Source organism: Miscanthus floridulus, chromosome 1 (genome assembly GCF_019320115.1).
Source record: "Miscanthus floridulus cultivar M001 chromosome 1, ASM1932011v1, whole genome shotgun sequence".
In the NCBI taxonomy this organism is placed as follows: domain Eukaryota; kingdom Viridiplantae; phylum Streptophyta; class Magnoliopsida; order Poales; family Poaceae; genus Miscanthus; species Miscanthus floridulus.
Genome location: NC_089580.1, coordinates 152,107,745 through 152,178,020, shown reverse-complemented (window position 1 = coordinate 152,178,020; position 70,276 = coordinate 152,107,745). Strand labels below are relative to the sequence as shown.

The 70,276-nt window shown below is 47.5% G+C and overlaps 5 protein-coding genes across 12 annotated transcripts in view; 4 read left to right on the top strand and 1 right to left on the bottom strand.

Moving 5' to 3' along the window:
* The window catches only part of LOC136498093 (uncharacterized), a 2,390-nt gene extending 426 nt beyond the window's left edge, over positions 1–1,964 (top strand). Inside the window, exons 3-5 of the mRNA XM_066494036.1 lie at positions 123–228; positions 1,032–1,295; positions 1,381–1,964. Coding sequence (XP_066350133.1) covers positions 123–228; positions 1,032–1,295; positions 1,381–1,656 — 646 coding nt within the window. The 3' untranslated portion in view covers positions 1,657–1,964. The remainder of the gene's footprint in view (positions 1–122; positions 229–1,031; positions 1,296–1,380) is intronic.
* Positions 1,965–4,267: 2,303 nt separating this feature from the next.
* On the top strand, positions 4,268–10,358 carry LOC136544253 (protein LNK1-like). 2 transcript variants are annotated; one of them, XM_066536486.1, is made up of 11 exons: positions 4,268–4,504; positions 4,888–4,917; positions 5,206–5,319; positions 6,489–6,958; positions 7,055–7,334; positions 7,428–7,499; positions 8,043–8,253; positions 8,371–8,639; positions 8,945–9,093; positions 9,639–9,774; positions 9,864–10,358. In XM_066536486.1, exons 3-11 carry the CDS (start codon positions 5,296–5,298, stop codon positions 9,975–9,977), a joined length of 1,725 nt encoding a protein of 574 aa, XP_066392583.1. In that variant the 5' UTR covers positions 4,268–4,504; positions 4,888–4,917; positions 5,206–5,295; the 3' UTR covers positions 9,978–10,358. The 2 variants fall into 2 exon arrangements, with proteins under 2 accessions (XP_066392583.1, XP_066392577.1); XM_066536480.1 differs by having other exon boundaries at positions 8,037–8,253.
* A 30,703-nt stretch (positions 10,359–41,061) lies between these two features.
* LOC136465550 (UDP-glycosyltransferase 73C4-like) lies at positions 41,062–41,831 on the top strand. The gene has a single exon (XM_066464237.1). It carries the CDS (start codon positions 41,067–41,069, stop codon positions 41,829–41,831), a length of 765 nt encoding a protein of 254 aa, XP_066320334.1. The 5' UTR covers positions 41,062–41,066.
* Positions 41,832–46,067: 4,236 nt separating this feature from the next.
* On the bottom strand, positions 46,068–70,055 carry LOC136544212 (serine/arginine-rich splicing factor SC35-like). 7 transcript variants are annotated; one of them, XM_066536452.1, is made up of 9 exons: positions 69,807–70,050; positions 69,597–69,675; positions 69,288–69,518; positions 56,722–56,793; positions 55,966–56,121; positions 54,740–55,872; positions 54,148–54,217; positions 53,298–53,494; positions 46,068–46,268 (listed from the first exon to the last, which is right to left on the bottom strand). In XM_066536452.1, exons 1-6 carry the CDS (start codon positions 69,871–69,873, stop codon positions 55,692–55,694), a joined length of 786 nt encoding a protein of 261 aa, XP_066392549.1. In that variant the 5' UTR covers positions 69,874–70,050; the 3' UTR covers positions 46,068–46,268; positions 53,298–53,494; positions 54,148–54,217; positions 54,740–55,691. The 7 variants fall into 7 exon arrangements, with proteins under 7 accessions (XP_066392549.1, XP_066392560.1, XP_066392545.1 ...); XM_066536448.1 differs by lacking the exon at positions 46,068–46,268 and adding an exon at positions 46,376–46,739; XM_066536469.1 differs by lacking the exon at positions 46,068–46,268 and having other exon boundaries at positions 52,913–53,494; positions 69,288–69,354; positions 69,439–69,518; positions 69,807–69,948.
* Positions 46,735–49,998, top strand: LOC136544202 (uncharacterized). Its single transcript, XM_066536441.1, has one exon. It carries the CDS (start codon positions 48,165–48,167, stop codon positions 49,974–49,976), a length of 1,812 nt encoding a protein of 603 aa, XP_066392538.1. The 5' UTR covers positions 46,735–48,164; the 3' UTR covers positions 49,977–49,998.
* Positions 70,056–70,276: the final 221 nt, after the last annotated feature.

The following is a 70,276-nucleotide window of genomic DNA, read 5'->3' as shown; positions in this document are numbered from 1 at the left end:
CTCCGCTCCTGTGATTCGGATCTCATGTCGTTCAATGCGATCGGTATCCGCATGCATGATCCCGACCCCATGTGTGGCTGCTTACTAATTTCGGCTGCTCCTTCCTGCTCTGATCATTTCAGGAGGACGACGGGCTCCGCGCCCAAGTCGAAGGAGATAACAGGGATCGGCATATTCAAGGCCGAGAGCGCCGCCGCCGCCGTCGCAACTGCCTCCCGTGATTGTCAGGTGCACAACTTTGGATCTGCATTCTATGTGGTGTGGGACATTGTTTGGCATTGATCTTCTGCACAGAGTACTCGTTGTGTATGCTGGGATAGTTCCTTTTGTGTCACGTGGCTTGTCGACAGGATCAATGAAGAATGCATATCAGATTTGTTGCATAAAGTGGGCGGGATAGATATCCGGTTTTGTCGATGTTGAATAATGCTATAGATCTTAGCCTCGGATTACTAGAAGTAGAGTTTTCAGTGTTCTCAAAGCCTTGTTAACATATTTTTATACAACAAATGCAAATCTGATCGATTAAACATGACCTATAGATTCTTCATTGTCACCACATGACTCATCTGATCGATTGGAGATTCAATTAACCTCTTATGCTGTTCTGTGTTGTTCTTAAATACTAGTAAAAAACGTAGTCTTGTGAACCAAAATTGGTGTAAAGCGGAAGTCTTATGTTATTCTTAATTCTTATAATAAATAAATAGTACAGTTCTATGTATCGTGATTGAGGGGGGAAATGTAGGTCTGATATTGTGATTGCAGTTCCAACCATCATATTCTCGTGATCAACTACGGTTATTGTTTTTCATGAAAGGATGATCAACTTTATAATTAGCCACTTCATGTAACAGACTACAAACTCTTTGTCAGCAGTTCACATCTGGATATCTTTTTGTTCCCTATGCCATAATTTGGTGGATCCATAGTTAATTATGCACTTCAAATTGTCTGCTGATGAGAGAACAGGAAATTGATCATACCATTCTGTGTGATATGGTGAGACAATCAGCTTTTATAATCTGTAGGCTAGCCAGATCACCTTTTCCCAGGACGGGACCATTCCTCCCAGGAAGCCAACTTCCGTTGCTGGGGTGGCGAGGCAGCGCAAGCTTAGCCATACCGTTGAGAGTGAGGGGGGCAGTAAGATGAAGCGGCAGGTGTCCACTGCGAAATCCAAGGAGCTCAGTGGTCACGACATCTTTGCTGATCATGAAGATCCCAAGCCCAACAGGTCAAGGAGATCAGACTATGGCAGCTCTGCCGCGCTGTCACCTGTGAAAAACACAAATGTACTGCCTGAGCCATTCTGGTAGCTTATTCACCTTGTGGTGGTTCCAAACTCTACTGAACAACTGTCGTTGTCTTTGTTAACAGGTGAGCTCCTTCTCATTTGGAGAGGCCGACACGGACAGCACAATGAAGACAGCAAAGAAGAAAGGGTCCAGCAACAAGTCTACTGATCTGAATGGCAAGGCCATCTCCGAGAGGGATTCAGCGCCTGCAGAGAAACAGCCTCTGAACCGCGCGAAGCCGAAAGGAATGAGTGGTGGCAGCATTTTTGCAGACGGGAAGGCCTCAACAACCGGACATCATGCAGGCTGTCGTACCCGGCAGTCTCCTGGCGGCGACAGCAGCATCTTGCTGGGCTAGCGTGCATATGGATCTTGTCCTATGCGGCCGCATGGGTGGTTGGTCCGTCAGTCTGCGGCCTTGTTTTCGTGATCAGGCGATGAGTCCCATCTCCAGTCCTTCAGATGATCTGGTTCACTTCTGGCTGGCGAGTGTATGTGTTTGGTCTGTGTTGGTTGTGACATGCCCGATGGAACAACCCTCTATCCCTATTCCCTATGGCGTTTGGTGCCGTTTTGTTGTGTACAATGGATGGCGTGTGGTGCCGTCTTGTTGTGTGTACAATGGATATGCGTTTGTTTGGTTAAATAAGGAATTGGTGTATGGTACCAGTAGTCCGATCGAGCTCACGTGCAAAGTGGGCGAAGTTGCAAACCCATTGCGCTGACCTCATCGAAGGTTGCATGATAGCACCACATAACCAATGGGTCTTTTCATTGTTTTTTTTATTTCTTGATTGACATAGAGCAATGGCCCTGTTCGTTTCGCTGAAAAAGCAAGCCAAAACACTGTTTTCGCTGATTTGTTGTAAGAAAAACACTGTTCCGGCTGAAAAAACAAACTGAAAAAGATAGATTATAAGAGAAACGAACAGGGCCAATATATCATCCAACAAGTGTCAGAAAATTATGAATATTAGTTCATTTACCATGATCTACTAAAAGTTTGAAACAAGATTCGGAAAATAAACTTTTTACCACTAAGAGTAATTCTATCAGAATCTAAATTCATTAACAAAGTGGCGGATTTAACTTTAGTATGCCCTCTCTTTTTCGCTTTGTAAGAAGTCAACAAATTTTCAATCTTACCAAATCTATTGAAAAACACTAACATTTATGATACCGAATAATGATCATTAGCTTAATCATGTACTATATTTTCATAGTGCATTTATTTAGACACATAAATGTTTTTTTATAAACTTAGTAAGGGTTTATATTGGTTGACTTTTTAGAAAATGACAAAATGCGCTCTTTTCGTGTTGGAGGTAGTATTTTGAGAAACAGGGACAAATTTGGTTTCTGAGTTCGTAGTGGACGTCTGGATGAGTAGAAAAAAAAAAACAAATCAAAATGTATACAGTACTTGTTTTCCCATCACAATGCAAACCTCAACATCTCTTGTATCAGCATTTATACAGGTTGGTTTATCCATATATATTAATGAAAATCGTTCTGTGACCGTAAGACTAGAAGTGTTTGGCACGGCTCCTCTTGAGTGGCACCTCCAGAGCAGTCAGAGCCGTTTTAGAGGAGCCTCAATTTATTTTTCCTTCAAAACAGCTCTGACTTCTCTGTTTTTTTAGGCTGTGTTTAGTTCGCGAATTTTAGGAATTTGGCTACTGTAGCACTTTCGTTTTTATTTAGCAATTATTGTTCAATCATGGACTAATTAGGTTCAAAACGTTCGTCTCGTAATTTCCAACAAACTGTGCAATTATTTTTTTTTCGTCTACATTTAATGCTCCATGCACGTATCACAAGATTCGATGTGACGGCTACTGTAGCACTTTTTGGGAAAGTCTAAACAAGCACTTAGGCCCCCTTTGGCAGGGCTCTTGCCGGCTCCGGCTCCTCCTCAAATTCACTGTAGCGACACTGTAACAGGAGCCGTTTCGAAAATCGAGACAAAAAAAAATAAACTGGAGAGAGCCAGAGCCGGTGAAGCCATGATTTCGAGCTTCTCCGACTCCGTGTTACAGTGTGCGCTACAGTGACCAGAGCCGGAGCCGGTAAGCTCCGCCAAAGAGGGCCTTACTAAGGGCATGTTTGGGACTGCTCCGCTCTACGTTTTTCAGCTCTGCTCCACGTTTTTTAGCCAAACGGTTTTCAGCTCCACGCACTCTGCTCCAGGAAAAAGGGTGGAGTTGTGAGAGCACCTAAAGAGGTACTCCACAAACTCCAGTTTTTTGTGGAGCTGCTCCACGATGGAGTTTGTGGAGCAGAGTTTGTGGAGCAGTCCCAAACACCCCCTAAGAAAACGGCTCCGGCTCCTTCCGAGAGACGTTTGGCAGAGCTCTTCCTAGCAGAGCAGCCGGTGAGGAGCCCTGAGCGTAAACGGAGCGGGAGCGGATATGCTCTGGGCTTCTGACCTTCCACGCGGCCTTTTGGCCCAAACAATAACAAACCAGGCCGGGCTGCCACTTGCCAGATACGACGGCGGGACCCAAACCGCGCGGCGCAGGTCCGGCCGTCCGGGAAACCCGCCCTGTTTGCACGGTTTTCCACGTCGGCCATCCGAATCCGAACCCAAAAGCCAAGCGGCGTCGCTGTTGCTTCGGCTGGGAGATGGGAATGGGAATGGGAATGGATGGGTACAAGCGGAGCACGGCAATCGGCAAGTCGGCAGACGGCAGACAACTTGCCCCGCGAGTCAGTCACGTGCCGGGCGCCACTTCCAGGCCTCCGGAGTCCAGAAGCCTCTGCCGCCCTCCCACTGGCCCGCGGGCCCCGCGGTTGCGGACGGGGCCAGCCAATGGGGCGCCGGCAACTGATCGGATCGCGCCGGCGCCTCGTGTCCACTACCTCCGCCCCGCCCCGGGGCCCACCACGCCCGCTCCCAGCCGCTAGTTATGCGCCAAAGCCAAACAATTTCTTTTCTTTTCTTTTCTTTTCTCCTCCTTCTCTGAAAAAAATATTCGCTGCTCAAGACGCCCGTCTCCTCTCATCGTCGTCTCTCTCTCATCCATCCTGTGCCAAAACAAAACGAAAAAAATACTCCTCCTCCTGCTGCTAGAGCGAGAAGAAGAAAAAAAAGAAAAGAAAAGAAAGGGGTAATCTCAGGAACCATCTAGAGACAGCGAGCGGCCCGTGGAGCGGAGCGAGCAAGCCTACTGCGCCGGCAGCGGCGTCCTCCCGAAGCAGAAGCGGTTAAGATCCATCCATCCATCCCGTTCTTGAGTTCTTCTCTCTCTCTTTCTTTGCTCGTTTCCTTGACGCGAATTCGGGCGTCGGCTTTGAGGTGGCCCCCGGTGCTGTTCTTGCGTCTTTTGTGTGGTCGGGCTGCGAGTTTTTGAGTTCCCCTCTGTTCTTGGGGAGGCGTTTTCTTTTTTTCCCCCTTTCTTTTCTGGTGATTGTTTCTGGTGGTTCTATGTTCGCTACCTTCTGTTTGATTGCTGTTTGGTGTCCTTGCGATGATTCTTCATTCTCTCTGTTTCTGAAAGGGGGGGAAATCATTTTTGGATCTTCGGTGAAGCTGCTTCTATTGTCTGCTGAATTTTTTCCTACTGGTGGATTTTCTTTGCTTCTGCAGGTTCTGATCCACAGCTCTCGATTCCGGAAGGTGAGAACATGTCCATTCGACTCCCCTCTTTCTTTGTTCTTTCTTGTATAATAGTTCTACTAGGCCCTTTTGGTGAGATGTATGCATCACTAGTTTTCCATGTTTTGTTGCACTGTTTGATCTGAACCCCAAGGTAGGCAGGCAGGCAACTGAACATGGCTGTAGCAGTTTTGTTTAGAATAATTACTGTTGTAGCGACCTGCCTTGGAATATGATTGTTTAGTTTAGTTTACAGTTTATTTCATTTCTCGAGTAATTCATCTCATTTTCTGTCCTTCTGGTTTGTAGGAGTTGGTCAAGAGCTGGGGATCCTGAGTTGAATATGATATCAAATCCGGTGGACTGGTATAGTTTCGGACCCGGATAGAATTTGCAGGGATGCCAGATTGGAGGGTGCGTGAGGTAATCTCAGTTTCATGAATTCCTCCTTTTTGCCGAAAAGTTTCATGAATTTCTTGATGGACAATTGGACATAGCTTCTCAAAACTTTTTTTAGCCACTGCATTTGATACACGAGATTCTTGATGGACCACTGGACATAGCAATCTCACTACTTTTTTTAGCCACTGCATTTGATACATGAGATTATAACCAATGATGTGGAATGTATTTGTTTGCAACTTAGGAAAAAAAGAAACAGTTTAGAAATACCAGTTGAAGGGCGGGCCTGGTGCAAGCGGTAGAGTCTTACCGCCTGTGACCGGAAGGTCCCGGGTTCAAGTCGCGGTCTCCTCGCATTGCACAGGCGAGGGTAAGGCTTGCCACTGACACCCTTCCCCAGACTCTGCACAGGGCAGGAGCTCTCTGCACTGGGTACGCCCTTTTTTAGAAATACCAGTGTCCTTAGATTTAGTGGATGATACGAAGTGGAAAGATTGGGAAGAACAATTGGTCAGTGTGTGTGAGGATAATTTTATTCAATTCCATATAATCTGCGTAAGTGTACAGGTTAATAAATTAGCCCGCCAGGATTTGGGACTGTATATTATGGTTCTTGGTACAATATGCTTGTTTATTCTCATTTCTATCAACTGAGTGTAAGAATGAGTAATATTTCTATATTCTAGCATTGAAGCTAATTGGGTTATGCTTCAAATTTGTTCTCTGCTTAGTTAGCTTGAATGGCTTAGTTTTATTTATTGGTACTCAGCATCAGTTAGGTAAGCAGGTTAAGCCTTGTGTTGCCTTATGGAAGTGTCGGTGTTTATTTCATTGATGAAGTGCACTTGCCACCCATAATGGATCCACAATTGTTTTGGCTCTGGATAGATGAGTGGGGGTTTAGTGGGCTAGCCCGTCATACGTGAAAGTGCCTAGTGTCTGCTTTGGTGAAGTAAGTTGACCAGTGATTAAAATTTCAATGTTTGATTGACACGCTACAACTGTAGCATTAAATAACTTGATGTTGAACTCTGTAATGGATCATACCCTGGTCACAATCATCTGTTGCGTTGGACCTTGTCCACTAACAGTGCTTTGTTATGTACTCTGGACCCTCGTTTATCTTCGCATTCCATTGGAGATTGCTAAATTTTTCTGCTCTAGGCCTATGACTAATAATGCTTTTACAGTTTGAAGGTAAATTCACTGATGAGTTTGCCCACAGTAATAGCAACGAACATGAAGGTGGAGTTGAGTCTCCTGGTGTCACTAGTAGTAAGAAGTTGAAGCATGCAGTTGCCAGTGAGAAAGTCCAAGGTCCCATCCCCAGAACAAATAGCTCAGATTCACAGAAATGTAATTCAGAGGACATCCAACGTGAGAACGGGATAGTATCCCAGAATATAAACAGTGCCGGTGACTGCATAGGAGACTGCAAAAATGGTTCCAATGCCTTTACTTCAAGAGAAGAAAATACAATCGCTGAAACCAGATGTCCAACAGATAACTGGAACTCCTGTCAGTTTGCACTGAGCAATGGTTCGTCCATTCTCAATAACCACAGTGCTCCGCAGGATAGCCTCACTTATGGTGATAATGATCTAAACTACATCGATTGGCCTGGCATTGATAATTTTGAGGATGTCGACACATTATTCAGGTATTCAGAACTTCTAGCTCTCGCTAAGATCTTAATTTGTATAAACAGGTGATAACTCTATTTCTTTTTTCCTTCTCTTTTTTTTTTAAAAAAAAGGTCGTCTGATTCCACATATGGTCAGCAGCAGCTGGAGACTGCAGATGGGTTATCTTGGATTCCTTCTTCAGATGCTGTTTACTCTTCTGATGTTGCTATGCAGCAAGGGTTTGACTCGTCTTATTCAGATTATGGTATTCTGGATGATCTCTCAACATTCCAATGTGCAGAAGATAAATCACTACCCTCAGTTGATCCTTCATCAGCTTTATGTGATAATCAATTCAATGATACCTACCTGTTCAGTGAGCAAAAGAATGTCAATGCATATGGCGAACAGGCAAGTCAACTGTTCCATTTTCCTTCTGTATTAGTTGACTCAGTTTTTATCTTCTACCTTCTTTAATTCTTGTATCTCTTTTGTCCACAATAGATATACCAAGAGGACGTGATGGAGTTGTTGCCCGCTGACCAGATATGCAGTGGACATGAAAACATTGATATGGTAATTTCCTAGGGCTATTTAATTATTGAAACAACACTGAATCATTGTATTTGATGCCTCGGGGGCTTTTTATTAGTTTGGGTTTAGTTTATGGCCTAGGCCCCTTGAATGGACATATAGTTGATTTAATGTTCTATCACAACTGACTGTGATTTGAAAACAGAAATGAAAAGGTAGTTAAGTACAATCATGCTACTTGTTTTGCTACCGCTGTTAATCCCTCGGTTCCAAGTTCTAAGTCATTTTAGCTTTTCTAGATGCAGCTAAGCACCTAGATATATGCCATGTCTAGATATATAGTAAAAACTATTATCTGGAAAATCTGAAACGACTTATATTTTGGAATGGAGTGAGTATATTTCTATATTTTTGTGCTCCAAGGCCTTGGTACAATTTTCTCATGCTTGTGCAGTTTTGTATTGGGTTTATCACTGGAATGTTTGTTTCTGAGGATGGTTAGTGCATAAGAGGTAGTGCCATAAGGATGATAGATCACTATGCAACATGTTCTTCATTGATTTAATGTCATGGTCTCAGTTGCAGGTTGGAAACCAGTATTCATCTGAAAATGCAATTCAAGGTATTGAAGACAAGAAATTCTCTATAGCGTCAACTTCTCAGCTGAGCTCCTCTCAGAATTTACTGAATCAAAGGCACCACTTAGATTCCAGTTCACCAAGCAACATTACTTCTGAGTCCTATCCAGAAAAGTTCGGCCAATCTAGCGGTTCTTTTGCACAAAGGAATTCAAAAGGTAATGTTACAAGCGAAACATCAGATGGGGTATTTTCTAGTTGTTCTGAACATGTTTGTTTATCTTGTACTCGTCTGGTGTGATTAGCTGATGTGACATTTAACTCTACAAATGCAGCGCAGAAGAAAACTGTGAACATGCAACCAAGACAGCCAACAAATGATAATGTCATGAACAGACATCCTCAAACATTGACAAGAAGAGTTGCTTATCCTTCTGAGAACTATGCAACTGAAAGAAGAGGATTAGGAAAAAGAACTCTGGGGGATCCTCAAGTTACAATGGGTACTTCAATGATAGTGGACGGCTCATTTGTATCATCTGTGTCCTCTGATAACTCAGTTGAAGAAAGCAGCTTTCGACAACTGCAGGATGCTGTTAGTCAGGTATCATGGGTTACTAGCTTCCTTTTCTTTTCTTTTAATGTCCCATGAATCAGAAACTCCAGCCTACAGCAGTACAGCCCCTTCATTTTGTTACCGCAAATTCATGCTGTGTTTGCAGTTTTTTTTTTCCTTTTTTCGGTCTTGCCTTTCTGATTTCTCTAAATGACCATAAATTTGATCAAAGGAGGGACCTTAGTTTTGGTAGAACCAAAGTTCCTGTTTCCATTCTTCCTCTTAGAGGAACTAAACTAGTTCTAATAAACTATGTACCACAGTATTAAAGTTACTTTGCGTGTCTGCTTCAGCTGGATGTGCAAACCAAATTGTGCATTAGAGATGGCTTATACCGATTGGCACGAAGTGCGCAACATAGGCAAGTTTTTCCAAATATGATGAACAGCAATGGAGATAGCCAGGATGTAAAGGATTTGCACAATGCAGAAACTTCGCGCAAGTATGTCGTTTCTAACAAAGATCTTATCTATACTTACACAAGCATGAATCAGTATCTATGGCTTTGAAAACTGTAATCATTGGCATTCTTGTTATTGTTTAATTAGAAACTTCACAGTGTTGTCTAAAGGCTCGTAATGCACCATCTTTCTTTTGAAACACCTAATGCAATGTCTTTCGCACAGCCTGTTATCACTAAAATATCATTTTGAGATGTCGAACCATGTACCAGAAGAACAATTCCTGACATCTTGGTCCCTAAGATGCTAGTTGATTGAGGTTTAAATATAGCTCTTAATTTGAGTGACGGATTAACCGGCTTGTTGACTGTTTACATGTGTTATTTGTGATGCTATAGTATCTAGTCTGTTATATATAGTTGCCTGCTTTAAAACAGCAAGAAATATAAGGAGGCAGTTCATTATTCTTCCATGGCATGGCACAATGTCTGAAGTTGATATTCGTTACAGTACTTACAATGCAAAGGAGGCGAGAAAATGGCTTTGCCTATGTGTAGCCTTCCTTTTTGATGTTTCTGTTTGGCAGGTTCGTCGATCCTCGGAGCATCGAGACGCAGACAAACCCGATCGATCGGTCTATAGCTCTGCTACTTTTCCACCAGTCATCGGACCATGCGGTTGTAGCTGTTGACGATGCCTCATCACTAAAATCCCCTGTTGGTGTACGATTTCCTCCCCTTCTGCATCGTACAAATCAATCTGCGGTTATAGCTCTTTGTGCAAGTATGACGAGGCTTCTTCCACCTTGCAGAACAAACAACACCAGGGCCCTGCTGCTAACCAAGGCCTGATGCCAGCTTCATCGGTGTATTCCCCAGGAGGTCAGGGGACCCCCAAGGATGTACAATCACTGGACAAGTACTGAATTTATGGCGCTAATCTCCATGACCTTGTTAAAGCGCCATGATGTGGAGCTTTTAACGTCCATGATTTTTCAACGCAATATTGTTACGCAGACGTATGGGGGGCTTGCGCATGATGTTTCTAGGCTTATATGTAAAAAAAAACAAGCATATTGTGTACCCAGTAGTCTGTAGTCGGTTCCAATCACATTGGTTTTGACATGCTTGTATCCTATTGTTAGACGGCCGCTGTGCTCCCTAGTGAGTGTTGACTCACATTTCTTGTGTAATCTTAAAAAAAATCTTTCGTTCCGTGCATCTCTAGCTGTACCTTTGAACTGATGCACAGGAGTGGATGGATTCGCCCACAAATCATTATGCAGTTATGCCATGTTGCTAAGAAATGATTGCATGAGCATGCTGACCCTCGTGTAGTGGTACCTTCCTTTTTTCCGTTGCTGCAAGGCTGTAATCCATCAGCGTGGGAGTTGGAGGGAGACAGGTGGCCTGAGCAAACCTTTGCTTTGCTTGATTAACATGAGCAAGCATACTGTGGGTCCAACAATGCATTAGCGGTTGACATTTGCTTGATTAGATGGTAGGCTGTGGGTCCAACAATGCATTATTAGCGGTTGACATTTGCTTGACGACCCGCACCATTAATCGCTGGCTTGCGTATTCAAAACGTAAATACATTGCTTATTCAAAAGGTAAATACAAAACGCTGCTTCCTTCCAAGTGAAACGAGTTGATTGTTTCTTTGATCATCAAATCAACTGGAAGCAAGCATAAACAGACAAGCGGGCTAGGTAGGTAACAACTTTATTAGACAACAACACACAACGGATTACAACAAAACAGGAAGTACTTATGCGAGCACGTGGGCAGTGGCGGACGCACTTGGAAATTTAATTTAGGAGGCTCGTCTTCGACCTTTAATAAAGAGGAACACCTCTAGTCCGTTCTTCCTCTCTTCATTTCTCAAAGTTTGATTTAGGCTCACGGGAACTTCAATGACTTGTGTCTTTTTTTACTTTTTACTTTTTTAATCAATATTTTACAAATAATCTACTTTGCTTATTTTAGATCTAATCTTTTTGGTTGCGCTAGTCCATGTGACGCAAAGAAAAAAATAAATAGTGTGATAAATCTGCCACGTTGGTGAATCATAGGGCCACGGCCACCTCTTCAAGTTACATTTTGTCTCCTCAAAAGGAAAGTAAATGGATTAAAATATCACAGAACTTGACATGTGCGCTACATATATTGTAAACATTCTCAAGATGAACATTTACATTATAAAGTAGAACAGTACTCTCCGGCATAAGATCCTCAAGACAAGCATAGGCAGAACTCCAAGGTAGACTCAGCATAAGAACCGAAACAGTACATCATAGTAGCCTATCCAGCATCATAGTAGAGCTAAACTAAGTCGAACACAGATATATCTCCCATAGTGTATTGGGTCATCTTACGAGACCGACCTCTCATCACTTTCTTTTCACTGTCAGGTCGCCTAGAGGAGCGGGGGGAGCAAGGGGATCGAGGGGGGGGGGGGGGGGGGGGGGGAGTCAGGGCGCCAGGGGGAGCCTGGGTGTGAGGGGAGCGGGGGAGTCGGGACGCTAGGGGAGCGGTGAAAGGTCCTAATGGCTAGAAGGAGGTGAATATCCTATTAAAAAATTCTACAACAACACTTAACAAACCGGTTAGGCAATTATGAGTCGAAGTGAGTGTTGCGCTAGCATACTAAAATAGCAAGCCACCTACCACAATTCTAATTTATATAGTTTCTATCCACACAAAAGCTATGACACTACACTAAGTTAATGTGCTCTCAAAGGCTAACTAAAGAGCCACACTAACTAAACTAACAAGCTCTCACAACTAGCTACACTAAAGAGCTTGGCAACTAGTTTACGGTACAGTAAAGAGAGTGAGCGATTTGTTTATACCGCCGTGTCGAGGAAGTAACCAATCAATCACAAGAATGAATATCAATGAAGACCAATCACCTCGGAATCAAATGATGAACACAATGATTTTTACCGAGGTTCACTTACTAGCCGGCAAGCTACTCCTCGTTATGGCGATTCACTCACATGAAGGTTCACGCGCTAATTGGCTTCACACGCCAAACCCTCAATAGGGTGCCGCACAACCAACACAAGATGAGGATCACACAAGCCACGAGCAATCCACTAGAGTATCTTTTGGCGCTCCACCGGGAAAAGGTCAAGAACCCCTCACAATCACTACGATTGGAGCTGGAGACAATCACCAACCTCCACTCGACGATCCTCGCTGCTCCAAGCCATCTAGGTGGCGGCAACCACCAAGAGTAACAAGCGAACCTCGCAGCGAAACACGAACACCAAGTGCCTCTAGATGCAAACACTCAAACAATGCACTTAGATTCTCTCCCAATCTCACAAAGATGATGAATTAATGATGGAGATGAGTGGGAGGGCTTTGGCTAAGCTCACAAGGTTGCTATGTCAATGCAAATGGCTAAGAGAGTGAGCTTGAGCAGGCCATGGGGCTTAAATAGAAGCTCCCACGAAATAGAGCCGTTGTACTCCTTCACTGGGCACAACATGGGGTGACCGGACGCTCTGGTCATATTGACCGGATGCTGGCCCTCAGTGTCTGGTCACGCGATGCGTGCCACGTGTCCCCTCTCTTCAAATGTTGATCGCCCAATCTCAACGGTCAAGTGACGACCGGACGCTGCAGCTCAAAGTGATCGAACGCTAAACCCCAGCGTCCGATCGTTTCCAGTAAGCATCCAGAGACAACTTTTCACGATCGGACACGTCCGGTCATGCTCGACTGGACTCACCCAGCGTCCGGTCACTTGGCGTTTCCCATGTGCATGACCATGTCAGTGTGACCGGACGTAACCAACCAGCGTCTGGTCGTTTCAGCGCCAGCGTCTGGTCAATGACCGATGCTGCGCTTCTTCTACTGCTACTGACCGGACGCGCCGGTCCTTCAGAGACTAGCGTCTGGTCACTTACAGTGACCACGTTCACCTGAGTTTAGGGCGCCAGCGGACACTCCGTCGGTGAAGTTTCTAACCCTTGCTCAAATGTGCCAACCACCAAGTGTATCACCTTGTGCATATGTGTTAGCATATTTTCACAAAATATTTTCAAGGATGTTAGCACTCCACTAGATCTTAAATGCATATGCAATGAGTTAGAGCATCTAGTGACGTTTTGATAACCGTATTTCGATATGAGTTTCACCCCTCTTAATAGTACGGCTATCGAACCTAAATGTGATCACACTCTCTAAGTGTCTTGATCACCAAAATAAAATAGCTCCTACCATTTATACCTTTGCTTTAAGCCTTTTGTTTTTCTCTTTCTTCTTTTCAAGTCCAAGCACTTGATCATCACCATGGCATCACCATCATCATGTCATGATCTTCATTTGCTTTATCACTTGGAATATGCTACCTATCTTATGATCACTTGATAAACTAGGTTAGCACTTAGGGTTTCATCAATTCACCAAAACCAAACTAGAGCTTTCAATCTCCCTTTTTGTAATTGATGACAACCCTTTCACAAAGATATGAATTGAAATTCAATTGAATCCATATTGCTTGCCCAAGCATATTTACCATGTGCAAAAGGATATGGACAAGTTTCATGAACCCCAAATGGTAGCAATTTCTCCCCCTACATATGTGCTAAGAGTTTAGATTGTAGCTTGCACATATGCTTAGATAGGAAATATAGGAGACAATATCTACCCAATGATGCTAAGGTATAAAAGATGGACCTTTGAAGCGTGATACCAATCGGAGTGCACCATTATACCATCCTTAGCACCATGATTAGCTCGATGCCACTTCGAAACACTAGGAAAAGAAATCACTAGATAACCTATGCATGCTAGATTTTCATTTCATCATTCAAACCTACAACTAGCATACACCACACAAGCATGAATATTGAAATTTAAAACTTGTGCCATGCAAGCAAACATATGAAATACACATTCAAATGCATCATACAAGTTCATGAGCTTGCCCCCCTACTTATGTGCTCAAAATTTTAATTGATCCCTTTCCTTTGTCATATCTCTTACCATATCTCTCCCCCTATGTCAAGTTCTCTCCCTATCACTTATATCTTTATTTCTTTTCCCCTTTGTTGTCTTTTCACCATCTTAGTACATTAATATCTTTGTTTTTCTCCCCATGTACTAATATCACTAATATCTTTATTTTTCTCCCCCTTTGTCATCAATAACCACAAAGGTTCAAAAAGTAGATAGATTGAGATTATCAATATCAATCAATGGAGTGAGGATCATTTTCTCAAATTTGGTTTAATCTAGAATACTTGCCAAAGACATTTAACTCGGTTTGATCTAAGGACAAGCTTCTTCACACCTCCAAATAAGGGTTATCTTGTACCATATTGAGTTAAACACTTATAGCTCATTTTCTAGACTAAACACTAGGTTTACAAGCCCATGAACATGTCATATACTACCACTAGATCAAAATAAGCATAGAAGCAATAGTGGTACCATATAATTATCAAATTCATTTGATTTTTATGAATGAGACTATTAAATGTGAAAGATGTCTAGATGCACTAAACATGTCCTTAGTAAGAATGTATGCCATGATAATCAACTTTTACCTTGGATTGCTCAAAGGAGAGACATGTCATATGAGTGGAGGGGTGCATCAACACATATTTAAGAAATTCAATATGTTCAACTCATTCCTTAGCTTCCAAAACCTTTTCTCATCCAATGGCTTGGCGAATATATTGGCAAGTTGATCTTCGGTGCCTACACTCTCAATGCAAATGTCCCCTTTTTGTTGGTGATCTCTTATGAAATGGTGGCGGACATCAATGTGCTTTGTTCTTGCATGTTGAACCGGATTATTTGTCAACTTGATTGCACTCGCATTGCCACATAGCAATGGTACTTTCTTGAACTTGATTCCAAAGTCACTCAAAGTGGTCTTCATTCAAAGTATTTGTGCACAACAACTACCGGAGGATATGTATTCGGCTTCAGCGGTTGATAATGCAACACTATTTTGCTTCTTTGATGACCATGAAACAAGTGATCTTCCCAATAATTGACATGTGCCTAAGGTGCTCTTCCTTTCAACCTTGCATCCCGCATAATCTGAGTCAGAGTAACCAACTAGCTCAAACTTTGCTCCTTTGGGATACCACAAACCAATATTTTGTGTATGCTTCAAGTACCTCAATATTCTCTTAGTAGCCTTGAAATGACTTTCTCTTGGTGAGGCTTGAAATCTTGCACACATGCATACACTAAACATGACATCCGGCCTTGATGTGGTCACATAGAGTAGGCTTCCAATCATAGACCGATACAATTTTTGATCCACCATATTTCCACTTGCATCACTATCCAAGTTGCCATTGGTGTGCTAATGGCTTTACTATCATTCATGTCAAACTTCTTGATCATGTCCTTGATATACTTGCCTTGACTCACAAATGTACCATTCTTCAATTGCTTAATTTGAAGACCAAGGAAGTAACTCAACTCTCCAATCATGGACATCTCAAACTCATTAGCCATCATCTTTCTAAACTCATCACAAAAGTCTTGATTTGTTGATCCAAATATGATGTCATCAACATAGATTTGCAACACAAATAAATCTTTTCTAATCTTCTTGATGAAAAGAGTGGTGTCAACCTTGCCCATCATGAACCCTTTAGAGAGTAGAAAGTCTCTCAATCTCTCATACCATGCTCTAGGTGCTTGCTTCAAGCCATACAATGCCTTCTTCAACTTGTACACATGGTTGGGCTTCTTGTCATCTTTAAAACCAGAAGGTTGCTCAACATATACTTCTTCATTGATGTAACCATTGAGAAATGCACTCTTAATATCCATTTGATAGAGTTTGATGTTGTGGGCACAAGCATAGGCTAGCAAAATTCTAATTGCTTCCAATCTAGCAACCAGGGCATATGTTTCTCCAAAGTCAAGACCTTTAACTTGTGTATAGCCTTGAGCTACCAATCTTGCTTTGTTCCTTACTACTATCCCATCTTGATCTTGCTTGTTTCTATATACCCATTTGGTTCCAATCACATTGTGTCCCTTTGGTCTCTCTACTAATTCTCATACTTAATTTCTTGTGAAGTTATTCAATTCTTCATACATAGTATTCACCCAATCAACATACTTCAATGCTTTATCTATCTTCTTTGGTTCAATGGATGACACAAATGAGAAATGCTCACAAAATGAAGCTAATCTTGATCTTGTTTGTACACCTCTAGAAATATCACCAATTATAGTGTCCAATGGATGATCCCTTGCAATATTGGTTGGTTGGAGGATTGGAACTTGATTGCTTATACTTACTTGATCATTAGGTTGAGATGATGTACTAGCCACTTAATCTTGTTCATTATCATGAGAGCCACTTGTACTAGCTTGATTTGTATCATCTTGCACATTTGAGTTAGAGAGCACTTGCACTTGATCATCTTCATCATCATTCACTTGCCTAGGCCTCAATTCACCAACATCCATATTCTTCATGGCATTTAAAAGTTGAATGCCTCTAACATATTCCAAGTTCTCATTCTCTACTTGTGAACCCTTGGTTTCATCAAATTCAACATCATGAACTTCCTCAAGAGTACCACTATCCAAATTCTAAACTCTATATGCTTTGCTTGTAGTGGAATAACCAAGTAGGAATCCTTCATCACATTTCTTGTCAAACTTGCCCAATCTAGTGCCTTTCTTCAAGATATAGCATTTGCAACCAAAGACCCGAAAATATGCAATGTTGGGCTTTCTACCATTCAAGAGCTCATATGGTGTCTTCTCTTTCAATGGGTGACAATAGAGGAGGTTGCTACAATAGCAAGCTGTGTTGATAGCTTCGGCCCAAAGAGATTGACTAACATTATACTCACTAAGCATAGACCTTGCCATATCAATGAGTGTTCTATTTTTCCTCTCAACAAGGCTATTTGATTGTGGAGTGTATTTGGCCAAGAATTGATGTCTAATTCTAAATTCATCACACAACTCATCAATTCTAGTGTTCTTGAACTCACTACCATTATCACTTCTAACTCTCTTGATGATTGTTTCAAACTCATTATGAATGCCCTTGACAAATGATTTGAATATTGCAAACACATCATTTTTGTCCACTAGAAAGAATACCCATGTGTATCTAGTATAATCATCCATTATCACAAAGCCATATTTGTTACCACCGATGCTAGTGTATTGTGTTGGCCCAAACAAATCCATGTGCAATAACTCAAATGCTTTACTAGTGCTCATCATGCTTTTCTTGAGATGGGTGTTTCCAACTTGTTTCCCGGCTTAACAAGAGCTACAAAGCTTATCCTTTTCAAAAACAACATCTTTCAAGCCTCTAACCAAGTCATGCTTAACCAATCTATTCAATTATTTCATTCCAACATGACCAAGCCTTCTATGCCATAACCACCCATGCTAGACTTAGTGAACAAGCATATAGATAATCTAGCTTCACTAGCATTGAAATCAACCAAGTATAGATTCTCATATCTAAAGCCTTTGAAGATCAAGTTAGAGTCATCTACACTTATGATCTCTACATCATCTACCCCAAATATGCATTTGAATCCAAGATCACATAATTGAGCCACGGATAGTAAATTGAAGTTCAAGCTCTCTACTAGCAACACATTGGATATGCTCATATTATTGGATATTGCAATCTTACCAAGCCCTTTGACCTTGCCTTTGCCATTATCACCAAATGTAATACTATCATAACCATCATTGCCATTGGTGTTGATTGAGTTGAACATTCTTGCATCACCGGTCCTATGTTGAGTGCACCCACTATCAAGAACCCAATGTCTTCCTCCGACTTTGTAATTGACCTACAAAAGAAGATCAATTCTTTTTAGGTACCCAAACTTGCTTGGGTCCTTGAAGGTTAGTCACTAAGCTCTTTGGTACCCAAATGGCTTTCTTCTTTGAGCCCATCCATGGTTTACCAATGAACTTAGCCTTCACACTATTTGTACCCTTAGTAAGCACATAGAAAGAATTAATATTAATTAAGGATACATTAGCATTTTTGCTCTTATTCTTGCACTCATGCTCCTTATGATCAACTTGCTTGCAACTAGTGTAAAACCGACCATTGTCCTTCACAAAACTAGTCTTGTGAGGAGCAAAGGTTGCCTTGCCTTTCTTGGGGATATAGCCCAATCCCTCTTTGTAGAGAGAAGCTCTTTGGCTACCCAAGCACATAAGCAAGCGGTCCTCACCACCATAGGCCTTAGCTAAGGTGTGAGTGAGCTTATTGACCTCCTTCTTGAGATTCTCATTCTCAACCATTAGTGAGGCATCACAAGTGAAACCATCACTACTAGATAAGGTGGAAGTAGAAGTACTACAAGAAGGGTTAGTGAGAGCAACAATGATAGGCATAGATAACGATTCATCAATTATATCACAAGTTAAGCCTACATTGCAAGTTTTAACATGCTTCTTTTTATTTTGCTCATTAAGCAAAGAGGAATGAGCTTTTTCAAGCTTCTTGTGAGCCTTGCCAAGCTTCTCATGGGCTTCCTCTAGCCTCTTATGAGTTGCTTTGAGCTCATCAAGGGCTTGCTTAAGGGCTTTTACCTCCTTATTCAAGCTCTTGCATTCCCTTCTCTTAATGTCAAAGTGTTCTTTAGCATCTTCTAGCATGTCAAATAATTCATCTTTAGTAGGTTTATCATCATCACTATCACTATCATTTTCATTTTCATTTTTGTTATCATGTTATTCATCACTTCCATCATCATAAATTTGTACCTTAGTGGCCTTAGCCATGAAGCATGATGGAGTGTCGAAGAGAGAAGGCTTCTCATTGATTACAATGCTTGCAAGTGCCTTCTTGGTGGTCTTGTCATCATCACTATCATCATCATCACTTGAGGAAGCATCACTATCCCAAGTGACCACATATGAACCACCCTTCTTCTTCTTGAAGGTCATCTTGTCCTTTTTCTCTTTCTTTTCCTTCTTGTCCTTCTTCTTATTCTTCTTGTTGTCATCATCATTGTCGCTATTGTATGGACATTGAGCAACAAGATGATCTTTGCTTCCACATTTGAAGCACCTTCTTGACTCTTCCTTGTTCTTGGATGAAGATTTCTTTCTTCTAGCACGGTACCCTTTCTTTATCATGAACTTGCCAAAATTTTTGACAAAGAGAGCCATCTTCTCATCATCATCATCATTATCCCATGAGCCATCATCTTCACTTGATGTTTCTTGCCTTGCCTTGCCCTTGGATGATGTGGCTTTGAATGCCACCATCTTCTTCTTCTCATCTTTCTTCTCATCTTTCTTCTCCTTCTTTTCTTCCTTCTCATCATCATCTCTATATGTATCATCGGTCATTATATCTCCCAACACTTGGTTTGTTGTCATGGTGTCCAAACCACTCCTTACTAGAATAGTGACCAATGTGCCAAATCTTAAAGGTAAGCATCTTAAGAACTTGTGGGAGAAGTCCTTGTCCTTCACCTCTTCTCCAAGTGCTTTGAGATCATTGACAAGCACTTGAAGCCTATGAAACATCTCCGGCACACTCTCATCCTCCTTCATCTTAAAGCTTGCAAACTTCTCTTTGAGAATGTATGCCTTTGCACCCTTCACGACTTGAGTGCCCTCAAATGATTCTTCCAACTTCTTCCAAGCCTCATGAGCCATCTCAATATTCTTGATTTGCTCAAATGTTCTCTCATCAATTGCATCATGAATGGCACTTAGAGCAATGTTATTGTTTTAGAGAAGCACTTCTTCGGCCATGGTGGGATTCTCCATATCACCAATCTCAATTTTGGTTTCTACCACCTTCTACACTTTTCTATTGATTGACTTGATGTGTGTGGTCATCTTTGCATCAAGTTACATTTTGTCTCCTCAAAAGGAAAGTAAATGGATTAAAATATCATAGAACTCGACATGTGCACTACATATATTGTAAACATTCTCAAGACGAACATTTACATTATAAAGTAGAACAGTACTCTCAGGCATAAGATCCTCAAGACAAGCATAGGCAGAACTCCAGCATAACGAGAACCAGACGGTAGACTCAGCATAAGAACTAAAATAGTACATCATAGTAGCCTCTCCAGCATCATAGTAGAGCTAAACTAAGTCGAACACAGATGTATCTCCCATAGTGTACTGGGTCATCTTACGAGACCTCTCTCTCATCGCTTTCTTTTCACTGTCAGGTCACCTAGAGGAGCGGGGGGAGCAAGGGGATCGAGGGGGGGGAGTCGGGACACCAAGGGGAGCCGGGGTGTGAGGGGAGTGGGGGAGTCCGGACGCTAGGGGAGCGGTGAAAGGTCCTAGTGGCTAGAGGGGGGTGAACAACCAATTAAAAAATTCTACAACAACACTTAACAAACCAGTTAGACAATTATGAGACGAAGTGAGTGTTGCGCTAGCCTACTAAAATAGCAAGCCACCTACCACAATTCTAGTTTATATAGTTTCTATCCACACAAAAGCTATGACACTACACTAAGTTAATGTGCTCTCAAAGGCTAACTAAAGAGCCACACTAACTAAACTAACAAGTTCTCACAATTAGCTACACTAAAGAGCTTGACAACTTGTTTGTGGTACAGTAAAGAGAGTGAGCGATTTGTTTATACCGCCATGTTGAGGAAGGAACCAATCAATCACAAGAATGAATACCAATGAAGACCAATCACTTCGGAATCAAATGATGAACACAATGATTTTTACCAAGGTTCACTTGCTAGCCAACAAGCTACTCCTCATTGTGGTGATTCACTCACTTAGAGGTTCACGCGCTAATTGGCTTCACACGCCAAACCCTCAATAGGGTGCTGCACAACCAATACAAGATGAGGATCATACAAGCCATGAGCAATCCACAAGACTACCTTTTGGCTCTCTACCGGGATGTAACACCTCTAGTGTTTTGACCTAGCACTAAAACTTGACATGTCATCATATGCATTGCAAAGCATTCATAAAGTAGAAAATTTTGAATGCATACACTAAATAAGATTTCTTTCATAAGTTGTTATTTTATGTGTGATGTGATTCAAAACCCTAAATAAAGATCATGACCACAAGGGTCAAATTTCATGTGATCATGTGAGGCCATATGTCATTTGACTCAAATAACCCTAATGGGCCATGTTACTGGTCAAAAATCAAAGTTAAAGAAAAAGGTAAACAAATCAAATTTGAATTCAAATTCAAATCATAAAAGTCCTTTTTGCCCCTTTTGTCTAATTCAAAATCCATTTGGAATTTGGGTTGTGGCAAAAAGAAAAGTTGAAGTTTATTTTATAAGGATCAACTTTGGTATTCAAAGTTTTAAAGTTTACAATAAAATTTAGAGTAATTTTGAAATGATTCAAATACTCAAATGCACCCCAAATTCAAATTTCAAAATGGATGCAGAATTTGAAAATGTTCCTTGAAGCAAAGTTGTAGAGTTTGAAAAGTTGAACAACTTTCATTTTTGGAGATTTTCAACTTCTTTAGAAAATTTGTGAGTAATTTACAAAATAAATGCAGTGGCAATTCTATAAAATTTTCAAAGATCAGGTTGGCAACAGGGCGTCACCGCCCCACCGCCGGCGTCCTTTCTTCGGCCTTCCAAGCGTGCCCGTGGCCGCCCTCGGCTTCGCGCTGGTGCGGGGAGCACGCTGCGTGTCGATTCCGCGCGCTCCTGGCCACGCTATAAAGCCCAGACAGCGTCCATCGCTTTTCTTCCTTTCCTCTATTTTCCCGACGCTGCCGCCTCAACTCCAGCGAGCTTCCCTCGCCTCCTCAGTGCAAGTTAGCACTAGAAAAGTTGTGTTCCAGTTCTGCCTGCTCCTTACGCATTCGACCGAGCTGTTGCTGCCGCTTGATTTCGCCGAGAGCTCGCTGTCCACGTTCATCTTCCTCGTGGCCAGTGACCTCGACCGAAACTCCGATTCACCGTGGCCAGCATCATCCGGTGAGCCGTTGCCCTTGCTTGTTGTCTCTACGGCTTTGTCTCGATGTTGTAGTGCTTATTCCACTCTTGCCTACTCGTTTTGCGCACTGCAGTCACCAGAACGCCGTCATCGACGAGGTCCGCTCCGCCGTGATCACGGTCACCGTCGAAACGCGTCAGCATAGCTTCTCCGGTCTCGCTCGTTGCTTCAACACATTCGGGGCGAGCCACTGATGCTTCCTAAACTCTCTATTTCACCGTTACCAGCCTTGTTTCGTTGGCGTAATGCTGTCGTGCCACTGCGTCCGCCATGGTCGGCGTCAGCCTTGTTCTATGTCGTAATCAACCTCCAAAGTACCATAGACCGATGCACCTAGCTCTTGTGAACGTGTTGGTACTTTGGCCGTCGCTGTTGGGCTCACCGTCGGCGAGTTAGCGCCGGTCAGCGCTGTTGTTGCCACGGTCAATGCCAGAGGTTAGGGATGACATGTGAGGGCCGGCCGTCAGTGAGAGAGAGAGAGAGAGAATAGTGTATTTTGATATTTTCTGATTTGGAATAGTGCTAAAACTTTGGGAATTTGTAGGAAAATAATCATAGCTCCAAAAATTCTAAAAATTTGTGTGTAGCCTCTGTACATGCTCTAGTATGGTTTAAAATTTTGAAACTTGAAATTTGAATAAATTTTTAATGTTCAAAAATTCAGTCCATTAATTGATAAATGCAATTTCCATGATTTTTGTAGGCCACTGTATAATTCCAAAAATTATGAAATTTGTTTTGGTACACTAATTTGTCATGAGGAAGTTTACATAAAATTTTGAGGTCATTTGGAACAAGTTCATTTTTGGGCTTATTTCCAAATCAATTCAAAAATAAATAAAAGCAAACCCTAAGTGTAAGATTAGTGGTTGATCTTGTTTTGGTCATGTTTTGTGACTAGTAGGGTTTCAAGTCAATTTGGTCAAGTCACTTGTGTGGTCCTTGATGATAGAATTGCAAGTTGGTTTTGTTGGCTTGCAACTGTACCGTGAAAAACGAGTGTATTCGATGTGTTATTATATTTCATGCACCATGAAAGCATCATGTTTACATTATCATCATGTTGAAGCATATATTATTATTTCGTGTAGAACCCAAGAGTGAAACGATTCTAGTTGAGCAAGTTCTGGAAGAATCCCCGGTTGTCATGGGATTCGATAATTGTGGTACTGATCCGGAACCTGAGATCGTCAACGAAGGCAAGCCCCGGTTTATGCATTAAACCATTACCTTGTTTACTTTGAAAAGTTTATCACCTATGTTACTTATTGCATTAAGTTGATTAATTCAGATATTATCTACTTGATGCATTGCCTACCTTGTTAATTGTTTACCATCCTTGAAGATGATTTCATTTTATAAAGGCGTAGAATGCTTAGTATGCTTATGGTAGGTTTTCAAAGTAAAAGTTTCGATACATTCAAAGATGGCATACTGGCCAAAGAAAGAAAGAAGGTAGAATGAACTAGAGGCTAGTCGGGTAACTTATCTTAAATGTTGGGTAATGTTGCTGACTATGTCGCTTAAAGGCCACTCATTATGGATCTTCTGAACGAGACACTTTGTAGTACTGGTCACATACTCTGGTAAGCCTACTTCGGCTAATCCGATACTAAGACGAATGCCCATGCACTAGGAGTGGAGAGATGGCAGGAGTAGCGTGTACCCTCATGGCTGGAATGTGGTCGGATTTGAGGTGTGCTGTGCTCTGGGTGGTGTGGAGATAGCTTCATATAGGAGGATCCGGTAGTGAGGTTGATATATGCAAGATTAAGTTCTACATATGTCGTGTGATAAGGAATCCCTAGCTGGGACTTGAATCAATTCGAATTGCCAGTGCTTCGCGGATATGGAGACTCAATTCATTACAGAAGCAATGCAAGACTGGTGAATTACTAAAACATGAGAAAAGGATTGGAATATGGGAAATGTACATTTAGTTGAGATAATGAACTAAAAGGACTTAGGGGTAAAACGTGAAAATAGGATGAAGAATAGTAAGCTTTTGGCAAAGAACTTTTAAATCTTGCTACATCCTTACCTTGCCCCAACACCTGCATCTTTAAAGTCTTTCACCCCCTGTTATGTCAGGTTAGTCTTATTGAGTACTTTTGTGCTCAGGGTTTGTTAACCCTTGTTGCAGGTGAGTCACATGCGCAGGCTTGTTTTGGTCCCTGCTGCATGTCTGTGTTCAAAGTCAATGACGATGAGGAGTGATGAATGGCCTTTGGACAAGGCACTAGTTTGTATGATAAATAAAGTTAATGTAATATTATCCCGCTACTATGGTTGTATGACACTTATGGTATTATAAGTTTGAAAACAACTGGTTTGTAAACTATGTTATCTTAAGACTTCTGCTATCTTTTACTCTGATGTATATATTTGAATAAACTGTTGTAATCTGTAATGTCTGTGATTGAGATCTTGTTTGAATAGAGAATCGTGGATGATTCAGGTTTCTCGAGGACACCCGACAGACCTGTTGAGTTGTTGGGAACTCGTGTACGCTATCCAAGGTCTATTAAGACAACGATAGGTGCATGTGGGCCCGATTTCTTAGGAGGTTCTACCACAGCTGGTATCAGAGCAGTTCTCATCTAAGATCATTGTAGGTTACTTTGGAAAACCTTCAAATTGATTTGGATCAAAGAAAGTAAACTTGATATTTTAAAGTTCAAATTTCTTTCTTCTTACCTTTGATCTAGACTCAATCCTATCTTATTTGAAAGTTCATGGCGGATAATATGATTAGGTTTGTCCTATGTATTAAAAATCTAGTACTTATGATTATATAAATCTTTTATACCTAGATTCGTAAGATCGATTCATGCATCATGCTTGAGCACCTTGCATAATAAATCCCCTTAATAGTGGTTGGGTAAGTAATATCAATCCCATTCTTGCTAACCCCCATTATCCTCAAGCTATTCTTATAGTCCTACCTTAAATCCTATAGGCTATGGCAAAGACCAAGGTAACCGCACGCAAGTCCACCGGACCTCATGGAGTCCCTCGTCACCAGTTGGCACCACGAAACCATGAGCTTGGTGAAGGAAGTTCCAAGAAACTAGGAGATGAAGGATCTTCAAGCAATCCCACCAACATCGAGAACCTTACTAAGGAGCTCAACACTCTTCGTCGAGCTCATGCCAAAGATCAAGAAGAGCTAGCGGAAATGCAAAGGGGCATCACCATGACCATGGAGTTGTGGAATGAAGCCTGGACACGAGAGGATGCGGCCAATGAACGCGTCCATGAGTTGGAGTTCTACGTAGAAGACCTAGAGATGGACAATGCCATTCTTCATGAGAATGTCCACATGTTGTATGCTCAACTTCATCCACCTCATGGGGATGGTGAAGTTACAGATGAAGAAATGATTGTAGATCCAGGAGAAGTCGAGAATGAAGAAGAGGAGGAGGATCCTAAGGAGTTAGTGTACTTCTCAGATGAAGATGAGGTTTCATCCGGTATGGGCACGGACACCGAAGACTGAGAGCTCAGAGTAGTAATAGTTCCTTTACTACTTTCCTAGAAAACCAGGGTTGTCTTGTGGGATACAAGACATGTAATTTAAATAAGTAACCCTTTGTAGCATGAAACCTTTTAAAAGCTTTCAATAAAGAATAATGTAAGTAAATGTGTTTCTCTAACAGATGCCTCGTCCTATCACCCGAGCTGGTGCTAGTGGCTCGTATGACGATGATGAGTACCCAAATCCTCCACCAATGCCTTTGACTATGGCGGATGCCATCGCCGCACTCATCAATGCAACGGCAGAGAATGCTAGGTTGTTAAGAGAATTGGCGCAGAACCAACAGGCACCATACCCTAATTGTGGCCGTCGTAATAATGGAAATGATGAGTCAACCTATGTTTATTTTACTGACACACGTCCGCCTATGTTCTCTAAGGCAGAAGAGCCTTTAGAAGCTGACTATTGGCTTAGGACAATAGAGCAAAAGTTTGAGTTGATTCACTGTACTGAGGTTCAAAAACCAAGGTTTGTGGCACAGCAACTCCAAGGAGCTGCTGGTGCCTGGTAGGCAAATTTGGTAGCAGTACAACTTGCTGGTCACCAGATCACCTGGAGGGAGTTTAAGGATGCCTTCAGGGCACACTATATTCCAGATGGTGTGATGACCATGAAGTTAGAAGAGTTTTTGGCTCTTAAGCAAGCGGAGCACCCGGTGATGCACTATGTTGGGCGCTTTAATCACCTGTCGCAGTATGCTATAGAGTATGTGAATACTGACAGGAAGAAGAAGAATCATTTTCTTAGAGGCCTGAACACTAAACTTCAGACCATGATGGCAACTTGTGGTAACACAACTTATCATGAGACAATCAACATTGCTATCGCTTTGGGGGAGAATTACCACCGGCACAAGGAGGTGAAGAAAAAGAAAATATCTGCTTCCGGATCGTCGAGTGGAAAGCGTCAAAAGATAGTCTACCATCCTCAGAATCATGGCCGTGCACCATTCCGCCCACAACAAGGCCAAGGCAGGCAGCAAATCTTTATTCGCCCTGCAACTAATACGCCTTATCTTCATCAAGCACAGCAGTAGCAATATAATACAAATAATGCAAACCGCAATGCTACTCCCTAGAATCACAATTATCCATGCTATAATTGTGGTAAACCCGAACACTTTTCCCGAGAATGTCCGTATCCTAGGAAGAACAATCCTGATGCACCCAAAGCCCCTATTACTTAAGCTCAGAATCAGTACAAGGGCAATGCTCAGAATAGTCAGAAGGGTCAGGCTGAGAAGAAAACTGGAAGGGTCTTCTATACTCAGGTGGAATCTATTCCAAAAGGAGAACCAGTAATGATGGGTATGTTTCCCATTGCTAAGCATGCTGCAATTACCTTATTTGATTCTGGTGTATACCATACATTCATCAATCGTACATTTGTTGTGAAGCATGGGATAGCTATTGGGGAAACAAAAGAACCATATCATATGCAGTCGCTCGGGGGACGAATCTATATAAGGGAGGTAGTTCAGCGTGTACCTATTGATTTGGGAGGTTATGAGTTCCCTACCAATATGCTGATATTAAAGGATCAAGATATAGATGTGATCATTGGTATAAACTGGTTAACCCAACATGGGGCTATCGTAGATGTCCTGCGTAGAACCATAAGGGTAAATGCACCTAACAGCAAAACCCAACTTCTCATCAAACTTCCCTTTCCTAAGAGTACAGTGGAAATAGTCTGTACAACTATTGTTGAAGAAGCCGAGAAAATTTTAGTGGTATGTGAATTTATGGATGTCTTTCCTGATGATCTGCCTGGTCTGAGATGTAGAGTTTAGAATTGATCTGAAACCAGGAACAGCACCAGTGTCTAGAAGAGCATATAGGATGCCACCCAAAGAACTAGCAGAATTAAAAATGCAACTACAAGAGTTGTTAGACAAGGGTTTCATTCAACCCAGTTCATCACCTTGGGGATGCCCTGCTATCTTTGTGAAGAAGAAGGACCAAACCTTAAGGTTATGTGTTGACTATCGACCGTTAAATGAAGTCACCATAAAGAACAAATACCCCTTACCTCGAATTGATTTGCTTTTTGATCAACTTACGGGAGCTAAGGTGTTCTCGAAGATAGACTTGAGATCAGGCTATCACCAGATTAAGATCAGACGAGAAGATGTGCCGAAGACAGCGTTTACTATCCGATATGGTCTATATGAGTATCTAGTCATGTCTTTTGGGCTGACCAATGCCCCGGCTCATTTCATATACCTAATGAACTCAGTTTTCATGCCCGAGTTGGATAAGTTTGTCGTGGTGTTCATTGATGATATTCTTATCTATTCTAAGAGCAAAGAGGAACATGTGGAACATCTCTGCATTATTCTACAAAGATTAAGAGATCACCAACTATATGCCAAATTCAGTAAATGTGCATTTTGGTTGGAGGAAGTACAATTTCTGGGTCATGTGCTATCTGCTAGTGGTATAGCTATTGATCCGAGCAAGGTAGAAGAAGTCCTTAACTAGAAAGCACCTACCACTATTCATCAAGTTCGTAGTTTTCTAGGGTTGGTAGGGTATTATTGTCGGTTTATCCCTGACTTCTCTAGAATTGCGAAACCAATTACTGGACTGCTGAAAAATCAAACTAAGTTTGTATGGTCAACAGAATGTGAGGAGGCCTTTCAGACATTGAAGAAATTGCTGACAACTGCACCAGCTTTAGCACAACCTGATATCAAGAGGCCATTTGATATCTATTGTGATGCATCTGGAATTGGTATTGGCTGTGTTCTGATGCAAAAAGGCAGAGTCATAGCGTACGCTTCCAGACAACTCAAGAAGCATGAAGAACATTATCCCACCCATGACCTTGAATTAGCTGCTGTTGTTCATGCACTCAAGGTTTGGCGACATTATTTATTGGGCAATATCTATCATATCTATACGGATCACAAAAGTTTGAAATATATCTTCACTCAGTTAGAGTTGAATATGAGGCAAAGAAGATGGTTGGAACTTATCAAAGATTATGACTTAGAAGTGCATTATCATCCGAGCAAAGCTAATGTGGTTGCCGATGCTCTGAGTCGTAAGAGTCATTGCCATTGTATGACTATGAAACCTATGCAACGAACATTGTGTCAAGAGATGGAGCATCTAAATTTACAAATCATAGAACAAGGTTCCCTGTCCAATATTATGGTAGAGTCCACTATCAAAGATCAGATCATTGCTGCTCAATAGAAAAGTAAGGGCATAGCCCATATCAAGGATAAAGTTAGATCTAGGAGACCAACATGTTTCAAGATTAATGAATCAGATGTCGTATGGTTCAAGGATAGATTGGTAGTATCCAAAAGTCCGGAGCTGCGAAAGTAGATTCTTGATGAAGCTCATTCTACAAGATACTCTATTCATCTAGGTAGCAACAAAATGTATCATGATCTGAGAAAGAGATATTGGTGGACTAAAATGAAAATAGAAATAGCTTAATATGTAGCCAAATGTGATATTTGTCAGAGAGTCAAAGCGGTTCATATGAAGACTGCAGGTCCATTGCATTCATTGACAGTTCCATCTTGGAAGTGGGAAGATATCTGTATGGACTTTATCATGGGATTGCCTCGGACATGTGTAGGCTACAATTCAATATGGGTTATTGTTGATCGCCTAACCAAGATAGCTCACTTCCTACCAGTTAGAGATAAATATCGAGCGGAACAGTATGCAAAGCTTTATCTTGATAGAATCTTCAGTCTACATGGGGCACCCAAGACCATTGTCTCTGACAGAGGGTCATTGTTCATATCCAAGTTTTGGAAAAGTCTACATGAGTCTTTAGGAACTAAACTTATTCGTAGTTCTGCTTATCATCCGCAAATAGATGGACAAATTGAAAGGGTAAATCAAATTCTTAAAGATATGTTAAGAGCATGTGTCCTTTCCTATGGTGCTAAATGGGATGAATGCCTTCCCTTAGCTGAATTCTCATATAACAATAGTCATCAAGAGAGCATTAAAATGGCACCATTCGAAGCATTGTATGGCCGTAGATGCCAGACACCTTTAAATTGGTCAGAAGCTAGAGAACGTTGGTTCTTTGGACCGGATGTGGTCAAGGAAGCTGAAGAGAAAGTTAAACTCATACAAGCTAATATGAAGGTAGCTCAATCCCGATAGAAAAGCTATGCTGATAAGAGGAGACGACCGCTAGAATTCAAAGTGGGAGATCATGTCTACCTCAAGGTATCGCCGATGAAAGGAGTTCATTGATTTGGGATTCGGGGAAAGTTGGCACCCCATTATGTCGGTCCTTTTCAAATCCAACAACGCTGTGGACCGGTCGCCTATCGCATCAAGCTACCAAATCACATGTCAGCTGTGCATAATATCTTCCATGTATCTCAGTTAAAGAAGTGTCTTCAAGTACCTGACCAAGTGATTAACTTTGGTAATGTAGAACTAGAACCTGATTTGACTTATGCTGAGCACCCCATTAGAGTCTTAGATCAGAAAGATCGAGTCACTCGAAGATGTACAATCAAGATCTACAAAGTACAATGGAATCAACACACTGAAGATGAAGCTACTTAGGAGTCCGAGGATTACTTAGAAGAAAACTTTCCTAACTTCTTCGCTTCTATCTAGTTGCAATACCTTGTCTATATTGTAACTTGTCTCGTTTGTCAATAGAATGGAAAACCCCCTCACTCGCCTTTTGAATAAAGTTATGATGTGTTAGCTTGACACATTTCCTTTTCCATTACTTAGCCTTAGGTTTTAAATCTCGGGACGAGATTTCTTTAAGGGGGAAGGGTTGTAATACCTCTAGTGTTTTGACCTAGCACTAAAACTTGACATGTCATCATATACATTGCAAAGCATTCATAAACTAGAAAATTTTGAATGCATACACTAAATAAGATTTCTTTCATAAGTTGTTATTTTATGTGTGATGTGATTCAAAACCCTAAATAAAGATCATGACCACAAGGGTCAAATTTCATGTGATCATGTGAGGCCATGTGTCATTTGACTCAAATAACCCTAATGGGCCATGTTACTAGTCAAAAATCAAAGTTAAAGAAAAAGGTAAACAAATCAAATTTGAATTCAAATTCAAATCATAAAAGTCCTTTTTGCCCCTTTTGTCTAATTCAAAATCCATTTGGAATTTGGGGTTGTGGCAAAAAGCAAAGTTGAAGATTATTTTATAAGGATCAACTTTGGTATTTAAAGTTTTTAAAATTTACATACAAAATTTGGAGTAATTTTGAAATGATTCAAATACTCAAATGCACCCCAAATTCAAATTTCAAAATGGAGGCAGAATTTGAAAATGTTCCTTGAAGCAAAGTTGTAGAGTTTGAAAAGTTGAGCAACTTTCATTTTTGGAGATTTTCAACTTCTTTAGAAAATTTGTGAGTAATTTGCAAAATAAACACAGTGGCAATTCTATAATTTTTTCAAAGATCAGGTTGGCAACAGGGCATCACCGCCCCACCGCCGACGTCCTTTCTCCGGCCTTCCAGGCGCGCCTGTGGCCACCCTCAGCTTTGCGCTGGCGTGGGGAGCACGTTGCGTGTCGATTCCGCGCGCTCCTGACCGCGCTATAAAGCCCAGACGGCGTCCATCGCTTTTCTTCCTTCCCTCTGTTTTTCCGACGCCGCCGCCTCAACTCCGGCAAGCTTCTCCGGCAAGCTTCCCTCGCCTCCTCAGCGCAAGTTAGCCCCAGAAAAGCCATGTTCCAATTCCGCCTACTCCTTGCGCATTCGACCAGGCTGTTGCTGCCGCTTGATTTCACCGAGAGCTCGCTGTCCACGTTCATCTTCCTCGCGGCCGGCGACCTCGATCGAAACTCCGATTCACCATGGCCAGCATCATCCGGTGAGCCGTTGCCCTTGCTTGTTGTCTCTACGGCTTCGTCTCGATGCTATAGTGCTTATTCCACTCTTGCCTGCTCGTTTTGCCCACTGCAGTCGCTGAAACACCGTCGTCGATGAGGTCCGCTCCGCCGTGATCATGGTCACCGTCGAAACGCGTCACCATAGCTTCTCCGGTCTCGCTCGTTGCTTCAACACATTCGGGGTGAGCCACTAATGCTTCCTGAACTCTCTGTTTCACCGTTACCAGCCTTGTTTTGCTGACATAACGCTGTCGTGCCACTGCGTCTGCCATGGTCGGCGTCTGCCTTGTTCCATGTCGTAATCAACCTCCAAAGTACCACAAACCGATGCGCCTAGCTCTTGTGAACGCGTTAGTACTTTGGCCGTCGTTGTTGGGCTCACCGTCGGCGAGTTAGCGCCGGTCAGCGCCGTCATTGCCACGGTCAATGCCAGAGGTTAGGGATGACATGTGGGGGCCGGCTGTCAGTGAGAGAGAGAGAGAGAATAGTGTATTTTGATATTTTCTGATTTGGAATAGTGCTAAAACTTTGGGAATTTGTAGGAAAATAATCATAGCTCTAAAAATTCTGAAAATTTGGGTGTAGCTTCTGTACATGCTCTAGTATGGTTTAAAATTTTGAAACTTGAAATTTGAAAAAAAATTTAATGGTCAAAAATTCAGTCCATTAATTGATAAATATAATTTGCATGATTTTTGTAGGCCACTGTATAATTCCAAAAATTATGAAATTTGTTTTGGTACACTAATTTGTCATGAGGAAGCTTACATAAAATTTTGAGGTCATTTGGAACAAGTTCATTTTTGGGCTTATTTCCAAATTAATTCAAAAATAAATAAAAGCAAACCCTAAGTGTTAGATTAGTGTTTGATCTTGTTTTGGTCATGTTTTGTGACTAGTAGGGTTTCAAGGTCAATTTGGTCAAGTCACTTGTGTGGTCCTTGATGATAGAACTGCAAGTTGGTTTTGTTGGCTTGCAACTGTACCATGAAAAACGAGTGTATTCGAGGTGTTATTATATTTCATGCACCATGAAAGCATCATGTTTACATTATCATCATGTTGAAGCATATGTTATTATTTCATGTAGAACCCAAGAGTGAAATGATTCTAGTTGAGCAAGTTCTAGAAGAATCCCCGGTTATCACAGGATTCGATAATTGTGGTACTGATCCGGAACATGAGATCGTCAACGAAGGCAAGCCCCGGTTTATGCATTAAACCATTACCTTGTTTACTTTGAAAAGTTTATCACCTATGTTACTTATTGCATTAAGTTGATTAATTCAGATATTACCTACTTGATGCATTGCCTACCTTGTTAATTGTTTACCATCCTTGAAGATGATTTCATTTTATAAAGGCGTAGAATGCTTAGTATGCTTATGGTAGGTTTTCAAAGTAAAAGTTTCAATACAATCAAAGATGGCATACTGGCCAAAGAAAGAAAGAAGGTAGAATAAACTAGAGGCTAGTCGGGTAACTTATCTTGAATGTTGGGTAACGTTGCCGACTATGTCACTTAAAGGCCACTCATTATGGATCTTCTGAACGAGACACTTTGTAGTACTGGTCACATACTCTAGTAAGCCTACTTTGGCTAATCCGATACTAAGACGAATGCCCATGCACTGGGAGTGGAGAGATGGCGGGAGTAGCGTGTACCCTCGTGGCTGGAATGTGGCCGGATTTGAGGTGTGCTGTGCTCTCGGGTGGCGTGGAGATGACTTCATATAGGAGGATCCGGTAGCGAGGTTGATATATGCAAGATTATGTTCTACATATGTCGTGTGATAAGAAATCCCCAGCTGGGACTTGAATCAATTCGAATTGTCGGTGCTCCGCGGATATGGAGACTCGATTCATTATAGAAGCAATGCAGGACTGGTGAATTACTAAAACTTGAGAAAAGGAATGGAATGAAAAGGATTGGAATATGGGAAATGTACATTTAGTTGAGATAATGAACTAAAAGGACTTAGGGGTAAAACATGAAAATAGGATGAAGAATAGTAAGCTTTTGGCAAAGAACTTTTGAACCTTGCTACATCCTTATCTTACCCCAACACCTGCATCTTTAAAGTCTTTCACCCCCTGTTATGTCGGGTTAGTCTTGTTGAGTACTTTTTTTGCTTAGGGTTTGTTAACCCTTGTTGCAGGTGAGTCGCATGCGCAGGCTTGTTTTGGTCCCTGTTGCATGTCTGTGTTCGAAAGTCAATGACGATGAGGAGTGAGAATGGCCTTTGGACTAAGGCACTAGTTTGTATGATAAATAAAGTTAATGTAATATTATCCTGCTACTATGGTTGTATGACACTTATGGTATTGTAAGTTTGAAAACAACTAGTTTGTAAACTATGTTATCTTAAGACTTCTGCTATCTTTTACTCTGATGCATATATTTGAATAAACTATTATAATCTACAATGTCTGTGATTGGGATCCTGTTTGAAAAGAGAATCGTGGATGATTCAGGTTTCCCGAGGACACCCGACAGAACTGTTGAGTTGTTGGGAACTCGTGTACGCTATCCGAGGTCCGTTAAGACAATGATAGGTGCATGTGGGCCCGATTTCTTAGGAGGTTCTGCCACAGTCGGGAAAAGGTCAAGAATCCCTTTCAATCACTATGATTGGAGCTGAAGACAATCACCAACCTCCGCTCGATGATCCTCGCTGCTCCAAGCTATCTAGGTGGTGGCAACCACCAAGAGTAACAAGCGAATACCATAGTGAAACACAAACACCAAGTGCCTCTAGATACAAACACTCAAGCAATACACTTGGATTCTCTCCCAATCTCATAAAGATGATGAATTAATGATGGAGATGAGTGGGAGGACTTTGGCTAAGCTCACAAGGTTGCTATGTCAATGCAAATGGCCAAGAGAGTGAGCTTGAGCCAGCCATGGGGCTTAAATAGAAGCCCCCATGAAATAGACCTGTTGTACCCCTTCACTGGGGACAACACGGAGTGACCGAATGCTCTGGTCATATTGACCAGACGCTGGACCTCAGCGTGCAGTCACGCGATGCATGCCACATGTCCCCTCTCTTCAAATGTTGATCGCCTAATCTCAACGGTCAGGTGACGATCGGACGCTGCAGCTCAAAGTGACTGGACGCTGAACCCCAGCGTTCGATCGTTTCCAGTAAGCATCTAGAGACAACTTTTCATGACTAGATGCGTCCGGTCTTGCTCGACCGAACTCACCCAGCGTCCGATCACTTAACGTTTCCCCTATGCATGACCATGTTAGTGTGACTGGACGCAACCAGCCAGCGTCCGATCGTTTCAACGCTAGCGTCCGGTCGACGACCGATGCTACGCTTCTTCTGCTGCTACTGACCGAACACGCTGGTCCTTCAGAGACCAGCGTTCGGTCACTTACAGTGACCATGTTCACCTGAGTTTAGGGCACTGGTGGCACCGTCGAACTATCCGCATTCTACGGGTGGACACTCCGGCGGTGAAGTTTCTAACCCTTGCTCAAATGTGCCAACCACCAAGGGCGTGATTGATTGCTTTGGTGAGGGGGAGCCAGGATAGAGAGCCGGTCTAGGATGGAGAGATGCATGCTCGAATCGTGCACTCAGTCGTGTTTGGTTGTCTTTATTGTTGGTCTAGTATGAGATGAGATCTTGTTTGGTTGCATGCATGGATGGGAGTTTTGAGTGTATGACACATGAGTCCCTACGCCATGCCTGAATCATGCCATCCTATATGGAGAGGGAAGTGGAAATTGAGAAGACAAAGTCATGCCGGATGGAGGAGGGCAGATGAATGAAAGGATACAGGCAAAAGGTGCGAGGAGGACAACCAAACACGCCGCATGAATGAGGTCAGACATCAAAACGGTGCGAGGATGGTCCGATTCGGCCTACCAATCACGCCTTAAGTGTATCACCTTGTGCACATGTGTTAGCATATTTTCACAAACATTTTCAAGGGTGTTAGCACTCCACTAGATCCAAAATGCATATGCAATGAGTTAGAGCATCTAGTGGCACTTTGATAACCGCATTTTGATACGAGTTTCACCCCTCTTAATAGTACAGCTATCGAACCTAAATGTGATCACACTCTCTAAGTGTCTTGATCACCAAAACAAAATAGCTCATACCATTTATACATTTGCCTTGAGCCTTTTGTTTTTCTCTTTCTTCTTTTCAAGTCCAAGCACTTGATCATCACCATGGCATCACCATCATCATGTCATGATCTTCATTTGCTTCGCCCCTTGGAATGTGCTACCTATCTCATGATCACTTAATAAACTAGGTTAGTACTTAGGGTTTCATCAATCCACCAAAACTAAACTAGAGCTTTCAAATGGGCGGAGGCAAGGGACTTTGACTTGGGGCTCACCCTCCTGCCTATGGCCTTCTTAGAGAAGCTGCAGAGGAAGTGAACAGGCTCAGTGCATATAAAGAAATAGAAGCCATGCATCATATCAGCAATTAGTGGTTGATTACATTACAAATAACAAGAAGCCTGCAATGTTCATCAACTGAAATAGTATGACATACTGCATGTTACTAGATACAAAAAAAACAGACTATACATAAACAGCACATTGACAATCCTGCTTTCTGATTTATGCAACACATGCCATGAAGATGATTTAGAAATCAGCCAAAAAAATGATAGTTTTTCAGTGAAATTTGTCTAATTTGTATGCTCAATCCAGATCCTTGTTGTTAGGCGTAAAGAGTGGAACAGAAATTGCCTAATAACTGAACAAGACCAGAATCCTATGTTGCTTAGCTATTCAAGTAGCTTTGTTGAAAACCATTGTTAAAAACCATTATGCTCATAATATTTTTGTTAAGTCAGACTTCAGAGCTAAACAAGAGGCCAGAGTGTATGTTCACTGCATATGATGTCTTAATGGGTTCTACTCTAGATTACCTTTATATGTTGTTCAGACTTCAGAATGGTATATTGATAAATGCTCTATACATTAAGAACATTCGATTCTGCTAAAAACTTTCCTGTTGCACATTACAATCGATTAAATAAGCAGACAAGGGCTACAGGTTATCCAGGTCTGGCAATATTCTTTGCATTTTGCACACTAATTTGTACAGCAAAATAACTACATCATCATAAAATATTCATGATCACTACCCTATGTGCCATGTAATCTAGAAATGCATTTGTTATGGACTTGTTTTGAAATCAATGTTAATAGTAAAACACAACTGTAAAACACATGGCCTAGTAGTGCTTGAAACACTGAATCATACTATTTTCCACTATCAGGCAATAAGTAACCACAGTTGTTTGGCAGAACATTATTACATCACACTCCGCATGTATTACAACAGGATGAAGTCTCTACAGAAATAGGAACCCAAGACAACAAAAACACAATTATGTACGTGTCTAGATAATCAATGCTCAATTCCCTGCTCTCTAAAAGCTAATGGTAAACAATTTCCACTCTAGTAAATGCATACTATTTTATAAAATTTTCTGGATGGGATCTACTCAAAATTAGCTTTATATGCTCTACAAAATGTTTTATTAATAAATGATGTATAAATAAAATACATTTGGCTCTCCTAAATATTTTTCCTGATGCACATTTCAATTAATTAATCAAACAAATAAATGCTACAAGTTCACATGTAACTGTAAGTAAACATTTATCTAGATCTGAAAAAATCTTTACATTCCACATTAATTTAGCCCGTGAGGCATTTATTTTTTTATTTTTTTGCAAAAAAATCTAGAGATACCCACCTGCCGTTGGCTTTAGAAGAGGAGCGGCACGGGGACGGCGTGAACTCAGCGCGGAGCAGGCCTCCAGACCCACCAGACCAGCAGCGTGTGGCACATAAGAGAAGAACAATTCTAAACATTTCCATATGCATAACACCAGCTTGCTGCTGCAAATAATGACCACTTGTCTAGGTTAAAATGCTACAAATAAACAACATCACACAATGAGAGCTTTGAGCTTGTCCTCAAGGATGTAAACAAAGTTGCTGATTAAATCCAATTGCATCAAACACAATACAACAGGAAAAACACACAAGACTGAACATCTAACTACTCTTGAAAACAACCAACAGGACTGAAAACATAGTTGAAGGTATAGATTATTTTTTTCAATTACTGAATCAGGATTCGAAGGATTTTGAACCCATTTTGTTGGATCAACTACGCCTGGGAGCATGAGCCATCGTCGTCAACTCGCGAGACAACGGCCTCGCCTCGATCCTAGCCCGTGAACCATTTTTTCACAAAATTCTAGAGATACAGACGACACCAATAGTCGTGTTGTACATGAAAAAAATCGATGTGGATGAGGGGCATTGAATGCATAGATTTAGAGAACCACATGCCGTTGGTGTTAGGAGAGGAGACAACAGAGAAAGGCATAGTGAGAGAGAGCAAGTGAATTAAGTCTTCTTCACCTATCCCTTGCCCTTCTTTTATACAGGAGGTGGTAGGCAGAGAGCCCCTTCCAACCAGTGCTTTCCACACTTTTTAGGGAGGAGGTGGTCGATTTCATATATTCCCTTGGTGGGGATTAAATTATAAATAGACTCCTAGATTTTATAGACATGCCCCTACATGATTACAATGATGACCTTGGGCTGGTGTTCGATTTCAAATATTTCCCTCAGTGGGGCTTAAATTACAAATAAACTCCTATTTTATAGACATGTTACTATATGATTACAATGATGCCCTTGGGTTGGGTCTATTTATACACTAAGGGCACCCTCGATGGTATTAGTTAGTTACTAACTCTAAGATAACATCTCCAATGTTATTAACTTTTAGCACATAGCCCATAATATGAGTAGCCCCACATGACAACCTCACATGATTACGAAGTGTGTGGATGAGACTAACTCTTGATCAAGAAATACATTTTCTCTCTCTTCTATTAAAATACGAAATGATATGTTTAGAGCTAGCTCATAAGTCACCATTGGAGGTGCCATAAGGGGGCCACAACACATGACCGATTCCCAATACCAGCCCTTGAGTTACCAATCACATGCAGCTGGGGCTTGACGAGGGAGGGGGCATGCGACAGTGGAACAAGGGGATGGTGCACGACTAGGCAACAGGCCTGTGGCAGTGGGATGCAGTGCGTATGTGCAATAGTGGAGCGAGGCTAACCATGCTCTTTCCCAGCTGGTGAGGTAATGCTACGCGACATGCCAAAATGGTTTTTCATGGAGAAACCATTTGTCTATCTCTTCTCATGAGTTACTATGCCACGTGGTCAAAATGCCTTAGTGGAAAACCTAATTAATGCAAGAAAATGCACCCTTGAAATTGCTTTATTCTTTCTTGATACCTTCACACAATGACGATGCTAGAAAAAATTGAGGGGCTGAACAAAAGAATAGAGACTTTTTTATCTTCTCTTAATCTTAGCCCCTCCTTCCTAATACATGTATACATAAAATTTTAAGGAAGGACTTAGAAAAACTCCCCGTGCTCAGGATGGGTAGGGGGGGCTGAAGCCCCCCAAGCCCCACCGCTGGCTTTGTCCCTGCCTTCACATGTGAAGGCCAAGTCCAAACTCAGGGATTCAAGAGAGAACAAATCACTATAGCTGTCTCACCAATACAGAAAAGTAAATAGCCTATGCAAAGGAGGTTCAAGCAAAAGATATCTAGACCTTTTGATGAGCTATAGCTATTACTGTCAGTGTGCTTTCATTAAAAAGAGATATATTTACAATAATTTCTTATATGTGTAGAACATTGTTAAAAGATTGCACAAGTCCAAAATTCCAACACTTTTCATGAAGCTGGGCATTCAAAAGGCGTTTGACACTATCAACTGGAGTTACTTGCTGGAAGTCATGTAGGCCCTTGGATTTGGTCCAAAGGTGGCGAGAGTGGATTTTAATCCTCTCTCACATATTGCCAACTCTAAAGCATTTCTTAACATACAACAAGGGTGTCACGCCCTAGAGTCTAGACCCACTTATGGTTTCGTCCTCGCTTCATATAAAAGGGTTAACTTAGGGATCATGGTATGGATTCTATAAGCCTTATATGTTGGTTTAACTCACCCAATAACTAAGGTGGGACTACTAATCCCCCACAATCTCACATCACTTGAGCTGACTGAATGTCATAGTGGCCCAACTTTAGGCATGGACGAGGCGTGCACCAGGGAGACCCCTCTCGCTTATGCTCTTCATTTTCGTCAAGGACCCACTACAATGACTTCTAGAACTCGCAACCCAAACAAGGTATTCTCATAGCGCTACCGCTTTGTAGTGCTAGGTTTTGGACATCTGTGTATGCGGACGATGCCGCAACCTTTATGGGTTCAATGAGGGAGGAGTGACAAGCCACCAAAATAATCTTGGAAACTTTTGGTAAGGCAACATGATTATGCATCAACTTTGAAAGAGAAGCTCCATCCACCAGATCAGGTGTGAAGACATCGATCTTGACCACTTGCTCCAAACTTTCTCCAAAACATAGAGTACCTTTCCATTTTACTGCCTTGGTTTGCAACTCCACACACGGTCACTACAAAAAATCCATGTCTAGCTCCACACTAAGCGAATTGGATAAAGTTTGCTACGATGGAAAGGGTGAATGCTAAATCCGACGGGTCACCATCACCTCAGTGTTCTCCTCCATGCCAACTTACCACCTCACAGTATTTCCCTTGGCGACTTGGGCAAGAAAGAAAATTGACAAAATTAGAAAGTCATTTCTTCTGAATGGAGATGAAACCACATATAGAGGACACCACCTGGTCAATTGGCCTAACGGTCAATAGACCAAAAGATCTTAAAGGGATAGGAGTGACTGATCATGACAAGTTTGGAAGAGCTCTATGACTTCAGTGGCTTTGGCAAGAATGGGTGGATGATTCTAAACCTTGGGTGGGATCTGAGGTTCCCTGTAATGAAGGGTCTCGCCTTCTCTTTCACGCCATTTTGATGGAAAATGGAAAGAAGGCATGGTTCTGGTACCATAACAAGATCAATGGAGAAGCTCCTAGAAACTTGGATCCACATCTTTTTTCTTTGTGAACGGAACCACATCTTTTTGAGATAATAAAAAGGAAGAACAAATCGCTAGAACAAGAACTTCAGAATGGTGCGTAGATCCGGGCACTCTGCAACGACATTACAACAACTGTCCAAGTCGAGGAATTCGTTTCACTGTGGATAAGACTTCTTAATATACTACTGCAGCCCTAGTTCCAAGACTCCATAATTAGTTTCCATGTTTCTACCTGGTAGGTGGATGCCACCACATATTTTGCCAGTATTTTATGCGCTTGTGACTGGAAGGTTCCGAGTTAGAGTCGTGGTCTCCTCGCATTGCATAGGCGAGGGTAAGGTTTGAGAGAGAATTCCTTATTTGACACCAGACAAATGACTCGTTCCTTTTTTGACCCTCAAAAAAATTTCGTTCCCTATTTGACACCGAGTTCATCTTCCATTCCATATACGACACTCCGTTCGATTTTCCATCCACGAACAGTTAACTGCCATGCGAAAAGACGATTTTACCCTGTGGGCCCCACCACCCTTCTCCCTCCTCTCCTCCCTCCTGTCGTTCGACTTGGAGCCGTTCGAGGTGCCGGACTTCCCGGTGTGCGCGGTTGTCAACAGGGTGACTTCGCTCGGGTTCTTCTAGTGGCCAGGGATGGAGAGGTTCCGGCGAGAGACGCTGGAAGCCGAGGCTACCGCTGACGGCCTGCTCGTCAACACGTGCTCGGCCTTGGAGGGCGCGTTCGTCGAGGGCTACGCGGCGGCGCTCGGCCGGAAGGTATGGGCTGTCGGGCCGCTCTGTCTCACCGACACCGACGCGGCCACGATGGCGGGTAGAGGCAACCGCGCGGCGATGGACGCCGAGCACATCGTGTCCTGGCTCGACGCGCGGCCGGCGGCGTCTGTGCTCTATGTCAACTTCGGCAGCATCGCCCGCCTGTTCCCAACACAGGTCGCCGAGCTCGCCGCCGGCCTAGAGGCGTCGCGCCAGCCGTTCATCTGGTCGACTAAAGAGACCGCCGGACTGGACACGGAGTTCGAGGCCCGCGTCAAGGACTACGGCCTCGTCATCCGTGGGTGGGCGCCACAGATGACCATCCTGTCGCACCCCGCCGTCGGTGGCTTCTTGACGCACTGTGGGTGGAACTCAACGCTCGAGGCCATCTCCAACGGCGTGCCGCTGCTGACCTGGCCACAGTTCGCCGACCAGTTCCTGAACGAGGCGCTCGTCGTGGACGTGCTCGGCGTCGGCGTCCGCGCCGGCGTGAAGGTCCCGGCCACGCACGTGATGCTCCTGAATCCCGGGGACCCGCTGGTGGTGCAGGTCGGGAGGGACGATGTGGAGAGGGTGGTGGCCGAGCTGATGGACGGCGGGCCGACCTGCGTGATTGGACTTGGACGGTACTCTGTAGGGATTTAGAACACAAGCGAGGCTGGAGGTGTGGTGGTGCTCTGCGACGGCTATGGCGACGATAGTAGCAGCAGTAGCGCGAGGCGGCCAGGGAGAGGAGCCGTGCTTGGCTGCTTGCTAATGCTAGTCCTTGCTTATCGGGGGAGAAAGTGGAGGGAGGTCGTCCAGTTTTTTCTTGGTATTTTATATTTTGGGGACAAGTTTTTTATTTGCAGCTGCAGTATAGTTCAAAAAAGTTGCAGCAGCTGTAGCAGATAGAGAGCGAGCAGAGCAGATCGTATTTCCGTATTTCTCTGTCATCGGCAGGCCAAGGCGAAGGAGCTCGCCCACAGTAAGGTGGCCGCGGTGACCAAGGGCGGTTCGTCGGACATAGACATGAAGAACATGCTCCGGCATGGGAGAAGGGTGGTGGGGCCCACAGGGGCAAAATAGTCTTTTCGCATGTCGGTTAACGGTTCCTGGATGAAAAATCGAACGGACTGTCGTATAAGGAATGAAAGATGAACTCGGTGTCAAATAAGGAACATAATTTTTTTTAGGGCCAAGAAAGGAACGGGTCATTTGTCTAGTGTCAAATAAGGAATTCTCTCAAGGTTTGACACTGACACCTTTCTCCAGACCCCGCACAAAGCGGAAGCTCTCTACACTGGGCACGCTCCTTTTTTTTCTATGCACTTGTGTAACAGATTCAGTTCCAAGTATTCTATGCGCTCGCGTAACAATGCCCTCCGATGTGGGGACTCCGAGAGTTTATATGGAACAATTGATATTCTTGCTTGCAAATGTTCATATAAGGAAAATACCCAAAGCTGAACAACAACTAAAGGTACAAATTTCACCCTCTCCCTTTCAAATCTTCTAGAGGAACTAGATGACATTTATTTATTTTTGGTATGTTCCCATTTTGCATATAGATGGTGCTTTGGCTTTTTGTTGGACGAAGTAATCAAGAAGCTATTGAAGAATTATAAAAACTGGTGCAAGTACCTCGGAGGCAAAAGCAGTTTATGCTAGGTACAGAGGGAGCTAGAGTACACTGATCTCATAAAAATCAGGGTTGTGGAACCCCCAACACACTTATTGTGAATACTTGATCTACGTAGGGGTGGAAATGGATGTTTAGATATCTGAATTATCTGAATCCGTATACTCTAAAACTTGTAATATAGATATCCGTTCCTAATATGCATGCTAAGTGGATGTATTCGAATTCGTTTTTCAGTATTTTTCTTTATCCAATTCTAGATCCGTATTCAACAAAAATACAGAATATCTGATATTTATCTGTATCCACGAAGAACAAGGTATAATGAATTTATGAATCTAATTAAAAGTTTTCTCTCAATGGTTAAATCATGTGAGAAAAGTTAAATCTAACCCTACACTTGGTCTACCTAGGCTCTAACACACATTCTAAGATCATGTGAGAGTGTTATGTAGACCTAATCATACTAAGAGTCATTGCGAAAAGTTAAATCTAACCCTACACTTGGGGATGTTTTTTTACTTCTAATCTTTTAAATCAATATTTTAAAAATAATCTACCCTATTTTTTTGAGGTCCAACTTTTTTGGTTGCGCTAGTCCATGCGACAGAAAAAAAAAATAACATAGTGTGATAAATCTGCCACGTAGTGTGATAAATCTGCCACGTTAGTGAATCATAGGGCCGCTGCCACCTCTTCAAGTCACATTTTATGTTCTCAAAATGGCTCCGTTTGGCTTACCTCATATTCGGTTTGTTTTTTCAGCCGGAACAGTATTTTTCTCTCACAACAATTCAGCCAGAATAGTATTTTCAGCTAGTTTCAGCCAAGATTCAGCAAGCCGAACGGAGCCAATATCACAAAACTCGACATGTGCGCTATACGGAGTATATTGTAAACATTCCATTTAGTAACTTGCATAAGGCCAAGTACTATATATTGTTAAAATATGTGATTCTAAAGTAGGCTATATGTTATTCATAATAACTTAGCTTTAAAAAATTTAGAAACATCTTCAGATCAATAAACAAATTACAAAAACTACTCAAATCTGGCAAAAAAACTTACAAACATGAAAATAAGACACACCCATTCTATTTTTGCTAACATACACAATGGACAACTTACATATGTTATAAAATTATTCAGTTCCAATATGCCAAGTGTAAAATATCGATGCATTGGGATGTGGCATGGCAACAAAGTTGTGTGATATATTTTATGGACCTTATATCCATACTACTAAGAGAAAACAATCACTAACATTAAGGTGGTGTTTGGATCGATCACCGTAGTGGTAACAATAATGTAAAGTATCACCTGCCACATTAGCAAAACGTCTATTTGGCAGCATAATTAATACTCCTTCATTCTAAAATACAAGTCGTTTAAGGATTCAAAATTTGTCTCAGAACAGTGGACGTTATTTCGCTGAGCCTGAAGATGCATAAAAAATCCAAAAGAATCTACCGATGACGTCCACGAGTGTAGAGAGTTGAATAAACAATGTTTTTTTGGCCGGAGCGCAGCTCCCAACCTCCGTCGCACAAGCTCTTAGATGTCTTTTAATCTGAGACAAAGGGAGTACATACAGAAACGGTAGTTTCAGCATTTGGAGTGCCTAACAATTAACGCCATCTGTTTAGCCACGTGCCAACTGCCAACACTCTGAATTGATACTGCAGGCCGTGAAGGGGCAGAGCGGAATTGCAGAGCGGCTGGAGAGGAGCGGTAATGATTTTACACTAGTCTGGATCAAATCCCGTTGTCATCGATTACGGCTGAACTCAACCAAACATAAAACAACGGTAATCCCGTTGTCATCAATTACGTCTGACCTCAACCAAACATAAAACAATGGTAACTAATCACCCTGTGAACTGATTACGCGACTTACACAACGAACCAAACAACACCTAATAATATGCAATATAGACTACCTACACTTGTAATACTCCCTACACTTGGGAATATAGGATCGACGCGACACGACCCAAACCTATGACAAGATACATTAGTCATACATTGTTTCATAAAAAAGCCGGACATACATGAAGAATAAAACACATGCATTTCATTTTGCTAACATACGCAGTGCAAAAATTTGAAATTGCTCAGAATGTGCCAAAGCGACGCCCTCATGTAAGGGGCTGTTTGGTAGCGCTCCTGGACCGGCTCCGGGAGCTGTTTTACAACTCCTGCTGCCAAACGGGTGTGAAGACATCAACTCCATAGGAGAAGTCTTGGAAATTGTGCTGAGACAGACCGAAGATGGGAGATGGAGCCGAAAAACCGAGCTTCCCTAGGCTCCCTGTCAGATGTGTGGGCCCTGGGCAAGTTTGCCCTCGTCGTGAGCACGAGCACGCAGACATGGGCATCCAAAGGCGTGCGAAGGCAGGGGTGGGCGGGGAGCTGCAGGGAGACGGAGGCGGCGCGGGGAGGCCGGGGCCGCCGAGGGACGCCGCTCAGGAGCCGCTGGGGCCATCGGGGCTGCCGAGGTGGGCCGCGCGGGGTCGCCAAGAGACGCCGCTGGTTGCGGGGCCGCCAGGCGCGAGCCACCGAGGTCACTGTGTCCGCCAGGCGTGGGGACAGACTGGCAGAGGATGTTGAGGTCATGGGGGGCGTGGCCACATGGGGTCGCCGCGGGCGGCCACGTGCGTGAATGAGTGAATGGATAAGGAAGAAAGGAAAATGTAAAGGAAAAAAAATAAGTGTAGTATAGACATTTCGTTTTTTGGACTAATGGAAAAGCTATCTTACCAAGCGGTCGACAAAAACTGCTCCAACTCTCAAAGTGAATCTGCTCCACATGTGAAGCCACAACTAAAGCTGTTTTGGCTGAAACTGGACCTCTACCAAACGACCCCTAAGTCTAACTTCAAATGTGGCAATAAAGTTGTATGTTTCTCTAGACCGTATAACCATACTAGTACAAGAGGACATTCACATCATATAACTAGAAATGTACAATTCACCACCTATATAGTAAGAAACTAGCAGGAACCCCGCGCAGTTGCGCGGGCTAGAGAGGCGTAGTATTTGAGTTCGGTGATGAAAACAGTAGAATACATTGAACCCCACACAATCTCGGTTGATGGTCGAAGACGTCTCGGAGAGACAGATTTGGGATGGTGGAGGGAGTGGTTACGGGTGAAGAGGACAGGGCCGGCTGAGGTACCATGCAGCAGAGGGCTGTAACTTTATTTAAAAAAATATTTACACCAATAAGCAAAAATGCAAATACAATCAAAGCATACGAAGTATGCCTATTTTTCTGAAGGTCATCTTGCAGTAACAAACCTTTTGACAGCATGTAAGAAAAGAAGCAATGCTCAGCAATGAATCTTGCAGACGAGAGCTCAGAAGGACACTCAAATTGGCAGACCTCGTTAACCTCTGCTATTGCATCTCAGGATAGGCACATCTTAAACCTAATTTGAACTTTTGAAGTCCTTGGCGCGCTTTTAGAAAATTGACGAACACCCGCACATACAAAACAACCGTGAGGACAACATTTTGCCAGAGTTCGGTGCTACTGTAAGTCTTTACGGCAAGGCACACAACGACAGGACAATATTTATTAAATTTGTTTATTACATATGTAGAGCATAGTGAAGCATTGCTTTATGGCAACTCAAATGTACATTAGTTACACATCTACCAATATCGCTACACAAATTGCATGCCTTTAGGAGAGGAGAAAACATTTCGCGGCATGAGAGGTTATATGTCAATGGCAAGTATGGTCTTTTCATTGTCACAGAGAGAAATTTCCAAATAGGTACAGGAAAGTACAAATGTGTGACATGCTATGAACTCCGAGACTTTAGGAAAACAATTGCAGCTGAACCCTCGTGTTGAAATCAGTGCAGCAAGAATGAAACCACTACTAATGCATCTCCCAGAATGTTCTCTCTGCAATCTCCGTCCAGCTGTATACTTATACTTAGATACAGTTGAGAATAGACTTTTAAAACAATTAATCTGTTATGTGGCCAGTTGGGATGGAGATGAGAGGGCGGGCTACAGTGCCGTAGAGCTACAGTATCCATGGGTACTGTTCACGGCGGCGGCGGCTAGGCCTGCAAGGGCGCTGGGGGAGGCCGGCAAGAGAGAATATATCTCCTCTCCTTATATAAAGAGGTTTACTTGACTCCTAAGCAAGCGACTAATTAACCCTAACGGGCTAAGGCCCAATAGGCCTTTGACTCCTCTAACACTACTCCCCACCCGGACATGCAGCTCGTCCTCGAGCTACGACCTAACAATGATGCTAACTATGGCTTCACTAGACACAAACTGAACACCTAAGAACAAGTCTTTTACATCTCGGCTTATTTCAAATAAACTCGACTCTTTATTCTTGAATCCTGAAGATGCGGCGGACACCCTCCGCGTGCTGGACAGGCTCGTGTAGCCGCCTGGATCCCATGGAGACCATCGAAACGAGAGGGTTGCACGGGTACGGCTGTCTGGAATTAATCGCAATAGCGACCAGCGGAGACGACCTCGTGGCGGCCGACAGCGAAACGCGGCAGCGCTAGGCAGTGCGCCTCCGCCGGTGACAAAGAGGAGTGCGCTTCTTCTATCATCACTCCCATAGAACTGGAGTGCGCCGCCTGCGGGAACAGCACCATGCTCGCGCCTAGAGACAGCAACGGGTCGGTGCGGTTGTTGTTGGCCGTTCGACGGGGCGAGGTCGTGCCCCCCCTTGCCGAGGTCGATCGTCGTCAAGGCCGCCTCATGCATCTGCCGACGCATCTCCTGCAGTCGGCGCCGCGCTAGGAGGCCGCGTGCTGCAGCCTGTAATCGCACCGTCGCAGACTGACAATCACTCTTCTGCGCAAGCACCACTTGCACAGTTGCTGCCGCAGTGGTGATCTGATCGCCTGGCTGTGCACCTGTGAATGGAGGCACCGGCACGCCGAGGACGAGGCCCGCCGACTGCGCGCCCGCGGATGAGGGCACCGACGCTGGCTGTGCGCCAATGTTATGGACGAGGGTCGCGAGGACGTCCATCTGGCGCTGCAGGTGGTCGAAGGTCGCCATCCACTCACCGAAGGCGCCTGTGGAAGGTGCAGGCTGCTGCGTAAGCAAGGGCGCCACAGTGGCTGTGGCGGTGGTGAACACGGGCGAAGCTACGAAGGACAGGGCCAGCGTAGCCCAAGGATGTGTGCCGAGCGGCGTGGAGATGGGCACGACGGCGTAGGATCCGGCCGGCGGCGCTGCGAAGAACAGGGCCGGCGCAGCCCAGGGATGTGCGCCGAGCGGTGTGGAGAAGGGCACGGGGGCGTAGGATCCGTCCGGCGGCACTGCGAAGAACAGGGCCGGCGCAGCCCAGGGATGTACGCCGAGCGATGTGGAGAAGGGCACGGGGGCGTAGGATCCAGGGATCAGCAGTCTCAGGTTCGATGTCGACTTCCCATCCCTCGCCAGCGGTCTCCGCGTCCTCGACCACCATCGCTGCAACCACCGCGCCCCTGCCCTCGTCGTCCTCGGCCCTCGTCACGGTGTCAGGCCCGATCGCGCCCTCTGCCGCGGCTCCGGCGCCCGTCATGTCCGCCGAACAGATGACGGCGGCCATACTTGACCTGGGGCGAGATGTGGCGGGCATTCATGCCTTCCTCGCTGGTCCGCACGGGCCGCAGCCGCCGGCCCAACCCCTGTTTCCGCAGCAACCGGCGCTCCCGCTGCCCTACAGCCAGCAGGTCCTGCCAGCACAGCCGCTGCCGTCCGTCCAGCACGCGTCGTTGGCGCCACCCCTACCGGCGCCGCCGTCCGCGGTCGCGCCTGCTGCGGCTGGGTACATCTACGGCATGCCCCACGACGGCGCGACCTCTTCCGCAGCACTGATCACGCCGCCGCCTCCGCCCCACGGCGTGCCGATCACCCAGATTCAGTTTCCCCGATCGCCATCGCGCATTCCGGGCTGGACTTCGGAGCCGGCACCCGTCTACACCACGGCGAGTGCACAGCCCTACGTGCCACTACTGCCTTCGTCGGGGCCAGTGGTTGCCCATGGTGGGGTGCCCGCGTCGGCTGTCCTGTACGGGGGCGTAGACGGACCACTATTCCATGGGGGCTCGCTGCAGCCTTCTTCATCGTCGTCCCCGGCACGCGACGACACTGCCGGGGGCGCTGTTTCGGTCATCGGCCCAGAGCCTCCACCGCCGAAGTTTTACAAGCTCGAGTTCCAGACATACGACAGCTCGGTCGACCCCCTGAACTGGCTCAACCACTGCGAGCAGTTCTTCCGGGGCCAGCGGACGTTGGCGTCCGATCGGACGTGGCTTGCCTCCTACCATCTCCGGGGCGACGCGCAGACCTGGTACTACGCCCTGGAGCAGGATAAGGGCATGCCGCCGTGGGAGCGCTTCCGCGACCTCTGCCGTCTGCGTTTCGGTCCACAGCTGCAAGGTAGTCGCCTGGCTGAGCTCGGCCGATTACCCTTTACGTCCACTATGCAGGAGTATGCGGGCCGTTTCCAGGCGGTGGCGTGCCACACTGGGGACCTCTCTACCCGTCAGCGCGCCGAGTTGTTCATGGGCGGCCTCCCAGACCATATCCGGGTGGACGTGGAGATGCGCGCCCCGCCGGATCTTCAGACGGCCATGTACTACGCCCGAGCGTTCGAGCGGCGCACGGCAGCTCTGCAGGCACTGCCGGCCGCACGCGGCGCTCGCCATCCTCCGCGTCCCGCGCTGCCTCCACCAGGCCATGCCCCATGCACCGGCCGGTCCGGGCGCCGCGGTGGCCGCCGCAGCTCCGGGCGCGTGGCCTTTTCGCTGCCTTACTCCAGCCGAGCAGCTGGAGCGCCGTCGTCAAGGCCTCTGCTTCAACTGCGACGAGCCGTACGTGACGGGCCACGTGTGTCAGCGCCTCTTCTATTTAGAGGGCGCCGACTACGTCGACGACGACGCGGCGCCCGACGCCGGCGCCGCAGGCGCGCCCGCGGCCGTGGAGGCGGTGCCAGCGGCCCCGGACGCAGACGCCAACGCGTTCGCCATTTCTCTCCATGCCTTGGCCGGTATCTGCACGGAGAACTCCATGCTCCTCCCTGTGATGGTGAAGGGGGAGCGCTTGCTCGCACTGCTCGACACCGGCTCGACGCACAGCTTCATGCAGGGCGCGACCATGAGACGCCTCGGCCTCGTTCCGTCAGGGGGTGACCAACTGCGCGTCACCGTCGCCAACGGCGATCGCCTCCGCTGCGAGGGTGTCGCCCGCAACATACCCATCAGCATTGAGGGCGAGTACTTCTCCATCACCTGTGTCGGTCTTGACCTCAGCTGCTTCGCTTCATCCTCGGCATCGACTACCTGCGGACGCTAGGCCCCATCGTGTGGGACCTGGAGGCCATGACGATAGCCTTCACGCGCCAGGGACGGCGCATCCTCTAGCGGGGTGTGGGTGGTCCCGATGGGGCCGCCCGTGCAGCGGCGGTGTCCGCCGACACCTAGGAGCCCCTGCTAGACCGTCTACTTCAGCAACACATCGCCATCTTCGACGAGCCACAGGGCCTTCCGCCGGCTCGCCCCTACGACCACCGCATCCACCTGCTGCCGGACACGGCGCCCATCGCCGTACGACCGTACCGCTACCCCTAGCTCCAAAAGGACGAGCTGGAACGCCAGTGCGAGGCCATGCTCGCCCAAGGGATTATTCGGCCCAGCACTTCGCCATTCTCGGCGCCCGTCCTCCTCGTCCGCAAGGCGGACAAGTCTTGGCGTTTCTGCATCGACTACAAGGCCCTCAACACCAGGACCTCGAAGGACAAGTTCCCTATTCCAGTGGTGGATGAGCTCCTTGACGAGCTCCATGGGGCCCGCTTCTTCACCAAGCTCGGCTTGCGTTCGGGCTACCACCAGGTGCGGATGCACCCCGACGACGTGGCTAAGACGGCGTTCCGCACTCACCACGGCCACTACGAGTTCCTGGTGATGCCGTTCGGCCTCTCCAACGCACAGGCGACGTTCCAGGCGTTGATGAACGACGTCCTTCGCCCATACCTACGGAGGTTTGTGCTGGTATTTTTTGATGACATCCTGATCTACAGTTCCTCGTGGGCGGAGCACCTCCATCACGTCGCCATCGTCCTCAGCGAGCTTCGAGCGCATCATCTCCACCTTAAGCGCTCGAAGTGCTCGTTCGGGGCGTCGTCCGTGGCCTATCTGGGTCACGTCATCTCCGGGGACAGCGTCGCCATGGACGCCGATAAGGTGGCCACGGTCGCGGCTTGGCCATAGCCGCGGTCGGCTCGCGGGCTGCGGGGATTCCTCGGACTCGCGGGCTATTACCGCAAGTTCATCCGGGAGTTCGGTGTCATCGCCGCGCCCCTCACTCGCCTCCTGCGGCGCGACGCGTTCACTTGGGACGCCGAGGCCGAGACGGCCTTCCAGGCGCTCAAGCGCGCCCTCACCACCGGGCCGGTGCTGCAGATGCTGGATTTCGACAGGCCATTTGTGGTGGACTGCGACGCCTCCGGCGCGGGGTTTGGCGCCGTCCTTCACTAGGGCGCGGGACCCCTAGCTTTCTTCAGCCGACCGTTCGCGGCACGTCACCTCAAGCTCGCGGCGTACGAGCGCGAGCTAATCGGCCTGGTGTAGGCCGTGCGTCACTGGCGTCCATACTTATGGGGACGACATTTTCTTATTCGCACTGACCATTACAGCTTGAAGTTCCTTCTCGACCAGCGCCTGTCGATGGTTCCACAGCACCAGTGGCTCAGCAAGCTGTTCGAGTTCGACTTCACTATCGAGTACCGGCCAGGATGCCTCAACACTATGGCGGACGCGCTGTCCCGCCGTGATGCAGAGGAGGCCTCGGTGGCCGACGTCGGAGCTGCTGTCCTGTGCGCCTGCTCCGGACCCTCATTCGCCTTCGTCAACGACGTACGCCGCGCCATAGCGATCGCAGTGGACGCCCAGAGCCTCCGGCAGCGCCTGGACGCCGGCGAACTCCAGGGCCCGTGGCGTTTCGACGACGGGCTCCTTCTGCACGGGAGCCACATCTTCGTCCACGACCACGACGACCTGCGCCATCAGGCGCTGCTCCTGGCGCACTCGGCAGGACATGAGGGCGTCCAGAAGACCCTCCACCGTCTCCGCGCCGACTTCTACATACCCGGGGACCGCACTCTGGTACAGGACTGGGTGTGTGCTTGCGCGACGTGCCAGCGCAACAAGACAGAGACGTTACAGCCGGCGGGGCTGCTACAGCCACTGGAGGTGTCGTCCCAGGTATGGGCGGATATCTCCATGGACTTCATTGAGGGCCTTCCCAAGGTGGGCGGCAAGTCCGTCATCCCCACGGTGGTCGACCGCTTCTCCAAGTACGCGCACTTCATCGTGCTCGGCCACCCCTACACCGCGACGTCCGTCGCCTGCGCCTTCTTCGACGGCATCGCGCGACTTCACGGGTTCCCGTCGTCTATCGTCAGCGACAGGGACCCCATGTTCATGGGCCACGTTTGGCGCGACCTGTTCCAGATGGCGGGCGTCAAGCTACACATGAGCACAGCTTTCCACCCGCAGACGGATGTGCAGTCCGAGGTGGTGAACAAGGTGATAGCCATGTATCTACGGTGTGTAACAGGGGATCGTTCGCGTGCTTGGGTGGACTGGCTGTCGTGGGCGGAGTACTGCTACAACACCTCCTTCCACACCACCCTCCGCACCACGCCCTTCGAGGTGGTCTACGGTCGTTCCCCACCGCCCATCCTGCCGTACAAGCCGGGGACGGCCCGTACTGAGGCGGCTGCCGTCCTCCTGCGCAACCGCGACGAGATCCTCGCCGAGGTGCGCCAGCGCCTTCTACAGGCCCAGCAGCTCGCTAAGAAGACCTACAACGCCCATCACCGCGACATGGAGTTCGTCGTGGGCGACTGGGTCTGGCTGCGCCTCCTGCACAGGACGGTGCAGCCCTGGACCCCCGTGCCAAGCGCAAGCTGGGTCCCCGCTTCACCGGTCCGTTTCAGGTGCTGGAACGCATCGGCAACGTCGCCTATCGCCTCCAGCTACCTGAGGGCGCTCGCATCCACGACGTCTTCCACGTGGGCTTGCTGAAGCGCCACCGCGGCTACCCTCCGGCTGCCCCTGCGAACCTTCCGCCGGTGCTAGATGGCCGGATCCTTCCTCCACCGGACCGTGTCCTGCAGGCGCAGCAGCGGCGCGGTATCTGGCGCCTTCTCGTCCAGTGGCAAGGCCTGCCGGAGGAGGATGCGACTTGGGAGCCGCTCCAGGCGTTCCGCACGGAGTTTCCCACCTTCCAGCTCGAGGACGAGCTGTTTCAGCAGGCGGGGAGAGATGTTATGACGAGCCTCCAGTACAACCGGCGACAGCCAGCCAGTGGCTAAGAAGGCACCGCATGGGCTGGCCTAGGACCCGGATCAGTTGCTATTTTTTAGGAGATCAGTTTCTATTTTTAGGAGAAAAGAGATTATATATATATATAGGTTGTAAGACACTTTGGGAAATTAAGCAAGAGCAAACCTAATTGCTCGGCTTCCTTTAGGGAGCCGGGAGATCCCAGAAACCCGCGTAGCCGCCACACTCGTTCCCCTCGCGCGTCCCTGTCTCTCTCGCACGAGGAACCACGGCGCCTCGCCGCCGTTCGTCGTCGTTCAAACCTCGCCCCTCCATCTCCCACTCGTACAACTTGCGATCGATCCAGGGTAGGAGTCGAGTTCCTATCATAAACATTCTTGGTCAATCAAAGTTTGGAAGAGGAGTCAAGGGCATTTGAAATAATTTTAACATCAGTGGGGCTGACACTGACAGTAGAGATGATCTCGACATGAGTAGAACTGATCGAATGCTACACGAAACTTTGAAGAAAGAACAATAAATCAATTTTATCAGCTAATGGAGGAGGTGAACTATCTGCTTACTGTGTATATTTCTAATGGGAGTTCATATTGCCCAAACAAAAAAAATTATAAGGATAGAACAATAGGATGGATCTACACGAAACTTTGAAGAAAGAACAATAATTCAATTTTATATGTAATGGAGGAGGTCAACTATGTGCTTATTGTGTATATTTCTAATGGGAGTTCATGTTGCCCAAACAAAAAAAACAAAAGAACTATAGAACAATAGGATTGATCTTGGAAGCAATTCGGTTATCTGCCAATTTCATAAGTTCAACTAAAATTGAGCACGTGCAGACCAAGAAATCAAAAAAATATGTAAGCGTCAACTAAAACTGCAACAACAGCCAATGATTCAGTAAAGCATCCAAGGATCGAAAAATAACCTGACAGCAAGTAACACTAACACACTATTTCTTTCTTTTGTGATCGCAATGAGGAAGAAGGGTTTGTGCGGTGCGGAAAAATACCTGGAACTACTATTCAATGGGCTAAATTGGTGGCTGCGGGGACCCAGATGGTCCGCTCTCTATGATGTCCCTGCAAGAGGAAAACCCATAGTAAAAAATAAGCACTGAATACCAAACAGGCCAGATAAATGCCTGTGGATCTCCTGTATGTCTGTATCAGCTATGATACTGCGAAGCAGGACATGTAATGCATAAACCTTAGAGGTAAGCAGCAAGTGGACAGTAGGAGTTTGTTGTAAAGCGTAATAATAGTATTGAAGTTAACCAAGTTGGTAGACATCAGGAAATAGAGTTAAGCGTATCACATACATCTATATAATTTGGGAAAAAAAACTATTGAGGCAAGGAGCAATATGCACACAAAGGACCTATGAATGTACAGGTAGTAAAATCTTCAAAAAAAAATTGTGCAATGTGCATATTTTTTTTTGTGCAAACTGCATTCTTCAATTGGAATCATGGACCGAAGGAGACTGTAGTTAGGTTAATACTTCATAGTTTCTGAACCATGATGGTGTGGTTTAGCATTTCATCGAGCGAGGGAAAGGCAGAAGACAGCAAGGCGAAAGAGAACAGGGATTGAAAACCTTACCGTGTATCGGCAGGAGGATGAACGCAGAGCAGTCACGACGCCGTCGGAGCGGAAGAAGGGCTGCACCTCCGGCTGGGGCGGGCGTGAAGCCGGTGGAGAAGGGCACGGCGGCGGCGGCGGCGGCGCGGACCCCTGCCGGAGGCTTCCGGCAAGGGTTACATCCTTTCGTGGTGGCCGTGAAGGGAGTCCAGGGGCGGGGACGAAGTTGAGGCAGCGACGGAGGGAGCCGGAGTCAGCGGTGGCGTGGGCGTGAGCAGCCGTCGGCGCGGGGACGAAGCTGAGGCAGCGGCGGAGGGAGCCAGAGTCGGCGGTGGCGTGGGCGTGAGCAGCCGTCGGCGTCCGTCGATGGATCGGGTAGGGGACGGGACGTAGGGAAGGGGAGGGAGCCGGAGATGGGGGGCGGCGGGGACGGCGGGAGCGACGGCTGGGGCGGCGAGCGACGAGCGGCGCGGAGGGCGCGGCACAGAGGGCGGCGGAGGGCACCGGAGCGCAAGCGTCGTACCGTCACGGAAGCTTGGCGAGGCGGATACAATTGCTGACCGTACGTGAGGCATCTACCGTTGATGGAATATCCAATGGGCAGTGAGAAGGGGCGACGTGGCCTTTTGCGGGTTGAGATAAGGTAGTATAGGAACAAGGGAAAGGTATAGATGACAATATCCAATGTGTATATAGATCCCAAAATGAGGCTTAGATGTTCACAAAAAACAGTACTGGAAGTTGAATGCAGGGGCAAGCAATATTCCATCATTGGCATTGGCACCATGTAGATTCAGTAACCAAGCAAACAGTGTTGTTTTTGCCAAAGCTCAGTCTACTCCACCTAAACTGAAACAAAGGCCATCTTAGTAACATACCAGTTAAAAGTAAGAAAATACAAATGACGAGAACTGTCTAGATGCCTCAAGCTGTCCGTGAGAAGCTGTGCGATATTCAGCATTTCAGCTTAGGCTCAAGGGCTTCCAGAACATGCAGCGCGGCCATCTCCGGGCTTGCTAGGTGTTCCTTCATGAGGTGCCCTATGAGGTGAACGGCTTCTGCCATCTCTGGGCTTGCTAGGTGTTCCTTCATGAGGTGCCCTACGAGGTGAACGGCTTCTGCTATGACTGGGGCTTTTACGCACAGGAGAGCCACTGCCGACATTGAAGAATGGAGTAAAAATTAATTCATTTTGATATGACAATACAAAAGAGGAAAATAGTATATCTCCAACCCAGTGGACATACCTGTGTCTGTTATGTTTCCTGTCATAGTCAGGACTAATACTGCGAGTCCTATGGCGACGATGATCACTATCTCTGTACCTGTCCTGTTCATATCGCTCCCTACTTCTGCTCCGGCTTCGCCTTCTATAGTCTCTATCCCGATAATCCTCTTGATACCTTCACAAATGGCTAGCACTTATATTAAAAATAAAGATGATTCATGTGAAATGCTATACCAGTTTTAGTACTACGAGTAACAGAGCTATCATCACAGCTGAAATTTTCTTTAGTTGTATTGTAGGTCTAATTTGGTGGTACCATTTGGGCACTTGAGCAATAATGCCATGAAACACAACACCATTTTGCAGGGGGCCTTGTATGCTATAGGCTATCACAAAGGTAATATGTGCAGCATACATTCATTTTCATTTCATATTATATAGTGGAATAGTATTCCTTTAATCCTCTTTATTTGGCATTGTAGCAGTTAAAGGAGACACAGCTAGGAGTATATCTCTACTAAAGTAGTGAAGTGTGCCTATTCCATTCAGTGCAAGCAACACTTTTCTTTGTTTATTGGTTAATAAGCCTAAATATGAGCAGTTTGGGAGACAAACAAATTTAGTACGTAGCAAGATACACAAAGTCAGTAGGGGCATGAGGTCATAGCTAGCTTTTCCTTCAGTGCATGCAATTCTGAAACATCATACACAAAGGGAACAGAGGGAGTACCAAGTATGTCATTGTCAAGATTCAAATATGCAGGCTATTTCTTACCTCGGTCTTGGACTGCGGCTTCTGAAACGACCCCTTGGCTTTGGATTTTCTTCTGTAATTCTACCCCTATGACTGCAAACACAAACAAGAAGGTAATGCTTAATAAGTGAAATTGCTTTCAGTGTTTTGCCATTCTCCGAGTTGTATTGATGCACTTAATAAATAGTAAAATGATAGTATCAACATATTTTACATGATAGCAAGCGGCATTCTTGATTCTTGTAATGAGTGTTTTCTTAGAAAAAGAAACAATATGAGTTAAACAGGCCATGTAATGTGACTTTTTGGCTTCTGCTAGATGTGTAAACAAGTAATTTGGGTTTGTATGTCTAACAGAAACACTCTTACTTTCCATTTCTGAACTTCATTCAGACATATACAAGTAGAGACAAAGTTCTTGTCCATGAAAGTAAGTCAACCAATGGATATGCACCTCCCCAACCTAACAAAAAGATGCATGAAACCAACGAACTAGAACGGAATGGTAACAAGCAAAAACTTCAGCACAATTCATGTTGTCGGTGCAGAAAATAACCAACTAGTGAATATTTGTAGTTTTGCTGTACGTTGTGATCGGGGGTGGCCTAGCACTCAATGACACAGGATTTATACTGGTTCGGGCAACGTGCCCTACGTCCAGTCGGAGTCGGTCGGTGACTTTATTCCTGAGCCCAGGTGCTCGAAGTTTGCAGTGGGGTTATAAACGAGAGGGAGAAAGATGGGGTGTACAAGAGGGCCGGTCGGCTCCGACCGGAAGGGCCGAGAGTGACAGGAACTTCGCTATGAGCTAAGTGTTCAAGCGGGTGCTTGAGGTCCGAACCTGGTGGTTCTGTGGTTGTGAGCTATCGATCTAAGGAACTCTGACCTACTGGAATCGGTCTGGTCTTCCTTGTTGGAGGAAGCGCACCCCTTTTATAGATGAAAAGGATGGCTTTACAAGTGAGAGGGTGAGGGTACGTATGCTGCCGAGCCTTGTTGCCCACGCCCACCGAGCCTTGTTGCCCACACCGGCGGGTACAAGATAGTGGTAGGCGCCTACAACACTGTTGTTGTCGCTGTAGAATGTCAAATGCACACGGGAGGTCGTGCTACCTTTTTCAGGGATGGTGGACGTCGGTTCCTGCAAATACTGTTTGATGCCTAGAGGCATGTGAGGAGTCTCGCTGTGTTCACCTGGTACGGTAAATCCTGGTGCCCATACCACTATCGATGTCCAGAGACACGCGGGAGGTCTTACCGTATGGGAGTTTTAGCGGCCCCTACAATACTGTAGAGGGAGATGTCGGCGCCTACAATACTGTTTGTGTCAGGTGGCTGCAGAGTATTGTTCTATGCAGGGTATGGTCTCTGGTACAGTGGTTTTCACTTGTGAGCCTTGCCTTGCCTTTCTCCACACATCTTCTGGTTTCTACCGAGCGGGCGTCCCCGGTCGGATGGCTCCAGTCGGCCCTGAGTGTGCCGGTCGGAGAAGAGCGGCGAGCAGGGTTCCTACGAGCCCCGGTCGGAGGGACGTGGGGTCGGAGTCGTAAGTAGGGCTCAGGGCAGGCCTTTCGATCGGAGAGGCCGTCTGGAGGCGGCTGAAGCCCGAATTGAGCGCTCCGGTCGGAGAGGTGGGCCGAAGTAGCTGACGAGCGGGCGTTGCTCTTCTTGGGCCTGGCCTTCCAGTTGGTTGCTGGACCGTTCCTTTGCCCTATTGTTTTTAGACTCTTGGGCCGAGCCTTGGCACAGAAGCCGTTCCCCGAGGGACCCCGAGTTTATGAACTCGACAGGAGCCCCCGAGCCCCCGGGTGATTCGGGTAGAATCGTCTGGGGTATTTTTTGTCTTGCCGACGGGTGCGCGCGAGCGCACCCGCGGGTGTAGCCCCCGGGCGGTTCGGGCAGAACCGTCTGGGGTGTTGTTCTGGTGGGCGTGTGTGCGTGTTTTTAGTCTGAGACGGAGTTTTGTCGTCCGAGGCGTCGTTGTGCTGCCGAGGCGGTTTTTTAGTTTGTTTTGAGAGATTGGGTGAGAGGGAGCTTGTGGATCCCGGCGTCGGTGCGCGCCGTGGGATCGAGCGAGGGAGTCAATCAATGGTTTTGGACGAGACAGAGCTCACTGATCCTAGCGTCGATGCGCGCCGTGGGATCGGGTGAGGCAGTTAGTTTCGGACGAGACAGAGCTCACTGATCCTGACGTCGATGTGTACCGTGGGATCGGGCGAGGCAGTTAGTTTCGGACGAGACAGAGCTCACTGATCCTGGCGTCGATGCGCGCCGTGGGATCAAGTGAGGGAGTTAGTTCGGTCGTGAGAGAGCTCACTGATCCTGGCGTCGATGCGCGCCGTGGGATCGGGTGAGGGAATTAGTTTGGACAAACCCTAGCGTCGGTGTGTGCCGTGGTTTCTAAATAGTTAGTTTAGGGGTCAGACGAGACCAAGACCGTGGGTCCTGGCGTCGGTGCGCGCCGTGGGACCGAGCGGGTCGGAGTCGTGGATCCCGGCCTCGACGCAGCCTGGGCGGCCGAGGTAGTTAGTTTAGTTAGTTTTCACGCGAGTTCAGAGTCGCGGTCCCTGGATTTTTGGAGCGCAGTCGGAAGTGAAGCCGTTAGCGAGTTCGGAGTCGCAGTCCCAGGCCGTAGCCGGATGTCGTAGATCCTGTCGACACGAGTTCGGGGTTGCGGTCCCAGGGTTTTTGGAGCGTAGTCGGAAGTGAAGTCGTTACGCGAGTTCGGAGTCGCGGTCCCAAGCCGTAGCCGGATGTCGTAGATCCTGTTGATGCGAGTTCGGGGTCGCGGTCCTAGGGTTTTTTGGAGCGCAAACGAAGCGTAGTTAATTAGTTAAAGATCGGACGAGGCGGTGCTCGCGGATCCTGGCGTCGGTGCGCGCCGAGGGACCGAGCGAGTCGTAGTCGTGGATCTGGCGAGTTCGAGGTCGCTTCCTTGGCGTTTGTCTTGAGCCCCCGAGCCCTGTCGGGCCTTCGTGGGGGTCGATGTGAGTTATGTGCGTTACCCCATCCGGTTCCTCACAACCGGAGGGGCTGAGTTTCGTCGCTTGTCCCGATCGCTCGGGCTCGAAGACTAGCTCGGTGAGTTCGCTAACGGGTGTGATCGAGCGGAATCCGGGTCCGTCGTTCGTGACGGGGTCGGCATAGCCTTCTTGTGACATTCAACTACTCCTTTACCTGCAACCCGACAGATGCCTAGGTCATTCCAGAGATCAACCCGAGTGGCCTAACGGCCTCCCCTCGATGGAGATTCTGTGGGCCTGGCGAGAGGTTCAGGATCGAACGAGAAGGTTGAGATGACCCGGTCTGCCGGACCGGGCTAGGACCGCACGGTGCTCATCTACGGTTTTCTCCCCTGGCTCTGTTGGTTACTCGTGTCGAATGAGGCAACCGCCGCTTCGTGACGCAACACGGAGCGTTCTGATGCATTTCGCTGCACGTGCGATGCTTAGTTCCTGAGCCTCCGGGCGGTTCAGGGCCCGAATCGTCCGGGAGGCGCGGGCGTATGGAATGAGATGCGCATATGGATGTATGAAATGACTTATAAGGAAATAGAGGGGTTCGGTATTGCTCACCTTGATGGCTTAAGTGACGAGGTTCGGAGAGCTTCAGTTGGAAAAGTCCGACCGGGACCTGCGCTTGTCAATCGTGGGTGAGTCCTTGTGTGAACAGTTTTTGTATTAATGAACACATGCTCACCTTGATGACCTAAGTGACGGGGTTTTGGAAAGCTTCGGTCGGAAATGTCTGACCGGAACCTTGACGACCTGAGTGACGGGGTTCGGAGAGCTTCAGTCGGAAATGTCCGACCGGGACCCGTGCTCGTTGTTCGTGACGGAGTCGGCATGGCCTACATGGGGCGCCCCTTCGCTTCCTTACCTGTCATTCGGTGTCTATCCTTACTTGTCATTTGGGTTCTTCAAGTCTGGCCTGGGGAAGCGGGGAGCCGCCGCGTGCGGTGGCGCTTCGGTTCCTGTGCCCGTCGTGTGGTAGTGGTTGATCGTGCGGTAGTGGTGGGCCATGGCCTGGCCACGTCCCTCCTGATCAGGAGCCGTTCCGTCGGGCAGAGCACGTCTCATCGGTCAGGGCACGTCTTATCTGCATTAAATGGAAAAGAGATAAATTCTCGCTCCGTCGTTCCGGCTTCCCCGATCGGCGCGTCCTTCCCTAACCGCTGTTCCCTTTTCCTTAAGTAGAAGAAGGGAGAGGGTTTTCGTTCCGTTCTTTTACCTGTTCTTCATCTGTCGCCGCCTTCTCTCTTCCTTTTTCGCCGTGAGCGTTCCTGAGAGCCGCAGAGGTTTCTAGGGAAGAAAGAGGAGAGAGCGAGGGAGAAGAGAGAACCTCACCGAAATGTCGGACTAAAGGTCGTCCACCGTGAGGACGTCGGTGCTGAAGGCTTTCGTCACGAAGGGGTTTCTGCCGCCGCAGGAGGTGGCGCACTGGAGGGTCCCTAGGAGGGAGGAGTTCCCGCAACCTCGTTCCAACGAGGTGGTTTCTTTCCTTACCTTTCATGAGCGCGGATTAGGATACCCCGCGCACTGGTTCCTGCGCGGACTCCTCAACGAGTGAGGTCTGGAGCTGCAGCACCTTAATCCGACGGGGGTGCTGCATATTGCTGGCTTTGTCACCGTCTGCGAGGCTTTCCTCGGGATGGAGCCGCACGTGGATTTCTTCCGGCGGCTGTTCTCCGGCCTGACGGCGGGGAGTTTGGCTGAGACCGCGCCGGTGGGAGCTTTCGCCCTGCAGAGGAAGCTGAGCGTGGGAGATTCGTACCCCACGTACACCCCATGTGACTCCAACCGGGGATGGCATGGGGAGTGGTTTTACATCCGGAATCCGGTGGAGGCGCCGTTTCCGGCGTTCACCGGTGGGAGGCCAGTGAAGCAGAAAAGTTGGTCGTGGGGTTGCGCCCGCACGGAGAGGCACAAGGTGGTCATCGAGGAGGAGCTGCGGAAGCTCGTAAGGCTCTCGGCCTTGACGGGGTGCGGGTGTTCCACACCCTCTTCCGCCGCCGGGTTGCGCCGTTGGCGGAGAGGATGCGGCCGATGTGGATGTACGGTGGCTGGTCGGACCCAGACCATGCGTTGTCGGAGGACCTGCCAGACGACGAGGTCTGGAGTCGCCTTGGCCGGGTGCTGCAGCTGAGGCCCAAGGATACGGTTGTGGGAAAACCCATACCGTTTAATGCCTCGGTCGTGTCCAACCTGGTATGATCCCTTATTTGTTTCGTGTTTCTTCCTCTGCTTTTCTTGTTTTTTGATCCTGGGTCATCCGTTCTGTAGGGGCTTGAAAGGTACAAGTCCCGGCCGCACCTTCCTAAGGGACCGGAGGGCAGGGCCCGGCAAGCCGCCCAGAAGGAGGCAACGGACGCCCGAAAGAAGAGAACCAGGGAAGTTCAGCGGAAGGAAGGGACAGCAGAAGGAAGGGAAGGAGGCCGCCCGGCGCGTGAGGGTCGGGGAACGTAGGAGCGACGTCGAGTCGAAACTCGCGTCGGATGATCCTACGGATTTGGATGACATGGTCTTCTCCGACGAGGAGGAGAGCAGGGAGGTCGTTGTGACCTCGGCGGAGCGCCGCGACCCTGCGGCGACGTCCGCTGGTGAGGAGCAAGAGGCCGCGCGGCGTGCGGAGTTTCCTACGTCGAGGAAGCGTGTGGCGAGCGCGGACGCCGTCGGTGGACGGGCGACGAAGCGGACGCGGTCACCGCGCCCCTCGGTGGTGTCGCCGGTTCCGTCGTCGCCTGTGGCGGACGCGGCTGAGCGAGCTGGGCGGTCCGAGGAGCGGACTGGTACTTGTGCGCCGATGGGACCAGTGCCAACGCCTGGCTCGCAGCCGGAGGAGGCCCTGCCTGCCGTGGGTGTGGTCGAGCAGTCCGGGCGGTCTGAGGAGCAGACTGACGTCCGGGCGACGCGCGACTTGCAGTCGAAGGACGCTCCACCCGCTGCTCCGGTCGGGGAGTCCCGAGCCGGGGGTCGTAGTGACCCGCAGGCCGGGCAGGAGCCGGTCGGGACGACTCCGCCCCCGTCTGAAGTGAGGGGGCACGGGTCGCAGCCTGGGAGTGGTCCTCGTCCTGCAGGTCCGTCGACATCGGGCCCTGCTTTCAGAGTCGTGCCACTCACCTTCCGGTATGTTTTTCTTTCTGTTGTTTTTCGATATTCCGCTGGTTGAGCTTTTTCGGTGTGTGACTTACCCACACTTTCTGTTAGCGGCCGGGGCATGCCGGGGTTGAGCGTCGCTTCGACCCCCGTGCAGGAGACTTGGAGGCCTACCCTGCAGCGTTCCCTCCCGGGGGTGGTGCCCCCCAGGGCGGCTGCTGATAAGGCGGCAGCGGCGGTGTTGGCGGCGATCCCGGTGCCGATGGCAGGGGTTGCGTCGGAGGTAACTCTCGTGGCCCCTCCTCCGTCGGTGGCAATGGAAGAGATGAGGGAGGGCAAGCTCCCTATCTTGCCGGGTGGAGGGTCACACGACTTATCCTTGCCGTCGGAGCCGAAGGCGCCGGAGGAAAGTGCGGCCGGGACGGAGTTGGGGACGCTTGGCGGCGTTCCACGCGAATGAGGTGGTGAACATCCCGTCTGACGACGAGACGGATGTCGCGGCGGAGCCACTGGTGTTGCCGTGGGAGCTGGCAGTGTCACCACGGGAGTTGGCGGTGGTCTAGTTGGAGGCTGGGCCCTCCGGCGGTTCGTCGGAGGGTGACCTAGAGTGGCCCTGCCCTAAGGACCCATCGAAGGCGCGGTTCATCCTCCGGGATTCCCGGGAGCGTCAGCTCTGGGACATTTTTGGGGGGCAAGGGCATGCCGCGGTGTCCGAGCTCACCAAGCTGTCCGCAAAGCTTAAAAGCGCCCGGAAGCAGGCTCAGTTCGCTCGGCAGTTGGTTGAGGGCGACCTGCAGCTCGCCGCGGAGGTGAGTTTCTGGTACTTGTCCTTGCCCTTTGAATCTTTCGTCGGTTGTTTTTTAGCATGCTTGTTTTTCATAGGATATAAGGAAGATGTCGTCCCGCAAGTCTTACTTCCTCTGGGCGGAATACGCCCGGATAGCGGAGCTCGAGCGTCGGGTAGAGTCCGCTCGCCGCGAGTCCCAGGACCGGGCGGCCGCGGCGCGGGCGGAGGGGCAGCGTGCAGCGGAGCGGGCGACTGCCGCCGAGCAAGGGCTCGAGGCGACGAAAGCCCGCCAGGCGGAGACTGAGGCGGAGTTGCGGACATCCCTGGCGAGCACCGAGACGGCGCTTCAAGAGGCCTTGGCGGCCCTTGAGCCAGAGCGGAGTGCTCTGGCGTCGGAGCGGGCCGCCCTGGAGTCGGTGCGGGCCGCCCTGGAGGCGGAGCGGAGGGCCCGGTCGGAGGTGGACCAGGAGGTGCTCGTGCTCCGAGGCCGGGTGATGGGGACGGAGGAGGCGAACACCAGGCTGTGCGCGCAGGCGACTCGACAGGCGGAGGAATTCTCCGCCCTTGAGAACTCTCGCGCTGGTACGTACCCTTTCTTGTTTTTCGTTGCGTTGGTTTCTTTCTTCAGCCTGTTCCTGAGCTTGTCGCCCCTCCTTCAGAGCTGGATGGAAAGGTGAAGACGCTGGAGCAGGACCTGGAGACGACCAAGACGACCCTCAGCCGGAATGCGGAGGAGCTGGCCAAGTCCCGTGAAGAGCGACGTGCTCTTGAGGGGGACCTTGACCAGATCCGCAACGTTGCCCAGCTCGTCGTCTCGGAAGTCTTCGGGGCGATGCCAAGCACTAGCGCGCCTGTTGTCCAGCTGATGGAGGTCCCGGACGCAGTCAAGGACCTTGTCAGGAGCGGGCTGTTTTACGGGGTGTCGGGGGTGATGACCTCGGTGGCGACGCACCACCCGAATCTGGACTTCGCCACTATCTGCAGCGGGTATGCTGAAGGCCTGAGCATGGAGGACATCCAGTCAATCGGCGAGAGCTTGCTGCCGCACGCGCGGTCGGTGTCGGAGCAAGTTTCCGCCGAGTGGGTGATGGACGTTCGCCGTGAAGACATGGCCCAAAGCATGCGTGGGGAGGACGCTTCCGAGCATGCGGATAGCACAGAGCCTGGTTCGGTGGGGAACGTTGCCTCGGCCCCGATCGAGCCGAACGTCGTGCTGCCGGGGAATGAGCAGCCTGCGCCTTCGTCGGTCGCTCCGACAGCAGATGCCGCCGGGCCGGTCCAATAGCTTGCAAAATATAAGTAGTTAATAAACGTAAAAAGTTTAAGTTCGTGGGGAAGCCCCTGTGTAAAACGTTCGTGTGTGTTTTAATGACTACAATCGGTTTTTGTTTTTGTGATGGAGTTGCTCCGTTCGGGGAAGCTTGTTCCCTTTCGTTCCTTAGTTCTTCCTTAGCATAATTTTATTTTTCATTTCTTTCTTTCTCGTACCTGCCCGTTTGTCCTGTAGGCTGCAACCTTGTGAGCCCGGGGCGTGGCCCACGAGGCTCGGCCGCTCGTAACCGTAGGAAAAGACAGGGTGCGATCAGTCGGAATGTTTTAAAGCAAAGTTACGTAAGGTAAATCAAAGGAACGAACTGCTCTTTTGTTCGGGTAGGAAGAAGTTTCTCCATATGAAAGTAAAAGAGTACTTAAAGTAAAAACAAAATAGAGGGGTAGTAGAGCCCTCGAGCGCCCCGATCCGAAAAGTGTTCGGGTCGGGGTGCTCTTATAGGAGCGTTCGCTAAGTAAACAAAGGTAAGACTGAAACTTAGGAAGAAAAAGAAAGAACGACATAGCTGTTCCAAGGTGCTCGGAGAGAGCGTCGTCGTTGTTGTCCTTCAGTCGGTAGGCGTCCGGTCGGATCACTTCATCCTTCAGTCGTCTAGATCCTTGCCCGCTGCGCCCCCTTCTTCAGTTGCTGCCTCTTCGCATTTTTGTTTTCTTGGCATGCCAGTCTACCTCAGCAGGCGCTTGAGCAGCTGGCAGTCCTTGTAGAGATGATTGACGGGATAGTCGTGGTTGGTGCATGGGCTCTCCATGAGCTCGTGAAGGTGACCCGGAGGGTCTTGCTGGGGCTGCGTGCCCGCGTGATCGGCCGCGGCGACCGACGCGAAGTTGGTCAGTCGGCAGCGATCCTTTCTGTTTTTTTCCCCTCAGCGTGGAGGGGCCCTCGTCTTGATCCTGGCGCTTGGCCTTACCTTTTCCACGGCCTCCGTTGAAGCGCGGTGGGAACGGCGCTTGCTGGAGGTGCTGGACAAAGGTCCGTGGTCCCAGGCTGTCAGGGCTGGGACTCCGGTCGACGCTGCGCGTATCTCGGTTCGGCCCGAGCCGCGCGTGGACAAGCGGTTGGCACGGAGCGGTCGTCAAGTCGAGGTGAGGTGCCATTGCGGCTTCCTATGCCGCACTCTATGGTTGTTGCGGTGATAGGGTGTAGTGCCCCATCTGCTGCGTCCCTGTTCCCCGGACGGGGAGCGAGGTCGCGAGTCGGCGTCGCGATACGGAGCACTCCGCTTGTTGAACGGCGGCGGTCTCCAACAGTGCCCGGAGGTTCTGGTGGATCGCCCGTTCGCGAGGGTCGTTCGGCTCGGACAGGCCGCGCAGAAGCATTGCCGCGGCGGCAATGTTCTGACTGGCCCGAGCGAACTGCGGGGGATCGGTCCGCCTAACCGGGGTGTTACGCTGGACCTGACGGGCACGACCCCGAGCGCCGTTCGCCGGTCTATGCGCACGGAGCGCAGTGGGGTGCGCCGAGCGCGCTGGTGCGGTCGGTGGCTAATGCGGCCACTGTCGTCGTAGACCCTCCCCGTACTAACGTGTGAGCTCGGGGGTCTCCGCATGAGGGTCCGGAGAGGTGTGAGTCCGTGAGGACTCTGCTTCCGCCGGTGGGTGTCCCGGAGGATCCGCCATGGCGCACTCCCGGAACGAACGGTGGCTAGATGCCATGTCGCCGATGCTGGAGCCGTCACTCTCGCCACCGTCATCTAAGAGGTCGAGGAAACAGGTAGGAGCATAGCTCGCCATTCCCACAAATTCGGATGCGAGAGGGGGCGGCGCAGGCATCCTTCGGAGCCCACGGGCGTATGCGTCCGCGGAAGACGCGAGGCCGTAGGGGAACCGGCCGTACGGCGGTTGTGTTGGGGACAACGGGGTTCCGCCGGGTAACCGGCGGAAGATAGAGAATAGTAAGTAAATAACAGCGTGTATATTACTCACAGCGGGGTTTGAGCAGAGAGTTTGCTCGGAATGAAGCGCAAATGCCGCGCCGTCGAAGCTGCGCGTCCCGGAGTCGATGGAGGATGTCTCTTCGATGGGTGCCGGGTCGCGAGTCTCCTCGCGGAGGTGGAGTACGCTGAGCCGGTTGGCGACGAATTCCAGGCTTCCGAAGAGGAAGGCCTGGAATGGCTCGAAGACGGGTGGAACCCGCATCCCGGTGGGCGAGAGTGCGGGAAACTCCAGCGAGCCAAAGCGAGTCGTATCGCCCGAGCCCGCCATGGCGAGGGTGGCGGAAAAGTGGGCCATCCGATGACCAAAAAGTATTGAACGTACATCGTCTTCCCCAGGGACGGCGCCAACTGTCGGTGCAGAAAGTGACCAACTAGTGAATATTTGTAGTTTTGCTATACGTTGTGATCGGAGGTGGCCTAGCACTCAATGACACAGGATTTATACTGGTTCGGGCAACGTGCCCTACGTCCAGTCGGGATCGGTCGGTGACTTTATTCCTGAGCCCAGGTGCTCAAAGTTTGCAGTGGGGTTATAAACGAGAGGGAGAAAGATGGGGTATACAAGAGGTCCGGTCGGCTCCGACCGGAAGGGCCGAGAGTGACAGGAACTATGAGCTAAGTGTTCAAGCGGGTGTTTGAGGTCTGAACCTGGTGGTTCTGTGGTTGTGAGCTATCGATCTAAGGAACTCTGGCCTACTGGAATCGGTCTGGTCTTCCTTGTTGGAGGAAGCGCACCCCCTTTTATAGATGAAGGGGATGGCTTTACATGTGAGAGGGTGAGGGTACGTATGCTGCCGAGCCTTGTTGCCCACGCCCACCGAGCCTTGTTGCCCACACCGGCGGTTACAAGATAGTGATAGGCGCCTACAATATTGTTGCTGTCGCTGTACAATGTCAGATGCACACGGGAGGTCGTGCTGCCTTTTTCAGGGATGGTGGATGTCGGTACCTGCAAATATTGTTTGATGCCTAGAGGCATGTGAGTCTCGCTATGTTCACCCGGTACGGTAAATCCTGGTGCTCATACCGCTATCGATGTCCAGAGACACGCGGGGGGTCTTACCGTATGGGAGTTTTAGCGGCCCCTACAATACTGTAGAGGGAGATATCAGCGCCTACAATACTGTTTGTCAGGTGGCTGCAGAGTACTGTTCTGTGCAGGGTATGGTCCCTGGTACAGTGGTTTTGACTTGTGAGCCTTGCCTTGCCTTGCCTTTCTCCGCACGTCTTCTGGTTCCTACCGAGCGGGCGTCCCCGGTCGGATGGCTCCAGTCGGCTCTGAGTGTGTCGGTCGGAGAAGAGCGGCGATCAGGGTTCCTACGAGCCCCGGTCGGAGGGACGTGGGGTCGGAGTCGGAAGTAGGACTCGGGGCAGGCCTTCCGATCGGAGAGGCCGTCCGGAGGCGGCTGAAGCCCGAATTGAGCGCTCCGGTCGGAGAGGTGGGCCGAAGTAGCTGACGAGCGGACGTTGCTCTTCTTGGGCCTGGCCTTCCAGTCGGTTGCTGGACCGTTCCTTTGCCCTGTTGTTTTTAGACTCTTGGACCGAGCCTTGGCGCAGATGCCGGTCCCCGAGGGACCACGGGTTTATGAACCCGACACATGTCAAGCCTGTTCGGTAGTGCTACTGCTGCAGCTGCAGCAGCCAGCCACCTGCAGTTCACTGGTGCAAGGCATGGGTGATAGCTGCAGCAGTAGCAGAAGAAAGTGCACCTATCAATAACCACTGCATCAATAACTTATAGTTCAAAAAAAAGCTTCACTACAAACAAGCCCCTGGAGTGTTTCCATCGATTGAACACATACATCAACCTAGACTACAGGGATTCTTCAACAGATGAACAATCCAAGCTAGCATTATGAAAGCAAAGAGAGGTTAACAATCTTGTCATTGTGAAACTTCACTCAGAGAAATACTCCTCATCCCAACTTTACATAGCCACATCCATGTCTACATGTGATTTCCTGTCAACCTTCAAATACTCTGTTGCGGGCATGAAACAACCTAGCTAAATTAGGTACTTAGGTGGTTGGTGTTTATAATTTATTGGCATTACTATGGATAGCTACATTTCAACCACACTAGAAATTACAATGCATTCCAACTCCAGAAGTTTTCCCTCCATCAAAACAGGGCCTAAGTATGAAGGCTGAACAGAAAAAAATGATGATCAGATCATGTAACGATGGAATACCCAAACATAAAATTACAGCCATACTCTCACAGATCAATGTTTCATTCAACTATAGAACCATCTAAATGACTAAAGTCTCAAGGAAACCCTTATTAACCTCTTAGAAATAATAAAATAAATTAGTTCTACTGCAGGGGTGGCATCTGTTACTGCTACATGACATCATACCACCCAAGATTTTGCTGCCACAATGAAATGCAACAAATAATTTAATCGGTACATAACAAAGGTTGTAGCATGTGAGATCTTACATCTTTTCAGCATTGGGCCCGTACTTGGCAAACTGCACCATGAGCGCCCGCCCACCAAACCTCATCCCTGTACCAGGAAAAAAATAATGGAATATAAGTCTTAGAAGAAAAATAATAATGGAATAACAGATGAAATTTTTCCTTCGCTCACCATCAAGCCCGTCAATGGCATCCTGCGCCTCATCCTCGTAATTGTACCTCACGAACGCGAACCCTCGCGAATCCCCAGTCCTGCAAGAGGAGACGCAAGCTCAACCAAAAAACGATTCGAAATCCAGCCCCGACGCGTGGTGAAAGAATGGCGTCCACCTGCGGTCACGCGGGATGTAGATGTCGACGACCTCGCCGTAGCGGTCGAAGAGTGGGAAGAGGTCGTCAGCCGTTGTGCCTGCAGCAGGGATTCATCGACTGGGGGCGTGAGTACGCGGAACGCGGTGTTCGGGAGAGCGCGCTGCGGGGGGGGGGGGGGGGGGGGGGGTTGAGCCATAAAGGGCCGGGTAGGCGAGCGACATTACTTACGGAAGGAGACGTTGAGGACGAGGAGGGAGAAAGTGTCGCGGTTCTCCGGCTGCCCGGAGCGCGACATCGCCGGAGATGGCGGCGGCGAGTTTTTTATTTATTTAATTGCGGCGTGGGGGTTTTGGGACGGGTGGGGGGGGGGGGGTTGAGCCATAAAGGGCCGGGTAGGCGAGCGACATTACTTACGGAAGGAGACGTTGAGGACGAGGAGGGAGAAAGTGTCGCGGTTCTCCGGCTGCCCGGAGCGCGACATCGCCGGAGATGGCGGCGGCGAGTTTTTTATTTATTTAATTGCGGCGTGGGGGTTTTGGGACGGGTGTAAACGGTCAGGGAAGACGAGGAAAAAACGAATTGAACTTGTAAATTAATTCGGCGTCCGGAAGATCGCAAATGTGCCATCAAGGACATAGTTTATTTAATTTGTAATTTTTATTTATTTATTTATGACATTAACAGATTCAAATCAATTT

Coding starts and splice junctions, on each gene's coding strand:
- LOC136544212 (XM_066536452.1), bottom strand. CDS start 69,873: ATGTCGCGCTCCGGGCAGCCGGAGAACCGCGACACTTTCTCCCTCCTC. Junction 69,676..69,806: donor CGTCCTCAACGTCTCCTTCC/GTAAGTAATGTC, acceptor TCCCTGCTGCAG/GCACAACGGCTGACGACCTC. Junction 55,873..55,965: donor AGGAAACATAACAGACACAG/GTATGTCCACTG, acceptor CAATGTCGGCAG/TGGCTCTCCTGTGCGTAAAA.
- LOC136544253 (XM_066536480.1), top strand. CDS start 5,296: ATGCCAGATTGGAGGGTGCGTGAG. Junction 7,335..7,427: donor TCAATGCATATGGCGAACAG/GCAAGTCAACTG, acceptor TGTCCACAATAG/ATATACCAAGAGGACGTGAT. Junction 7,500..8,036: donor GACATGAAAACATTGATATG/GTAATTTCCTAG, acceptor TCATGGTCTCAG/TTGCAGGTTGGAAACCAGTA.
- LOC136465550 (XM_066464237.1), top strand. CDS start 41,067: ATGGAGAGGTTCCGGCGAGAGACGCTGGAAGCCGAGGCTACCGCTGAC.
- LOC136544202 (XM_066536441.1), top strand. CDS start 48,165: ATGTGGAGAAGGGCACGGGGGCGTAGGATCCAGGGATCAGCAGTCTCA.